The sequence below is a fragment of the Miniopterus schreibersii genome, assembly GCF_964146895.1.
Source record: "Miniopterus schreibersii genome assembly, chromosome: 8".
Classification (NCBI taxonomy): Eukaryota; Metazoa; Chordata; class Mammalia; order Chiroptera; family Miniopteridae; genus Miniopterus; species Miniopterus schreibersii.
Window position 1 is genome coordinate 942,296 of NC_138109.1, and position 67,487 is coordinate 1,009,782.

The 67,487-nt window shown below is 65.5% G+C and overlaps 3 protein-coding genes across 3 annotated transcripts; 1 reads left to right on the top strand and 2 right to left on the bottom strand.

Annotated features, from left to right (window-relative positions):
- Window positions 1-6,554: 6,554 nt before the first annotated feature.
- Window positions 6,555-36,588, top strand: PLCH2 (phospholipase C eta 2; the record flags this gene model as incomplete). Its single annotated transcript, XM_081143548.1, is given in 22 exon segments — window positions 6,555-6,676; window positions 14,780-14,926; window positions 15,396-15,738; window positions 15,741-15,944; window positions 19,530-19,700; window positions 20,259-20,352; window positions 20,560-20,763; window positions 20,986-21,106; window positions 22,905-23,076; window positions 23,392-23,499; window positions 24,874-25,032; window positions 27,837-27,920; window positions 28,311-28,393; window positions 28,846-28,943; window positions 29,035-29,217; window positions 29,543-29,650; window positions 30,222-30,346; window positions 30,426-30,510; window positions 30,792-30,938; window positions 31,406-31,485; window positions 33,530-33,827; window positions 35,309-36,588. Coding segments are annotated over 22 exon segments (4,416 nt in total).
- Window positions 36,589-39,596: 3,008 nt separating this feature from the next.
- On the bottom strand, window positions 39,597-54,011 carry PANK4 (pantothenate kinase 4 (inactive)). The gene is made up of 19 exons (XM_081143810.1): window positions 53,885-54,011; window positions 50,504-50,586; window positions 49,875-50,089; window positions 49,102-49,285; window positions 48,667-48,759; window positions 48,187-48,340; window positions 47,910-48,091; window positions 47,286-47,367; window positions 46,202-46,302; window positions 44,714-44,869; window positions 43,946-44,058; window positions 43,555-43,642; window positions 42,402-42,553; window positions 41,917-41,972; window positions 41,684-41,733; window positions 41,194-41,298; window positions 40,824-40,924; window positions 40,656-40,724; window positions 39,597-40,075 (listed from the first exon to the last, which is right to left on the bottom strand). The coding sequence occupies exons 1-19, from the start codon at window positions 54,006-54,008 to the stop codon at window positions 39,862-39,864; spliced, it is 2,322 nt and encodes a 773-aa protein (XP_080999936.1). The 5' UTR covers window positions 54,009-54,011; the 3' UTR covers window positions 39,597-39,861.
- Window positions 54,012-56,729: 2,718 nt separating this feature from the next.
- HES5 (hes family bHLH transcription factor 5) lies at window positions 56,730-57,452 on the bottom strand (the record flags this gene model as incomplete). Its single annotated transcript, XM_081143726.1, has 3 exons — window positions 56,730-56,986; window positions 57,159-57,324; window positions 57,399-57,452. 3 exons carry the CDS (start codon window positions 57,450-57,452, stop codon window positions 56,730-56,732), a joined length of 477 nt encoding a protein of 158 aa, XP_080999852.1.
- Window positions 57,453-67,487: the final 10,035 nt, after the last annotated feature.

Genomic DNA, 67,487 nt, shown 5'->3' on the forward strand with positions numbered 1-67,487 from the left:
GACCTAAATTGCTCCCTTGCACTGCTCTGTGCCTTAAAAAGCCCAAGGCGGTGACTCAGCCATCACCCCTGGGTGCTGCTCTGGGGACACATGAGGTTACGGGTGGCTTGGCCGGGTGTGGACCCCGGCAGCCCCCAGCGGGTAGCCTCCCTCTCGCTCGGAAGGCGGCTCACTCTGGCTTCTCTGGACCCACCAGCAGCCGAGTCTCAGGGAGAGGGCTTAGGTAGGGGTGCACCAGGGTCTGGATCTCGGGGGCCCCTCAGCAAGCGCTTGACAAGAGCAAGCTGTGTGCCAGGGGATGCTGGGCACAGGGTGGCAGTGGGTGTATAACCCTGCCCCCCGGCCCAGACCCATCCCCACAGACCCGTCTCTGCGTGATGGTCTCGAGGCCAAGTTTAATTTCCCTCTTCGGCCCCTTGTGTTCTGAGTCTTGCTGGCTTTTAATATCTGCGCTTACACAACCGCCGTTCCTCGGGCGCGAAAGTGATTAAGCCCGGGACGCAGAGGCACTGGGGGGTGCTGGCCTCTCCTGCACTGGGCTCCTCTCCCGGGCCAGCTGCCCTTGGGGTGTTCGGTGGGACCACAGGACACCCGGGGGCCTAGGCTGCTTGGTGCCCCACTGCCCCAGTGGCTGGCCCCTCTTTGTAGAGTCAGCCTGAAGCCCCCTCCTGGGCGGCTGGTCCCTCCTGGGCACCTGGTCCCACCTGGGCACCTGGTCCCTCATGGGCACCTGGTCCCACCTGGGCTCCTGGTCCCCCCTGGGCTCCTGGTCCCCCCTGGGCTCCTGGTCCCACCTGGGTGCACAGTTCCAGAACCTCACAAGGGCCAGCCGCTTAGAGCAGCTCCCTTCCTGCCCCAGATGCCCCACTGGGGTTAAACCGTGGGCCGGACCCTCCGTGGCCCCTCCTGGGCAGCCTCACCTTCCCCGTGACCATCCTGGTGGCAGATTCTGCATGAGCCGCGAGCCCTGTCTGACCGTCGATTCCGTTCTGTTGTTGGAGGCGCATGTGCCACCACCAGGATTTAAAAATGGTTCCGTTCTGCCAGTGAGCACCCAGTGTGTGGTATCCAAGTGTAGTAAATTTAGGAATAATTTTTACACAAATTGCATCGTTGTGAGAGAGTGAGGAGGCAGCGTTCGGAGGGTGGTGTCGGGCGAGCATCGTGGGACAGGGCCGTCTGTCATGGGCACAGTGAGAGGCGGCAGGTGCTGGTACTCTCCGTGGGCTCCTTCCTGAGCCGGCGGACGGGCCCCAGCTGGCACCCCCACCCTGCCCAGGCCCCTTGGTGCCCTCGGCCCTCACCTTCTGCTCCGGGCCCAGCCAGAGGAAGGGCTCTGTACCCTGGTCTGAGGCGCCCCATTCCCTAGAACCCTGCTCTCCTGTAAAGTGGTCTGGACTTTCCTGTGCTTTGCAAATGCTTTGACCCCCGGGGACCCCTCCTCTGCCCGCCCCACCTGGGGCTCCCCAGAGCCCGAGGCAGGGGCTGGTTTATGTACATCTGCAGGCACAGGCTTCTAATTTCAAGAATTTATATATTTTTAACCAGTGCAAGTGTCCCAGTGCCTTCCTACCCTGTGCCCAGGTGGCATAGCACACAGGTCAGCTAGGCTGCAGGGGATACCCCGGTCCTGGGGGGCTGGCCTGGCCTGCTGTGGGCCCAGGCTGTGGGAAGGGGTGGGGCCAGGTCATGGCCGACTCAGGACCAACCTTGCAGGGGGGCGTTGGGGGGAAGTGTCCCTGGGTGGGCCTGGCCGGTAGCTCCGGGGCTGTTTGCCCCAGAATCTGCCTGCCTGTCTCGGTGCCAGGCTGACTCTGCCTGGCTGCCGCCCATGGGCACGGAATCTAGGTCAGGCTGGTGCAGGGCGGCAGGGCCAGGCGGCGAGGGCAGGGCCAGCTCCCGAGGGCTCCCAGCAATGGGGTCACAGTGGCCCAGGGCAGGGCCCTGATCTCATGACCCGGCCAGGCCCCTTTCGGCCTGAGCAGGGGCTTCAGGGGGGGCTGTGGGGAGGGAGGAGGGAGGTGAGTGGACGAGTGTTGTGGCTTCAGGCGTCACTGGCAAGGGCAAGTGTGGCCTGTCCCCGTGGGTACCTGGCCATGTGGGTGTGGCTGTGACCATTCGGGCAGCACCTTCCTGAAGCCCCATCCCTCTGGCTGGCTGTGGCCTCCACTCCCTGCCAGCCCACCCATCACCCCGAACCGTCCTGTTCTCCCAGCCCCCTCCTGGCCGTGGCCCCAGGTCTCTGGGACTCAAGTCCGTCACCACCAGTGGGGCCTCAGGTCCCCTCCGGCCCTGGGCAACCCTCAAGGATGCTGTGGTGATGAGGACCACCCTGGCCAGTGGGACTCCATCTCCCCTGCTGCACCCCCCCGAACTCCACGGACCCCAAATCCAACCATTCCTCCTGTTGTGTCTTTATTTATTACATTCTGCCAGGGAACTTAGCCATTTCTTAAAAGCTGCCTGCTGGCTCCACAGGAGGCAGGTTCATGCCCCTTTGAGGCTGATACCTGTGGCGGGGTGGGGGGGCAGGAGGATCTGGGAACAGCACCCCTCCCACCCAGGGCCTCTGCTTGTGGGTTCCCTCGGCCGTTTGCCCAGCGCCCTGTGTCTGTCCAGTCTCTGGGATTTGCTTAGGCCCCACTTTCTCGGGGACCTTCCCTGAAGCCCCCTCTCTGCAGCTTGGCCTACGCTGGCCACTCTGTGGTGGGACCTCACTGCCACCCTACGGTCTTCCTGGCCTCACCCATCTCACCTTCCCAGCTGTGGCCCCCCGGGGCCGCTGTAACCCAGGCTGACTCCCCCAGTCCCTCCTACTCCCCAGCCAGGCCATGTGCTCCTCTGGGACCTCCACCCCAGGACCGAGCCCGGGCTCAGCTCATCACTGGGGGTGACTCCACGTGGGGATCTGGGCCAGGGGCCATGTCCCCTACCTTCCGTGTGCCACTTGGCCTTTCCCTTCTCAGCTGCTTCCTGAGGCAGGAGGTTGCTCAGGCCGTACTGGCATGTTGGGTGAATGTGGCAGGTGTGGGGGTGAGGACCTCCAGAGTGGCCTAATTTCTTATCAGGAGCCATGCATCACAGAGCTCTTACCTTGGGCAAGAAAGCAGCAATGAATTGGCTCTGATGTTGAATAATTAATAAAACTCCCAGGCACGCCTTCGGGGCTGTGTCTCTCCCAGTGGTAGGGGTGGAGGGGGGGAATGGAGGGGCGGAGGGGCCGGTGTGACCACTGGGTGACCTGCCTGACCTGGAGGGCAAGCTGAGGTGTTTGTGGCCTTGCATCAGGATCTGCGTCCTAGGTTCTACTTCGGCCTGGCTATGAACCCTGGGCAAGACCTCCCTGCCTCAGTTTCCCTACCTGAAAAGCAAGGAGGTTGGACCTGGTGGCCTCTGGGGCAACCTCAGAGGAGCAGGATTAGGGTCTGGCCAGGGACGCCTCCACTGTGTTCCCAGGTCCCCCGGTGCTGGAGGCTCTGTTTCTGGGTCTCCATCGGGGCCTCTGTCCCTGGCTCTCTTTGGGGCTGTTTTTCTTTTTCAAACAGTGTGTTGTCTGCCTGATGCAGGCTGTGAGGATAGCCCCTGGGCACGTGTACACACAAACATGCACATGCACATGCACACACGCAGGCCCTCGGGGTTCCCCACGTGACCTGGCCTGGTCACGACCCAGGTTTCCAGCCCCACCCTGTCTCCAGCACCCTGCCCCAGCTGGGGCTGCCTGGGCAGTTTGGGGAGATCAGCGCTTTTCCTGCAGGGCTACCAGGGAGGCGCTGTGTCCTAGCCTCTCAAGGAAACCGTGGAACTACACGCGGAAAGCGGACTTCAGGGAGGGTGCTGGCGGCTGTGGAGGTCAGGGGCCCGCAGACTGCCCACTGAGAACCCAGGCAGCCCCTGCCTTCTGGGGACCTCTGTCCAGGCTGTGGAGCAGGGAAGCCCCCTCCAGCTGAGACAACACTAGATGGAGATGCTGTGGGGACCAGGGTGTTAGCACACTGCCAGCATGAAACTGTGAAACCAGGGAGGTTCCGGGAGCCGGGCCCTCAGGCTCAGCTCTGGGTGAGGAGGGAGGGGCTTCCAGGCCCCATGTGGTCTGGTTGTTGGGACCAGTGTTCCCACTGCACAGGCGAGCAAACTGAGGCTTGGATGGGGAAAAGCTTTGCACACTTGCAGACCTGGCCAGGAACCCCGGGCTGTGGGCCTCAGACCTAGGCTGGTCCCGGGTCTCAGGACGAAGTCTCCTCCGGCTGCCTCCGGGTAATGCTTGGGAACCGAGGGACAGTCGCAGATGGAGCTCAGAGCTGGGCTCGGCCTCAGGCTGGCCCCTGCCCAGACAGTTTTAGACTTGCAAGGTGGGGACTCAGTTCCAGGAGCGGGGGTAGCAGGGATGACAGCTCTGGGTGCCCTCCTCCTTGGCCACACCCACCCCTGCCCTGGGTGTCCAGGACTGGGCTCTGTCCCCAGGGGTGGGAAGCCCCTGCCTTGTAACCCCGAGCCTCTGCCCTGTCATCCCCGGGGCAGGAAACAGTCAGGTCTGCCCAGCCAGTGCAGGGACAAGGGCACCTGGGAGGAAGCAGGGGAGAGAGGTGGCCACTGCAGAGGGGCAGTGCGCCCAGCAGACAGAGCAAGGCCTGGGAGGGCAGAATTGGGGCTCCAGGGCACGAGGCCCCCCAGAGAGGGGCTCAGGCAGGGGTCCCAGGCTCTCTCCCTGCCACCTGGCAGGATCTGTTTGTTCCAGGCCCCTCTTCAGGCAGGAAGAGAATTGAACTGCGGGGGCCCAGGTGGGACGCACAGCCCACCCACCGCCTGTCTGGCCAAACGCTCTCAGAGACAGGATTTTGCTTAAATGCCCAGAAAGGAGATTTGGGAGATGAGACCCTTAAGCAAGTTAACATGTGCGGCAGGCAGCTTTTAATCATGGCCTTTAATCGCGGCTGTGGTAACGGGAATCATCTCGCAGGGCCCGGGTGGCGGGCGGGGCCGGCGACACCATGGATTATTCATCAGAACCTGAACTTGAGTCTTGGCTTCACCGTGGAGGAGGGTCTGGGGCCTCTGTCCACTCTGAGGACACCAGGCAGGGCCATGCACCCCACCCCCGGGGCCCTGCACCCCGCTCCATCACCCTCGCTCTCCCGGGTCTGTCTGTTTCTCGTCTCAGCTCCTCTCCCTCCTTGCTCCCTGCCTCAGTTTCTCCTCTCCGGGCACTTTCCCAGAGGGGACTGTCTGAGGGGACTTGCAGAAGCTCCTCCCACCGTTGCTCCCTGGCCTCTGGCCCCTCCTGCACACTTGCACTTGGTGTCATTGCTTGGCCTGGCCCCCTCTTGGCCTGGCAGACCCCACCCCGATGGCCAGCAGGGAAGCCAGTCACACTAGGTGCCCCGCCCCCTGAGATCTCTGCCAGCCCAGTGGACATAGGCCCAGGGGCTGAGCCAACAAGTGACCAGTGTGGACACGAGAGTCTCAGGGTTGGCTCCCGAAGGCATGTCCCCAGAGCCCAGGCAGTGGATGCTCCGACCCAGGGGCCAGGGCCCCAGGAGCGGCAGAGAATGGAAGACAGCTGCCCCTTTAAGGGAGCTGGGCAGTGAGCCCTGGGGCACTCCCCGGGCAGGACTTGGGTGGTGGTGGCTCCCCTCCCCCTCCACACCTGGGGGCCTTGCCTGGCAGGAGGCGGTCACACCTCGGGGGTGGCACCATCTGCCCGCCCGTCTCAAGCTCCAACCCCCATGTCCCCAGAGACCCCCCCAGGCCACCGTCCATGCTGCAGGTCAGTCTCAGCAGCGGCCGCAGACAGAAGCCAGCAGCTTTCCCAATGGCCCCCTGGGGTGCAGATCTCTGCGCTGATCTGGGAAACGTTTCCCTGAGATGCCAGAGCAGCAGGTCAAACTGGAACACACCTCCCCGCAGGAGGCAGGCGTGGGGATTGGGGGGCTGCTCAGCACACGCGTGTCCATCCCCCCGCCGGCCAGGCAGGGAGCTGAGGCGAGGGCTCTTCTCCTGCACCCTCAACAACCCTCACCGTCCCCCAGACCCCGGGAGCTCCTACAGGACCCTCACGGAGGGACTCGTGGGGGAGACACGGAGGGGGCACAGGAGGGATGTGGACCTCAAGGAGCTGGGGCTCCTGCACCCCGTTTTCACGCCCTGTGCACACACCCCTGACCAGGCAGCTGGTGGCTGTCACCCTAACCACCCAGAAGTGCTGGGCCTGGGGGGAGGTGTAGCTTGTCCTGGATCCAGCCTCTGGGGTGATTCTGGGAAGAGACTGTGTAAGGATAGAGGGACCCTGTGGCTGAATGGGGGCTGCCAGCTGGGGGACATTCAGCTCCTGGGGGGCAAATAGCAGGTAGGGAGACCTGGAGGTCAGGAGGTGGGGGGCGGAGTCGTCCCAGGAGCCCCGGCAGGGACCGAGAGTGTGGCACAGACCCCCCCAGCCTGGCCTCTGAGTGCCCCCCCTCGGCCCCAGCTGCCCGACAGGCGGGGAAGGGTTAAGGAGGGCGGGGCTCCCGAGGGAGGGGCGGTCCCCGGGCTCCCGGCGGTGGATGTTGACTGGCATGGGCACAGGCAGGGCCAGCCTGCCGCCTGGGCCCCCTCGGGCAGCGCCAGTAGCGGCGGGGGTGGTACCCACAGGCCATGGAAGAGCCGGGGGACCCTGGCGGGTTCAGCCAGGACCAAGGTAAGGGGGGCATGAGAGAGTTGCAGGGTTGGCTCCCGAGGGCAGGTCCCCAGAGCCCAGGCAGTGGACGCTCAGACCCAGGGGCCGGGGCTCCAGAAGGCTCGAGGAAGGGGGCTCTGGCCGCCCCTGCAGGGAGCCTAGGGCAGCCGCTGAGTTGTGCACTGGGGACCGGCTGACCCCACACAGGCAGTGCCTGACCCCGTCCCCCAGGAGTCTCTGGGAGGACCCAGTCCCCCCTGTGCTGGCATCTCCCTGTGAGGGGTAGAGACAATCCTGATGGGCAGCAGGAGGAGGCACCCCTTGGCTCAGCCAACGGGGTCCCCTGACCTCCAGCCTGCACCCCAGTGGACACCAGCCTCAGTTGGGGGGACAGACATGGGGCGTCCTGGCCTATGGACCCTGGGGGCTCACCTGGTCCAATCTCCCCCCCCCCATGCAGGGCCGGTGTCGGGGTGGCGGCCCAGCTCCCGTCAGCACCACGGACAGGGCAGCGGCCGCCTTGCCCGCAGGGGACAGACATTAGGTGTTCCCGGGGCTCCTAGGGCTCCAGGCGCCTGGGAGGGAGGTTTATTTCCCAGACCTGTCACGCTGTCCGACTTGGGGGCCGGAGCACTGCGCTGGGCAGACAGCACAGACCAGCAGCGGGGGCAGGACCCTCTGAGGCTGCCCAGCGTTGCCAGGCCCCGAGGAGCCTGGGCACAGGGAGCGGCCGGTGCGTGGGGTCGGGGCTGGTCCGGGGTAGGGAGAGGCGGCGAGGGCAGGGCGCCGGCGGCACAGCTGCAGCGGGAGAGACTTGGGTCAGACAGCAGCAGAACTTCCTGATTAAGGGCTGGGGTCCAAGGCGGGTGCGAGCTCGCCTTCCGGCGACTTTGTGGGTCCTGGTTGTCCTGGACCTGATTTCAGCTGCCCTCTGATTGGCGTGGCACAGGGGAGGGGCTGGGGAGGCCTGGAAAGCGTGTGTAGGGCGCAGGGACGTCATTGCCGGGCACACTGAGGATGCGTCCCTGGCGGTGCCTCTGATGAGCTGCGTGGCCTCCAGCAAGGCGCCGACCCTCTCTGAGCCTGTCGTGGAAGAGAGGGCAGCATGGGGCTGGGTGACCGTGAGCCTTCCAAGCAAGTGCGCCCGGCCCTGTGCGGCTGCCCTGCCCTGGCTGAGCTGCCCTCTGCGAGTGGGGCCGGCGTGGCCTCTGCGAGTGGGGACAGCGTGGCCTCTGCGAGTGGGGCCGGCGTGGCCTCTGCGAGTGGGGCCGGCGTGGCCTCTGCGAGTGGGGACAGCGTGGCCTCTGCGAGTGGGGCCGGCGTGGCCTCTGCGAGTGGGGACAGCGTGGCGCCTCTGCGAGTGGGGCCGGCGTGGCCTCTGCAAGTGGGGACAGCGTGGCCTCTGCGAGTGGGGCCGGCGTGGCCTCTGCAAGTGGGGACAGCGTGGCCTCTGCGAGTGGGGACAGCGTGGCCTCTGCGAGTGGGGACAGCGTGGCCTCTGCGAGTGGGGCCGGCGTGGCCTCTGCGAGTGGGGCCGGCGTGGCCTCTGCGAGTGGGGACAGTGTGGCCAGTGTGGACGGGCCAGTGCTGCAGACACTCGGCTCGGCTGTGTGCTGGGAAGGGGGTGCGGGCGCCCCGCTCCCGCTCCGGGGAGGGGACGGTCTTACATGTGCTGCTGAGGACGGAGCAGATGGCTGGAGTCCTGTCCAGCCTCCATCTGCACAGCTAATGAGCGGATGACGGTGGTCTCGCTGCTCCTGGCACAGTTCTCCCTCGAAGCCTGCAGATGGAAGCTCTCCCGGGGCAGGGTGTGTGTCCGGGGGACGTGGGGCCCCCTCCGTGCTGTGGTGCCGGTGGCTCCAGCTCACGTGGCTGCCGGGGAGGGGCTCGAGGAGGGGCTGAGTAATCGGAAGTGTTTGTTTCTTCCTGGGACCACGTTTCCAGCCTGGTGAACATGGGCATCCGCTGGCTGGACCGGCTTCTGGCGTGGGCTTCCGTGGGCGTGGGCTTCCGTGGGCGTGTGGGCTTCCGTGGGCGTGGGCTTCCGTGGCCATGGGCTTCTGTGGGCATGGGCCTTCTCTGAGGCAACGGACACCCCTCCCCCAGAACCGGGACAGGGACAGGGACCGGAGGGAGGTTTTCTCTGGCCCTGGGAAGCTGGGGGAGAGGAAGTCGCTGACCTGGGCAACCCCCCCACAGGGCCTCCACCAGCCAGGGCAGTGTGTCCGCCATGGAGACCCCAAGACATGGCTGCATGTTGTGCTGGGTGGTCAGATGGTCCGCAGAAGGTGAAGGAAGCTGCTTGGACAGTCTACCTGCTCGAGCAGCCCCAGGGGCCTGAGGACCCTCGAGCTATATGTCCCTAGTGTGGGGGACCCAGGAGGGGTGCCCAAGGAAGGCTCTGTCCATAGGCATGTCCCCCGACTCAGGGACAGTGAGCCATCTATACTGCAGGTCTCCAGGCTGCTCAGATCAGGGACCTGCAGACACCACATTGAACAGGGGCTGGCCTCGCCCACTTGCCCAGCCCGTCAGCTGCCCTGCTGTTCGCTTAGGAAACTCTCCCTGGTGTTCAGGCCCCAAGGTGGGGAGGTGGGACAGGTGGCTCCTCCTGAGGTCCCTTCTGGTCAGTGGTGGGCGTGTGGGGAGATGGCCCAGAGAAGCAGGTGAGACCCGTGGAGGGCCCACCTTGGGGCAGGAGGTAGGATCTGGCAGCTGGCCCAGCCCCGGGCAGGGGAGCAGAATGGGGTCCTGCCCGAGGAACAGGAACTCGGAGGCCTGGCACTGTCCTCTCCATGCCGAGGCCCAGGGCTCTCGAGGAAGCTGCCTCCAGCTGCCCCCTGCCCTGGGGGAGGAGCTGAGGCCGGGACAGCCTGGGTCCAGCCTTCTTCTGTTTCCCGTCTCCTCCGAGGCTCTGCCCGCTCTGCCCTCTAGCCTGGCCAGCTACTGCCCGGTGTGAGTGTGGTGGGGGCAGGGCTGGCTCCACCAGAGCCTTGAGGACCCTCCCTGGGAGCTGTGGCCCCTTCCCTCACCCTGCAGGAGTTTCCTCTCCTCCCAGCAGGCAGGCCGGGCTCCATCTGGTGACTTTTCAGGAAAGCGCCCCCGCCCCGGGGCTGCTGGGAGCTTCTCTTCCTTTCCAGCTGCTCCCTGGGGGCTCCCTGGGGCCCGTTCCCTCAGAGGCCGGCACCTCCCTCCAGGGAGCTCTGGCTGAGGTGGGTGCGTTGGGCCCTCCCACATGCCCTCCTAACTGCAGCCCCCGGAACACACAAATCAGGGCACCTGCGAGGGCAGGAGGCTGTGGACGGCTATTAATAGAGTCCTCTCCGCAGGACTGTCGCATGTGATTAATGCCACCGAGGTAGCTGAGGTGGGACTGCCTCGGTGGCAAAGGGGCAGGGGGACCTTCGCTGAGGCCGGGCCGGCCCCGGCTGGGTGCAAGGTGGCCCCGGGCTCTGCTAGATAGGCGGAGGGAGGCTGGGTGCTGGACACCTCGGGTCCCCCATGGCATCCGGCAGGCTTGGTGACAAATGAGGGCCTGCTGCATTGGAAGGGGATTCTCCAGGGGTGGGCCCCCAGCCCTGAAGGCTTCAGCCTCAGAGAACACCCCTTCCACATGTGCCCACGGCCACAGGAGCCTGGGACTGCTGTGGATGCTGCGCCCACAATGAATACTCCCCTCCTGGCTGGGTGACAGGACCGGAGGGTCCCTCTGGCCCTCCCTGTGGTAGATTATGGCACTAGGAACCCCGCCCAGACCACAGGTGCCCAGGGGCCTCTGTGGGGAGGTGCACAGCACAGGCCCAGCCCTGGGGCTGGTCGTTTGGCACGGCGGACAGAGCGTGGCTGGGTGTTCGAGCCTGTCCCTACCCTCGGGCACACACGGCAACCCTGGCTCCCTGGGTCTGGTGCTCAGGACGGGAAAGGGCAGGTGTCCAGGGGGCAGCCCAGGGGCCAGAGCAAGGTAGGGCTGTCTCCTCTGGCCTCCTGATGCTGAGGTCGGCGAGGTGGGGCCTGGCTCCTGCCCACGAAACTCTCATCTCTCCTGCTAGGAGCCGCCTGCCCCTCGGAGAGGGCTCTGCAGGAGGGAAGGGGCACGTCCCGGCCTGCTCGCAGAGTGGCCAGCGTGGCCCTCCCTCCCCAGCCCCACCTCCATATCCGGGGCCAGCCGAGGCTTTGCTGACCCTGCCAAGTGGCCCCAGGCTCCACTGCCCTGGAGTGAACCTCTCAGGCCAGCTTGGCTCCTGTGTCCCTGGGCGCCGGGTCCTGAGGGTGGGGGGCTCAGGGAACCGACTCACACTTTCTGATAAAATAAAAATAGTTGGGGAGGAGGCTCCCAGATACTGGTGGGGGCGGGGGCAGCTGTTTCTCAGACGTTTAAATAATCTCGGGCCTCTGTGTGTGGGCCCGTCCCTCCCTCCCGTGAGGTGCTGGCCGGGGGCCACTGATCCCTGCGCGGCGTCCCCTCACTGCCTCTTCTCCAGCCAAGCGCAGCCTGAGTGCCTACTGTGTGCTGAGCTGGGCCCACAGCAGAGTGAGAGGAGGGCCTCAGGGCTGCCAGGGAGGCACAGGGCGCTGAGGGCCCTGGGGGGGGGGGGGGCAAAGAGACCGGCCACACGTGTCCCGCTGCTGCTGACCATTCCAGGTGAAGTGGACACGGGAAGGGCCCGCTTAAAGGTCCTTCAAAAGAAAGAAGCTTGGAGGAGGGAGGCGCTGGAGATGGATGGGCGGCTGCTGGAGGGGCGGCGGGAGTCAGGGAGGTGGGGTGTGCGCCCCCAGGCCACGCGGAGCGCCCTTGCTCGGGGGAGGCACCAGTGACCGGGGCTTGCACTTGCCTGCACCCCGCGGAGGGAGCGTCTGTCTGTCTGCGTGAGGAGCCCCTGCTCCCCGGAGCCTGGGGTGTGGTTGTGGGTTTTGCTGGAGGATGAAACTGATTCTCCAGCTTCCCCGGGGCAGAGGCAGGCGAGAGGCTGGTGCCGCTGGCCTCTTGTCCACTGTGTTTGGACAAGGCCAGCTCCACCATGGCAACAAAGCTAAACCCACGCTCCGGCTTCCGACCTCAAGGGCTCTTCCTCCCTGGGCAGCTGCCGCCCTGTCCCGAGCCGCGGCGTCCTCTGCAGGGCGCGGGGAAGGATCGAGGGGCTGGGGTGCCTTCTGACAGGTTGGGGAACTGAGGCCAGGCCGCCGGGGTCAGCCACGGGGCAGGGGCCGAGCTGAGGAGGGTGTCGGAGTGGGGTCCAGGGCCCTCCCTGTGCCCTCTTTCCACCTCCCTCGGTGGGTGGCCCTGCCCGACCATCCGTCAGTGCTGGGCACACCTGTGAGCCAGGCTGCTCCAGGACAGAGGCGGTGGCCGAGCCCTGAGAGCTGGACAGCCCTGACAGTTCCCATCATGGCCCTGCCAGGTGCTGGCTCCCTGTCACCTCCCAGAGCTGGCTGGGTGGCCTGTGGCCCTGGACACCCGGCTCTGCACCTGCCGGGCACCCAGCGGCTGTAGTGCTGGGTCTGCCTGTCTTAGGGACTGTCAGGGCTGGGTGGGGTTGCCTGGGTCCTCCGCGCTGGCAGAGCCCGGCCTCGGGCCGGATTAGCTGGACCTTTGTCTGCCTGGTCAGTGGAGGATTAGGGTCTGGGGCGGCCGAGGAGACCTCAGGGAGTGTGGGGCGCAGGGGCCTGCTTGCCTGCCGCTCTCCACATGCCCCAGAGCTGCCCAGCATGCGGGTGGCTCCTTCTAGGCTTGGCTGCCCCAGGACTGCCCTTGTCTGGGTCTTAGCTGGTGTGGCCTTGGCTGGGCCTTGTGTGAGGTTAGCGGGCAGATGGGCAGGTCTTCCCTGGGCCAGCCCTTCTCTCCAGGCCAGGCCAGGCATGAGGAGGGCAGCGGGCTCAGGTCAGCCCAGCCTCCAGGGGCAGAATGCAGGGATGGAGGTGCCCTGGGCAATGGGCGCCCCCCACTGGGAAAGGGGAAATGGGGGCCTGGTCCTTGGGGATGGCAGGCGCACAGCCAGGGGCCCGGAGCTGGGCCAGGGAGTGCCAGACCCAGGGACCCGCATGATCCAGCCGGTGCTGGGAGTCTCAGCCGAAAGGGGCCCTGTGTGCCCCAGGTCATCCCTGGGCCCCCACTTGGCCCCAACCTTCAGCCCACAGGGGGCTGGGCACTGGGGGGCAAGGTGCTCCCACCCAACCTCCAGGTCCCCCAGAGCTCCCCGTGGGCAGCACAGTGGGGGTGACAGTGGGAAGCTCAGGCTGGGATGGAGAGTGGACAACAGCCTTGGGCGTCCAGCGTGGAGGAGACTGTGGGGAGACTGCCCTGAGCAGGGCCTGGGGGTGCGCCCCAGAGGGTGGTGCCGTGAGGACCCCCACCTCAGGCCCTATGGCTGTGTTCTTTGGGTTTCCGGGGGGCCCCTGCGTGTCCTGCTTGTCACGGTCTGGGGCCTCGAATGGCACTGCTTCCTGTTCAGTCCCCTCCTGGTTCCCAGCTAGGCGTCCCCTTGGCCTAAATCCTCTGGCCAGCTGGGCTGGAGCCCGGCTTGGATTAGTGCAGGGGATCGGCAGAGGGCGGGCGGGGCGGGCCGGGCGGGCGGCTCCCCAACCCACAGACCCTGTTTCTCAGCTCCTTTGGGGACCTGTCTGTAGCCCTGCCGGGTGGGCTGGCCTGGGGGCCACCCGGGAGAGCAGGGGACAGGCCAATGTCAGGGGGGCCTGGAAGCAGCCCTGCGGGGGCCTCGGGGGGCTCTGAGGGGGGGAGGAAGACACAGGGCAGAGAAGGGGCCTTGTGCAGCCCCTGTGCCGCCCACACCGCCTGACCTGCTGCTGAGGGCGCTGGGTGTTGGTCCTCTCTGCCTCCGAGAGCCCACCCTCGGCCATCACCTGGGGATGTCCATCCCCTGGCCATCTCCCTCCAGCAGGGCCAAGGGAACGGTGGCCTGCCTGGCAGAGGCCCTCCTCTGGCTCGGAGGGAGTGTGGCTGTGTCCCCGTGGTGGCAGCTTGGCCCAGTAGGTAAGGGGGCATGGACTGCCGGCTCCTTCCTGGCCAGAGCCTCGCCCAAACCAGGGCCAGTGGGGCCAGGAGGGGGTGACAGGCTTGGGCTTGCCCACCCCAACCCCCCAAACCTTAACCTCTTGCCCCCTAGGGTCTCCCTCTGGGGGGGTGGCTCCTGCAGTGTCCCCTTCTGCTGACCCTGCTTGGGGCTGGAGGCTGAGCCACAGGTGGACAGCGGGAAGGTGGAGCTGAGGGCAGGGCCCTGGTGGGCATACTGGCTGGGCACGAGGGGAAGCTCCGACACTTTGACTAAGGGGGTTCTCTGGCACTGTGGGGGCAGCAACGCCTTCAGCCCAGCGTGCGGGTGCCGAACACAGTGGCCCTTAGAGAGCCCCTCACCGCCAACCCTGGGGAGCCCGCGTCCTGGCGCAGCCATCCTTTGGGACCCAGGAGGTGCAAGCTGTAGACAGCAGGCTGGGCGCACAGAGGAGAGGGTGTGGGGAAGAGGCAGGTGGGCCCCGTGCGCGAAGGGGTTTGATTTGGGCTCCGATCTGCATGGGGCAGTGCCACCCGGCGACGCGCAGGATGTGGCTTTCTGAACATGCCAGGCAGGGTGCAGGCAGCTAGGAGCCAGGCTGGGCATCATGGAGGGGGCACCGCCCTATGCCTGGCACTGAGGCTCCTGAGAGGGGCTCAGCCGCCCTGTCCCTGCCCGTGTGTCTCCTCCTGTGTAGTAGCCTTTGGGGCAAGTCATGGTGGTTGCTGGGGCTGGTCCAGGTGGTGGACGGTGGGATGGGCAGGTGGCCAGTCCTGCCTGAGGCCTCAGCTGGCCCTCAGGCCCTGGGACCATCGGGGAGGGCAGCAGGGCGGCTGGGAGAATCGCTGTTTCTCCTCGAGGGCTCTGGCCCTTGAACAAGGTCCCAGATGGGATGCTTGACCCGGGCCAGCACCTGGGGCCCCAGGTGCCCTGGGGGTCTGAGCTCAGCCCCCAGTGGGCAGGGGGTAGGCGATGGGTGGTCTCTGCATCCACCTTGGCACATGGGGGATGGGGACGAGTTGAGGGGGTGTTGGGGATGCTGCGGTGCTCACGGTGCCCCGTCTGTCTGTCTGTCCCCTCCCGTCGTCTCCCTGTTCATGTCGGCCGGCGTGTCCAGTGGAGCGGTGCATGAGCGCCATGCAGGCAGGGACGCAGATGGTGAAGCTTCGAGGCGGCTCCAAGGGCCTGGTGCGCTTCTACTTCCTGGACGAGCACCGCTCCTGCATCCGCTGGCGGCCCTCGCGCAAGAACGAGAAAGCCAAGAGTGAGTGGGGCGCCCGGGGTGGGCCCCCTCCCAGAGCAGCCTGGGGAGGGGGCAGCAAGACCTTGGGCCCCGGATGTCTCAGGCGGCTCCCGGCCCCGCCTGCGGGCTCAGTCGGCCTTGGCCATCCGAGGCTTTGCCAGCGGGAGCATCAGGTGTGCCAGGGCCGGCCTCCACCTTGGGGCCCTGCCTCCGCTGTGGCGCCCCAGGGAGGGCGTCCTGGAGGAGGGGCCGGGACTGCTCTGTGGACCCAGGGAGGTGGGTCACAGGCCGCCCAGGCGGCAGGAGCTCCTGCACCCAGGCCGGAGTGCTGGCTGCTCCGGGCACTGGGCCTCCTGGGCGCCCTGCGGACAGGAAGCTGGCCCTCAAGTGTGGGGTGGCCTCTGAGTGCGGGACAGCCTCCGGGAGCACCCGGGCTGGAGTGGGGGACCCCGCCCTGGGGAGGGCCGTGACGGGCGCCCCCGCCCCGCAGTCTCCATCGACTCCATCCAGGAGGTGAGCGAGGGCCGGCAGTCAGAGATCTTCCAGCGCTACCCGGACAGCAGCTTCGATCCCAACTGCTGCTTCAGCATCTACCACGGCAGCCACCGCCAGTCGCTGGACCTGGTCTCGCCCAGCGGCGAGGAGGCGCGGACCTGGGTCACGGGCCTGCGCTACCTCCTGGCCGGCATCAGCGACGAAGACAGCTTGGCCCGGCGCCAGCGCACCCGGGACCAATATCCTTGGGCACAAGGGCGGGGCCCCGGGACCTGCCGTCCACCCCGAGTGGGGGCCTCCTCCCGCCCGGGCCGCGCCCTGGGGAACGGCACGGGGAAGGGGCGCGGGGACCCGGGCTGGAGGCGGGAGCGCTGGCCCCGCGAGACCCGTGTTGGCCCCTAACTCGGCCCCAAAGTGGCTGAAGCAGACGTTCGACGAGGCCGACAAGAACGGGGATGGCAGCCTGAGCATCGGCGAGGTCCTGCAGCTGCTGCACAAGCTGAACGTGAACCTGCCCCGGCAGCGGGTGAAGCAGATGTTTAAGGTGAGGCAGGGGGTCCCCCGGGGCTCGAGGCCGGCAGAGCTCGCGGCCTGATCGAGGGCTCCACCAGGGCTGTGGGGGGTGTCTGGGAGCAGGACAGCCCTGCCCGAGCTGCGGGGGGACCTGGGTGTCGCCATCTGGGCTGCAGCGAATGGCAGGGGGCCGCAGCTCGGCCAGCCGCAGAGCTGGGCTCTCCCCAGGCTGGTGGACTGGGCACTTGGGCCAGGTATTGGTGAGTGAGGAAAAGGAGGCTGAACCCCCTTTCTAGCCCCTCCCTATAACTCAGGTGCCCTAATAGGGCGCACTCTTCCTGGTGGGGCCCCAGGTGCCCACATGCCCCTTACGGGTAGCAGGCCTGGTCACCTACTCGGCGCAGCCTCCCGGTCCCCAGCCGCCCTGCTGTTAGAAGTTATGAAACTCCATCGGCTGAGCAGAGCCTTTGTTGTCTGTAATTAAGGCCTCGCTGCTTTGCTGCAGCCAGGAAAGAGGCTTTTGAGGGCTTGAACCAGGCCCCACATCCACACACATGCACACGCAGGCACATGCACACACATAAGCTCACACACATACCGGCACATGCATGCGCACACACAGGAGCACACACATAGAGGCACAGCCGCCTGCGTGTACACGCGCGTGTGCGCACACACAGGCACACGCAGACACACGTGCACACAATAGGCGGCACACACCGGCACACACACTTGCGCAGCCTGGCAGCTCTGCCGGGTGTAGCCCCTGGCACTCCTGCTGGGGCTCATGATAGGCGGGTGGTCGCGCTTGGCTGGGGCCAGGGGAGCTGGCGGCTCAGGGTCTGTGTGTGAATGGGGGGCCGTGAGCAGGACGCTCTCAGGCTGCTGGCTGAGGACTGGGGGGGCTTGTAGGGCCCCTCTGAAGGCCCCCGAGGGGCAGACCCTGCCTGGGCGGTGGGAGCTGGTGGATGGCTCAGGCCTGCAGATCAGCCCCAGCCTGTGCCCTGCCTCCAGGGGCAGCTCTGCGGGCCACAGGCCCTTCCAGATGGTGAGGCTGTGTCAGGAGCAGCAGCAGGCTGGCTTAGGACATGGAGACCAGGAGATGGGAGGAAAGGAAGCCCCCTTAGGGGATGGGGTGTGAGTGAGCACAGGCTCTGGGGCCTGGAGGCCTCGCACAAAGTCCTGGCTTGGAAATGCCCCTTGTCAGGGGCTCTCGGGAGCTCATCCCTGCCTTCCCCTCCTGGAAGGACGCTGGGCCTCTCACGCAGCCTCTGGCACATGAGGGGCTCCCCTTGGCTCACCCTAGGCCTGGCTGTATCCAGGCTTCAACCTGACCACCCCCAGGAAGGCCTGGAGAGTGGGGAGACCCTGCAGCTGGGTCCAGCAGGCAGGTGGACTCCAGGCTGACTGGAGAGAAGTGAGTCGGGGGCTGTTGGCCCGGAGCCCCAGACCCAGACCCTGGGCAGCTCAGACCAAGCGGCCATTGTCCACGGTGGCCGGGCTGCAGTGGAGACAGCCCTGGCTCCTGAGCGGCCGGCCCTCCCTGCCTGTGGCCTGGCTGGCCTCTGCCGGCCCTCGGAGCCCAGGGAGGGAGGCTGAGCTCCGGCTGGCGGAGCTGCCCTGACCCGCAGCATCGACTTGGCTGTGGAGAAACCTGTGTCGTGTCCGCCCCTGAAATCGCCTGATCAGAGGGGAGATCCCTGCACTGGGCAGAGAGTGGGTGAGCGTAATGTCACTAAGTCGGAGATGACAGCGGGACGTAGGCGAGGTCCGGCATGGCCCTGGGGCCTACTGGCCTAACGGGCACCCTGGCCTGGCTCCCCGGCGGCTCCCAGCACGGCTCTGCCGCTGGTCCGTTTCTGGGAAGCAAAGCAGCAGCCCAACCATGCGGGGAGGTGTTTCTGGGGCTGGGGGGTCAGCTCTGTCCTTTCAGGTCTCATAGAGCATTTTTTTTAACTCTCACCTGAGGATATTTTTTTCATTGATTTTTAGAGAGAGTGGGAGGGGGGAGGAGAGAGAGAGAAGCATCCATGTGAGAGACACATCGATTGGTTGCCTCCCCCATGTGCCCCAACCGGGGCCCGGGATCAAACCTGCAACCCAGGTACATGCCCTTGACCGGAAATGGAACCCGAGCCCCCTTGGGGCGCAGGCCGACGCTCTCACCACTGAGCCACACCAGACAGGGCACCGTGGGACATTTTTATTCACTGCTGGGGACAGCGGCTGGGGGCGAGCAGGCAGCTGGCCTGTCATGGACTCCCGGCCATGCTGCCCAGGCAGAGCCCGGGGGAGGCACGGCCACCCTGTGGGCCGAGCAGAATGGGCACCTGTGCCCAGCTCCAGCCACACCCCCGGGAAGGTTGCCTGACCAGCTTTGTCCCAAAGAGGCCCTTTGACTTGCACCCTGCGCCCTGGACTGGTCTGTCCTGCCAGCTCTTGGATGCAGGGCTGCCCTCAAACCCGGCACTGGACACACCAGGGCCTTTGGCATCTGCAGGACCCCGGCACGCGTGGCTCTGGGCGGGTCCTCACACCAAGCTGGCCCCGTCCCAGCCTTGGCCTGAGCACCTGGCATGGGCACTCGGGTCCTGGAGCGAGATGCTGGGGCCCCGCCAGGTGCCTGCCTCAGTGCCAGGCCACAGTGCCGGGGAGGGGGCCAGCCGCCGGGAGCCGAGGTCAGGACCTGGCCTTCCCAGGAGCCCTGCTCCTGTCGGGGATGGGATGTGGGGTGGCTATGGCCACCTGGCTCATTGGGGATGCTCCTGATTCAGAGGGGACCTTGAGGACCTGGCACCCACCCCAGGCCACCCCAGACTGTGTGGCCACATGTTAAATAGACACCAGCCAGACGGCCTGCAGGGCTGGGTTGTGCCGCTGTCCATGGTGCTGACCCAGTGTCTTCCCTGCCTGGGGTCACCTCCAAGGCAGGTATGTTCCCACCCGGTCCCCCGTGTACCCTTGTCCTCTGGTCTGTCCCTGGGCTTGAGCCCTGTGGGACAGGGTAGCACCTTGTCCTCGGTGTCCCCAGGGCCTGACACCCACCTCAGAGATGCTCCCTGGGCCAGTGGTTTCGTGAAGGGCCCACGGTCTCCTTGGGGTCCTGGTGGCTTTGCCCTGGGGGTTCCTGTGGGTGCTGCGTGAGCCACTCTGTCTGCACAAGGATGACAGTGGCCGAGACCAGGGTCCTCTCATCTCTGCTGTGGAGACTGGAGCCAGGCCCCCCATGCACATCACAGGCCCTGGGGCTCTGCTGCTTGAGGGGCAGCTATTGTCACAACAGGCGCACGGCCCAGGGTGGGCATTGGCTCCGGGAGGCTGCTGGCTCCTGGTGCAGGGGCCTGGCTCTCAGGGTGGGTCACGGTGCTGGGTTCAGCTGCAGGTTCACCTCCAAAGGCTTGGGCTAGGGGAGGTGGGGTCGGGTCTGTGTTAGAGGCTCACCCAGTGGTCTCGGTGGGAGTCCGAAGGGGAGTCTGCTGAGGGTCCCACACATGCACAGCGACATGCAAGGAGGAGGGTGTGTGTGGGGGTGACTGAGAAGTGGGGGTGGGCCAGGAGGACCCCTGTGAATGCGGCTTAGGCTGGGCCGCAGGGACCCACGGGCCCGGTGTTGCAGGAGGCGGACACAGATGCCCAGCAGGGCACCCTGGGCTTTGAGGAGTTCTGTGCCTTCTACAAGATGATGTCGACCCGCCGGGACCTCTACCTGCTCATGCTGACCTACAGTGACCACAAGGACCACCTGGCCGCCGCCGACCTCCAGCGCTTCCTGGAGGTGGAGCAGAAGGTGGGGCGCCCGGCAGGGGTGGGGCTCCTGGCCACAGGCACTGAGCTTCAAGGGGGAGCCCACACGTGACCACGGCACCATCCTCAGTGGGGAGCACTTCCAGGGGCCAGGGTTCCCGGCCTAGCCTTCCCCCCTGTTCCCGCCACATGGGTCTGGCTGGCTCATGCCCCCTGTGTGGGCAGCAGGAGGGGCCAGGTGCAGGGGAGGCTCCCTGTGCCCCCAGGGTCCCCCCAGTGGGCCCCACTCCCTGCCAAGCCCACTCTGGTCCACAGCTCTCAGGGCCCCTAATGCAGCAATAGGGGGTGGCCGGCCGGTGAGGCCAAAGACCCCTCCCCTGCTTGGAGGATACTTAGTTATGTGACCCACCTGTAGTCTGCTGACCACAGTCCCAAGTCACGTGACACTGGAGGTGGCCGGTGAGCCCCCAGGCGGGGGTGGGGGTGGGGGGGGACACTGCAGGGGCCAGAGCCACGCCCTGCTGCGGGAGGCAGTGGCCATGGAGGCGGATGCTGGGCTAGTGACAGGCTGGCCTGGGCTCTTGTCCCCTCTCTGGCCTAGATGTTGGGTGTGACACTAGAAAGCTGCCAGGACATCATCGAGCAGTTTGAGCCCTGCCCAGAAAACAGGAGTAAGGGGGTGCTGGGCATTGATGGTGAGTGAGCAGCACCCAGTCCCGCTGTCCTGGGTGGCTGCAGGGGGGGTGGGGGGCACTGGGGGGCAGCTTGTGGCTGGGCTGGGCGGCGTGAGCAAGTCACTCACTCTGTGTCCTGCATGGCACCGGTGGGTGGTCCTGAGAGGGGCCCGACAAGCAGGGCTGAGCCCTCCCCACACCCCGTCCCCTGCCCCCTGCCCCCCTTAGGCTTCACTAACTACACGCGGAGCCCCGCGGGAGACATCTTCAACCCCGAGCACCACAGTGTGCACCAGGACATGACCCGGCCGCTGAGCCACTACTTCATTACCTCGTCCCACAACACCTACCTCGTGGGCGACCAGCTCATGTCCCAGTCGCGGGTGGACATGTACGCCTGGGTGCTGCAGGCCGGCTGCCGCTGTGTGGAGGGTGAGCGCCGGGGCCACAGGTGGGGTGGCCTATGTGGGGTGGCCCCCCGTCACCTTCCAGGGTCTCGGGGCTGAGCACCTGCCCTCTGCCCGGGCAGGGGCTAGGGAAGGCCTCTCTTGGGTGGGGGTCCGCCGAGCAAGAGGACCCCCTTCTGTTGGAGTTCACGGGCTGTGGGCCTCTGCACTGTGGCCCCCGGAGCTGACCCAGGTCTGCCCGCCGCAGTGGACTGCTGGGACGGGCCCGACGGGGAGCCCATTGTGCACCACGGCTACACTCTGACCTCCAAGATCCTCTTCAAGGACGTCATTGAAACTATCAACAAGTATGCCTTCATCAAAAACGAGTGAGTGGCCCTGGCCAGCGTCGCTCAGTGGTTAGAGCGTCGGCCTGCAGACCGAAGGGTCGCGGGTTCGATTCCCAGTCAAGGGCACGTAACTCAGTTGCAGGTTTGATCCCTGGCCCGGTTGGGGCTCGTGCGGGAGGCAACCAACGGATGTGTGTGTCTCCCAACCTCCCTCCCTCCCTCCCTCCCTCCCTCCCTCCCTCCCTCCCTCCCTCCCTCCCTCCCTCCCTTCCTCCCCTCTCTCTAAAAATCAATGGAAAGAATGTCCTCAGGTGGGGGTAACAACAACAAAAAGAAATGAGTGAATGGCCGAGACTGGGGGCTGGCCCTGGAGTGGGCCCGGAGAGGCTCCTCCTGCCCTGCCCTGCCCTGCCCCTGCCCTGCCCCTGCCCCTGCCCTGCCCCTGCCCCTGCCCACGCCCTGGCTGAGGGGTCGACTAAGGGTCTCTGGCTGAGGATGGGGCCCGGGAGGGGCGGGGTGGGCGCAGGAGCCGGTGGCGTGCCAGCTGGGGCGGTGCAGGTGCCAGTGTCCACACCCGCTGGGTGGCAGCCCCGGTGCCGCCCACAGCAGCAGTGGCTTCCGTGCTAATTAACCTCAAGAAGCTACTTTGTGTCCAGACTCAATCTGCTGTCAGTCAGCTGTGGCTACAGACACTGTTGACAAAATCCAATTTAGTTTCTGGAAATAGAAGACGCCTCCCTGCACCGTTACGGTTACCTCGAGTCGGCGGCAGGAGGCTGGCCGGCCGGGAGGGAGCGGACTGATGCGGGAGGGAAGGAAAACAACCAAGATTCAGGGGACAGGAGTGGGGCGGCCCCTCGGGAGGAGCCTGCCCTGTCCGAGGCTGCAGGGAGCGGGTGGGAGCAAGTGATCTCCGCAGGGTGGCCTGGCCCCTGGGATGGCAGGCGGGGGCGCGTCTCGGGGGCGAATGCGGGGACACACAGGTGTCCTGTAGCTGCCCAGGAGCAGGTGCCTGCCGGGGTCTCAGGACAGAGCTGACACCTCACGGGCCGGCGCAGTGTTTGCAGACACATCCGCCCCGCAATCCCCCCGGGGGGCTCCGGGCTTCAGGCCTCACTCCTTGCCTGAGAAATGGGGCGATGAGCACCTTCACCCCAAGACCCTCTTGACGTATCAGCATCACAGGACTTGCCCATCTCCTGCCCTGGCTCTGTTCCAGGTCTGAGTGACCTACATCTTCTGAAAGGATCATGTTGCTTTTTGGTAAAAGTCCAAGTAGAATCTACACAGGGTTTAAAAAAAAAAAAAATCAAGCAACTGAAGAGCCCATAATGAACAGCCGGTGCTGCACCCCCCGGGGGCAGTGTTCTCCCAGGCGGTGCTTCCTGATGGGGCCAACGCTGGGTCCCCAGGGCCTTCCACAGGACAGCGTCTCCAGCATCTGGGTCCATGGGGTTACCTTTCTCACAGTCTGTCCATCGCTGCGCGTTGCACCCCCGTTTTGTCCGCATCGTTTATAAGCCGTGATGTGACGTGTGACTCCCTTGAACATTTCCCTTTGTTTTCCAGGAGTTCTCAGTCGCCTTTGTTTTTCTCATGGGGTGGGGGTGGGGGAGTGAACACCTTCTCTACCCTGAGGTCTTCCAGGTTCGCTCACACCTGCTCAGGTGCTTTTCCAAGCTGTTGATAGTCCCCTCCTGGGGTGGCCGGCAGCCCCATGTATCCTGGGCTCCTGGTGGAGCCCTTTTTATTCAGTGGTACAGGTCACCTGGGTCCCACGCAGGTGGGGCCCAGCCCTCCCCTGGCCTCACCTGCTCCTCCCACGGTGGGGCCACAGGTACCCAGTGATCCTGTCCATCGAGAACCACTGCAGTGTGGTCCAGCAGAAGAAGATGGCCCAGTATCTGACGGACATCCTCGGGGACAAGCTGGACCTGTCGTCTGTGAGCAGCGAAGACGCCACCATGCTGCCCTCTCCGCAGATGCTCAGGGGCAAGATCCTGGTGAAGGTGAGCCCTTGCCTGCCCGCCTGGGGCCGGCATCCTGCTGGGGCTCTAACTGGGGGCAGGGCTGGGGCAGGGCGAGGGCAGGGCAGGGGCTCTGTCCCATCTGAGGCAGATCTGAGGAGTCAGGGCCGCTCGGCCCCTAACCTGGCCTCAGTCACTCGGTGGTGGCCACGCCATCTGGGGACCTCGGGTGCACACCCAGGAGTCTCCCTCCCACGCTGAGACCCAGGAGCAAGCCTGAGAAGGCCCTCCCTCTGCGTTGAACTGGCCCCCCAGCACTTCCTGCAGGACCCCTCTCATGGTCCCCTCCTCCCCCAGGGCAAGAAGCTCCCCGCCAGCATCAGCGAGGAGGCCGAGGAGGGCGAGGTGTCCGACGAGGACAGTGCAGACGAGATGGACGATGACTGCAAGCTCCTCAACGGGGATGTGAGTGGGGCCAGGGGGTCGGAAGGGAGGGAGGCGGCCAGAAAAGACGGACTCGGGCAGATGCCCGGGGTAGAGTGCTGGGCACCAGGCTGCTGGGCACATACTCAGCCTGAAGCCATTGGAGGCCCCTCCACAGAGGACCCAAACCTTGGGCTCCTAGATAGTGTGCTAACCCTCTGGCTGCACACGTGCTGGGGGCCTGATTCTGTTCCCATTTCTGAGCCAACTCTCAGGGCACTGTTTGCTCAATTTGCCCGGTCCTCTGGCTGTCCTCCCTGGGTCCCACACCACTGCCACCCACACCTGAGTTTGCCTGGGCTCTGACCCTGACACCTCCTTCCTAGCCTCTCTCCAGCCAACCCCAGCTCCCCTCTGGGTACCCAGTGGTCCTGCCCGGCCATCCCCAAGCCCAGCCCCAGCCCCAACTCCAAGCCCGGCACCAACCCCAATGCTGAGAACTCGAGCAGGAAGAGCGGGCCTGGCCCTGCTGGGCGTCCAGGCGGTCACCTCCACAGGGTGCTGTCCCCTCTTCATGGCAGCACTGGGGCTGGGGCCGCACCGAGGGGGGAGCTGAGGAGTCGGGAAGCTTGTGCGGTGAGGCTCGGAGCCGCTGTAATTAGCAGCTTCCCTCCTCTGGGCCTTGCTCTAGGCAGGGCAGGCAGGGAAAGGCATTATCTCTCCCCGAGGGGCCATCAGGTGGGAAGTAACTGTGCAGGAGCTTCCCGGCCTCGCAGGGTAATCGTTTTAGAAACACCGCAGGCAGTGGAATTCTTCCTGCTTCCGGCGTGACTCAGTTCTGTGAGGTCCACCTGGCACCCACTCCACCCGGGGCCCAGAGCACCCAGATGCCCAGGGCCAGGCCCTGCCCTGGAGGGGTCCAGGTCCATCAAGGCCACCCTGGGGGCTGCCTTGGACAAGGTGGGCATCTGGGGGCTACACTGACCAGCCCCCTGTCAAGGGCCAGCCAGGCAGCCAGTCCCATGTCTTGGGACTGCTGGTGGGACCGCCGATCCAGAGCTGCTGATCGAGCGGGTGCTGTGCTCCCTGACCTCCTCTCCCGAGGCCCAGGGAGCCGGGCGTCCTGGGAGCTGTGGCGGGGTCCCGTGGGCAACATTGTGCAGCTGAAGGTGGCGGTGTTAGAATCAGGTGGACCCGGGCTCAAGCTGCAGCCCTGGAGCAGGTCCCACGCCCACTGTTCACCTGGAGCAGGCAGGGTGGGTGTGAGGACCCGCCCGTGAGGCAGGGGTGCGTGTGTGGCTGGCACCCGTGGGAGAGGCAGAGATGGGGCCCTGGCTCCATCTGGGGAGGGGCTTCATCATCGCTGCTGCCCGTGGGGCTGGGCACTGATGCCAGGCTGGCCGCCCGCTGTTCCAGGCCTCCGTGAATCGGAAGAGGGTGGAAAACATCGCCAAGAAGAAACTGGATTCCCTGATCAAAGAGTCCAAGATTCGGGACCGTGAGGACCTGAACGACTTCACTGTGTCCACGCTGCCCCCGTCAGGGAGACCTGGGCACAAGGCTGAGGGGAAAAAGGTGAGAGCCTGCGGGTGAGGTCAGCCTGTGGCCGGGCAAAGGGCCTGGAGCATGCGGTCTGTGTACACCCACATGTGCAGACATCCACATGTGTCCGCGCACACCTGCACACCTGCACACACACTGTGCACATAAACCCATGCACACGTGCACACCTGCACGCACACACCTGGGTAGACATGCGCACCTGCATGTATACCTGCATACACACCTGTGTACACACCCACACACTTGCACACCACCTGCACTTATACCTGCACACACAGCTGCACCGGACCCACAGCCTTCACTGTGTCACAGGTTTGCCCCACTTGTGTGGCTGCTCTGGTGGCTGCTCTGGTGTGGCTGGCAGGCATGGTCTGTCCCCTTGAGGCCTGGGCCTGCCTCTGCCCACTGAAGGTCCTGCGGATGGCAGTTTGTGCATTGGCTGGGACTGGAGGCAACCCTCCCGCTGAAGGGTCTCCTGAGTGACAGGGAGGGGCAGGCAGGACTCAGGGCCAAGCCAATCCTGGGGAGCTGCCCAGAGCCCCCCAGCCTCGTGAGAAAGTGCAGCTGAGCTCTGGGAAGTGTCCTGGTGGATGAAACAGCTGCTGTCTCGGCAGGCGTGAGGGGGGGTGGGCAGCAAGGCTGAGCAGTCGGGGTCCCTCTGGGAGGGGCCTGCGAACCCCGAAGGACAGGCCTGTCATCCAAGTGGCCCCTAACCATCGAGTTCCTCAGGGGCTGTGGTGGGCAGGTCAGTGGCCTCGGGGCAGGGGCGTTTGGTTGGCTCTATAGACCCTTTTCCCCAGATGAGCAGATGGAAGTGGGGTGGAAAACAGTCTCCTCGTTTCTGGAGAGTCCTGCCCACCGTCACAGACCCCACCGCTGTACAAGCCCAGGGGGTGGGGGTGGAAGGTAGCTCCTCCCTGGCAGAGGTGAGGAGGGCTGGGCGCCCTACAGAGTATTCAGATGGGGATGTGTGTCCTGCCCACGGGGTGCGGGGTACAGCTGGCGCCACCACAGACTCGAGGATCGCTCCGTGCAGGTGGCTCCCACAGGTCCCTTGCTGACAGGTGGCTCTTTATTTCAGGCTCAAGATGTCTAGGTGGAGAAAACAGTGCCTGAGGCTCCAGTGGGCCGGTGGGCGGGCAGGCGGGCGGGCGGGCAATGTGCCCAGCCAAGCAAAGCCATGTGAAGTCCCTGCTTTCCCTCAGCCAGGCAGCCCCTGAGGGCACACCTGGGGATGCACCTGGGGGCATCTGGAGGTTCACGTGTGGGCAGCCTCACCCTGGGGCCTTGCGTCTGAGCAGCTTCCCCGAGGGGGTTAGGCACTCAGAGAAGGCTCGGAGGAGGAGAGGGGAAGCTCAGGCTGAGCTGCAGGGTGCGAGGACTTGGGGGGCAGTGGGAAATTCCAGCCCTGCCAGCAGCGCCTGCTCCCTCCTGCTGGGATGACCCAGTAGAGCCACAGAGCAATGTGAGGTGGGGTGGCATCTAGGCCAGTGGGTTCATGGACATGCCTCGAGGTGCCTGTCTGTCCTGTCTGCTGGAGGGCCTGAGGCCGTGGACCCCATTTCATGGGTCCCAGCGGGGGCCCCTGTGGGAAAGGGCAGGTGTGTGGGGTGCAACAGGCATATCTATCTGGAGAGGAAGCAGCAGAAGGGCAAGGAAGGGGACCGCCCCACCCTGTGTGCTGGCACAGCTCCTGCGGGTACTGGTGCCCCCAAGGCCAGGCCTGGACCTCTGCAGGATACCCAGCCCCCAGCTCCCAGAAGGTCCAGGGCTGGGCCTTCTTGGCCAGGAGGGGTCTGGCCCGAGGTTGTGCTCCATCCTAGGTGCAGACTCTCCTCCGCCTGCCGTCTAAACCGCCTCCCTCCCACCCCGAGTTCTCTGTGAGCACCGGCTGTGTCCAAGGCAGGAGGGACCCATGTGGGTCCTCTACTGCCCACAGCCCCCCTGAGGGGGTTGGGGCTTGGGGCTTGGGTCGGTGCTGTCTCCTTTGCCAGGTTTGGGGTGCATGGGGATTTCGGGGTGACAGCAGATTCTGGCTGCAGCCACTTCTCCAGGACGCTGGGCCAGCTGAGCCTCTCCTTGGCTGGTCCCAGACTCCTGTGCACTTGTGTGCGGGTTTCGAGCAATGAGTTTTGGCAGCATCTGGAGGAGCCTGGGGGGCTGGTGGTGGTGCAACAGGCTCGGGGACCCTGGCACAGGCTCCCAGCAGCTCCAGGCCCGTGAAGGAGCTTTGGGGTGGATGGTGGGGTTGTGCCTTGGGCAGGGGGCGTGGAGGGAAGGGACCCTGGACAGGCATGTTCCGTCAACAGTGAGGCTCAGTCCTGTGCAGCCAGGGTTCACCTGGGCCCCGAGGGCGAACAGGGAGCAGCCTGGGGAGGGAGGCAGGCCTGTTATCTGTCTAATTAGGGAACACCTTGGCCGCTGAGGGGAGCACGCAGCAGGGGAGAGCTGTGGGGCTCCCCTAAAGGGTTGCATAAGCAGGCCGGGCGCAGGATTGTCCCGGACACACACATGGGGTTGATGACATTGTCACCGTCTGTGGAAAAAACTCAGGACTGGGAATGTAACGAGTTTGAAACAGCCCCTCAGGAGCGGCCATTGCGGGTGTTTTTGGAGGGCCCCCTGCCCTTCTCTGCGACGGTGCCTCCTGTGGGGCCTGGGGCAGCAGCCAGCCCACCGGGCTACCCCTCCCTCCAGCCCCTCCCAGTTTCCCCTCCTCCAGAAAGGCCTCCTGGGCTACCTGGAGCACCTGCCCGCCCCCACCCTGCCTGGTCTGACGCTGGGCTCACCCTGTCCCTGTCTGTCCCTCCCCCCAGGTCGAGGGGGACATGGAGTCTGGGGAGGACCCTGGAGCCAGCAGACGGAACAGCCGGCTCCTTGTGAGCAGCTTCTCCAAGCGCAAGGTCCGGGGACTCCCGGGCTGGGGTCCTCCCTACACCCATGGGCCCCAGCTGTCTCTGTGCCAGCTGGGGGGGCATCTCCTCCAGCCCCCAGGGCCCCAGGCCCACCTCCCCCTTTGAGTTCCTGGCAGCATCGCCCGGCTGCAGGTGCTGGGGTCCGGAGTCCTGGTCGGGGCTGGACAGAGCAGGGGCCTTGATGGCCATCCCTTGATCCGCACTGGTCAATGCCCTAAGCTCAGGTCACCCGGGTGCCCGGCTGAGGAGGGCACTGCAGAGGATAGAGCTGGCTCAGCCGGGCACTGTGGGTGCTGGGACCCCAGGACTGCCTCTTGCACCCTCCCGGCTGGGCTTCAGGCTCTGAGGTCCTGACTCTGCCCTCCTTCCACACAGAAAAAGAGCAGCAAGCTAAGGAAGGTGGCCAGCGTGGAGGAGGCGGAAGAGGACCTGGACTCCCAGGGCGGCCAGAGTCGAGGGTCAGGGCCGGTCCCACCCTAGACCCTGGAAAAGACAGCGGCCATTGTCCTGGCCACAGCCAAAGTCAGATGCCCAAGCCATGGAGGGCTCGGGCAGGGCAGTGGGACAGAAAGTGGGGACCCAGGGTGTGTCCCCTGGGGAGGCGGGGCCGGGTGGCCAAGGCAGGCTCCTGGGCTTGTCCCTGGAGCGCCATCCCAGTCTGAGAGGTGTTCTCCGGGAGGCTTAGTGCCTGCCCCTCCCTCTGTGTCGCCTCTCGGGGCATCCCCTACGTGTCCACTGCGCATCCTGGCACCTGGAACACAGGGCCGAATGGACACTTGATGGATAGTCTCCGGAAACCAATGAATTTGGCCGAACTTGGAGCCTGCCTCTTGGACCAGGGTGCGCAGGCTGGCCTAAGTCGGGAGGGGCATTGGCCTCAGGGCCCTGACCCCGCCCCGCCTCCCCGCAGGGCTACCCGGCAGAAGAAGACCATGCAGCTGTCCCGGGCCCTGTCCGACCTGGTGAAGTACACGAAGTCCGTGGGCACCCATGACGTGGACACGGAGGGTGAGGGGTGCCCCGGGCTCCCAGGGCAGAGGGCAGGGCCGGGCCGGGCCAGGACCCCGAGCGCCCCTGACGGCCACGCCCGCGCCCGCAGTGGCATCCAGCTGGCAGGTGTCGTCCTTCAGCGAGACCAAGGCCCAGCAGATCCTGCAGCAGAAGCCGGCCCAGTACCTGCGCTTCAACCAGCACCAGCTGTCCCGCATCTATCCGTCCTCCTACCGCGTGGACTCCAGCAACTACAACCCGCAGCCCTTCTGGAACGCAGGCTGCCAGATGGGTGGGTGCGAGGGCCGGGGACCGGGGGCCAGGGGGTTGTGGCCAGGGCTCTGCCTGCGTTTCCCTCTCTCTTCGGCTTTTGACCTGCGCGGTGTCCCGCCAATGTCGCCAGCCTGGCACAGAGGTGGGGTCCTTGGTCCTCGGGGTGCCTGGGGGCTAGGGGAGCGGGCCTTCTGCCGGGACGTGTGGCCCGGGTTGTGCACAATCCTCCTCAACCTCCGGGCCCCCGCTTGTGTCCGCGATCGCCAGCCTCACAGGCCGCGGTGCCGGGCTGGCGGGAGGTCATGGCCAGGAGCTGACTGGCCGCCTTGCGTCCCCGCCTGCAGTTGCCCTGAACTACCAGTCGGAGGGGCGGATGCTGCAGCTGAACCGGGCCAAGTTCAGCGCCAACGGCAACTGTGGCTACGTGCTCAAGCCCCAGAGCATGTGCCAGGGTGAGGCCCTGGGGACCCCCGGACACAGGGACAGGGCTGACCAGGGTGGCAGGGGGTCACGCTGGCACTGACACCCTGGCCGGGCCTGGGAGGGGCCTCCGTAGGAGCCACCCTCCTCCTCCTCCCCCGGACACTTCCATTTGCTCCCTGCGCTGAAAAGACCTGGGTTTCCTCCTGTGGGATCCTACCCTCCTCCCACGCCCTCCTGGCTTCTCCGGTGCTCATTGTCTCGCAGTGTCAGCTGACACAGGCTCCAGCTGCCCAGTCACCAGGACCCCTCACCCTCCACCTGGCCCTGGTCCCCTACCCGCCATGCTCCCAGGCTCCAAGCCTCCCACCCAGAGGTGGGGTGGCCCTGCACGCACGCTCAGCCCCCCTTGTTCACTGACACAAGGGGACGAGCCCATGTCACAGGATGGCACCAAGGCGACCAGCGTACAGGTCCCAGGGCCTCCCCTTCCTCCCGGGCTGGGGTCCCGCCCAGGAAGTGGGGGAGGGAGCAGGTGTGCCATGCAGCTCCTGCGGGTGGGGGTCTTGCCTGGCCGGTCAGCCTTGTGCCCCACCCCCTCAGGCATCTTCAACCCCAACTCCGAAGACCCCCTGCCCGGGCAGCTCAAGAAGCAGCTGGTGCTTCGGATCATCAGTGGGCAGCAGCTCCCCAAGCCGCGGGACTCGATGCTGGGGGACCGAGGGGAGGTAGGAGGGCTGCCTGGACGGGGGCCGGGAGGGGGCCGAGCAGCGGCCTGGCCCTGGTGCCACCCTGTCCTCTGCACAGATCATCGACCCCTTCGTGGAGGTGGAGGTCATCGGGCTCCCTGTGGACTGCAGCAAGGAGCAGACCCGCGTGGTGGATGACAATGGTGAGGGCCCGCGTGCAGGCACCCACGAGCCAGCCTGTGCCCGGAGCTGCTTCACAGCTGCCATGCTGGCAGTGCCAGTCTGCCTGGGGACAGAAGGGGGCCAGGGCCACTTCCTGTGACCTGAATAACCATCCAGGCTGTGCCCTTGGCTGGAGACCTGGTGACTGCCCCTTGGGCCCCAGGGGTTGCTCCCCTCAGCCAAGTGGAGGAGGGTGTGGGCCCAGGTAGCCTCCAGGCTACAGCTGGGGTGGGAGGTGACACCTCCTCCTGGTGGCCTCCAGGATTCAACCCCATGTGGGAGGAGACCCTGGTGTTCATGGTGCACATGCCCGAAATTGCCCTGGTGCGCTTCCTTGTCTGGGACCATGATCCCATCGGGCGAGACTTCATCGGCCAGAGGACACTGGCCTTCAGCAGCATGATGCCAGGTGGGCAGGGGGCCAGCGGGGTGGGGGAGGGTGGAGCCCCAGGCCCATGTCCCACAGAGACCAGCTTCTCCTGCAAAAGCCAGCATCCTTCACCCAGTGTCCCCCAAAGAGACCAGTGTCTCCCATAGAAACCAGTGTCCCTGCAGGCCAGCTGAGGGACCCGGGGCAGGGTGGGGATCAGCCTCCTGTGAGTTGGCTTCTGCCATAGGTGGGCCTGAGGACACAGAGGGAGCTGAGGAGGGGGGAGAAAGGCTACGGACACTTAGTGGACAGGGGAGGGGAGGGGAGCTCAGGCTGGGAAACCCCACCCCCAGGAAGAGGGAGAGGGCTCTGTAGGCCAGACCATCACCGGCAGGCTTCCTGGAGGAGGCAGCGTCCCCAGGACTGGGCTCATGGGTTGTATGCAGAACCTTGGGCCTTGGAGTGGAGTGTGGGGGTGGAGTGAGCTGTGACCCGGGCCGTTTCAGGCTATCGGCACGTGTATCTGGAGGGGATGGAAGAAGCCTCCATCTTTGTCCACGTGGCCATCAGTGACATCAGCGGTAAGGTGAGTGCCACCTGCAGGGCCACCTGCACCACCCCAGCCGTGACCCCAGGGCCAGGAGTTCTAGTGGTTTCCTCGCTGGGCCTGTTCTCCACCTGTGGAATGGGTGATGGGGGCACCTGAGCTTTGTGTCCTGGGCGGCTCTGGGCACCAGGAGATGGATGTCCTGGCCCTTCCTGAGGCCCCTGGCTACCCTCCCATCTGTCTCCTGAGCCTCCCTTCTACTCCTCAGGGCCCCCGGCTCTCCTTCCCTCTTCGGGAGGCATCTGCCTGGCTTTGCCCCACTGTCTCCCACCCTACTCTCCTGCACATGTGCCTCTGCCCCTGGCCGGGTCTCCTTTCTTTTTCCCGGTCTGCAGAGCCCAGGGGTCCCAGGTCCCATGTTGGAGCCCAGGCAGGTGCACAGGGGGTCCCCCCAGGCCCCAGCACTAACCGTCTCTCTCCCGCCACGCTCCACGGGCCGAGCTGCCGGCCGGCCGGACGCGGGCTCCGCAGGCCTCCCAGCTCTCCGTCGTCTGTCGTCCGTCCGTCCGTCCGTCCGTCTGTCTGTCCTGTGTCTGCGGTCTCCACGAGCTCCGTGCCCCGCTGTCCGGCCTCACAGCCTTCACTCTGTCTCTTTGGTCTTGCAGTGGGCTCTCTATGTCCCAAGTCTGCCTTTAGAAGCTCAGCCCTGTTAGGAGCTCGCAGGTATCCCCAGCGCAGGGCACGTAGCCTGCCACCCACCCGCATGCTCAGGCCGGCCCATTAGCATCCGTGACTCCCAGTACCACTGCGGAGACTGTCCGCTCATGTGACATGGATCGTGATGTTGTTCTGGGGCCCTGGGTCCCTCGGGCCATCCTCAGCCACAGAGCAGCATTTAGGAAGCAGGTCCAGGACTTTGGCCAGGCCTCCCGTGCACCCTCCCCACCTCCTGTGTCCTGTCTCCAGCTGCAAGCTCTCCCAGGGCCCCTCACCCTTCCCCCTGCCTCCCTCTCTGCACTCCTCATGTGCCCCTGACTCCGTCCATCCGTGCCCCTGATGCCCAGTACCGGGTGGGGGGGTCCCAGGGACCAGGAGCTCGGAGCCTGTGTCCTGGACCTTCTTCTAAATGACTCCAGCCAACCTCGGCCAAATGGCTCTGCATTTGGGACCTTGAATCTGGAAGCCAATTCAAGTGCTGGCCACTCTCCCGCCTCTGTCCAAAGTGCCCCTGTGTCACTGGGGGGCAGTGGCTGCTGTTGGGGTGTCTGCATGTGAGGACCCTTCTGAGCTGTAGCTGCTGGCCTCTAGTACTTGCCAGCTGGTCCCGGGGACCCGCAGGGAGGCTTCCGGGAGAGGCCTTGCAGGGACCTTCTGGGCCTGGCTGTCCAGGAAGGCCCTAGGCCAGTAGCAGTTCAGGGGGCATGGAACTGGCGTGAACCCTGCCCTCGGGCCATATGCACAGAAAGGAGGGTGAGGCTGGGAAAGACTGCCTGGCAGGAGTCAGGGAAGACTTTCTGGAAGAAGAAGCACCTCCAGGGCAGTGGGCAGGGCGGGGGCATGGAGGGCAGACCGTTGGCCTGCACCTGGCTGCGCTTGCTTCCCGGGCCTGCAGTGCTGGGGGCGGGGCCACATGCCCTGGCGGTGGTGCCCGCTTCCATCTGGGTCTCAGTCTGTCTTCTCTCCACGCCAGCACCACCCTGCGGGCACCACCTGCCAGAGTCGGGCCCATGGGGCCTGTGACAGGTGCACAGTGTGGTGGCACAGGGTCCAGGTTCCGAGGTCTCTGCTTGGGAGAACCCTGGGGGGTCCTGTCTGCCCTAAGACCTACAGACCCTGCAGAGCACCTGCTGGCTCCACCCTGCGCAGACAGGGCCCAACCCTGGCCGGTGGTGAGACCACAGCAGCCTCTGTTTCTGGTAGAGGTGTCCTGGAGACCGTCTCGGTGCACACAGCCCTGAGAGGCCCAACCCCGGCATGCCTATGGGGCCCTCAGCTAGCCCACCCAGGTCACGGCCTGCCAGAGTCAGCTGGGCTGGGCAGGGCAGTCCCTGGCCCCCAGTGATGTGGGCTGCTTCTCTTGCAGGTCAAGCAGGCTCTAGGCCTAAAAGGCCTGTTCCTCCGAGGCCCAAAGCCCGGCTCCCTGGACAGTCATGCTGCTGGGCGGCCCCCTCCCCGGCCCTCTGTTAGCCAACGGCTCCTGAGGCGCACGGCCAGTGCCCCGGCCAAGAGCCAGAAGCCAGGCCACAAGGCCTTCCCGGAGCTGGTCCTGGGCACACAGGATGCGGGCTCCGAGGGGGAGGCCCTTGACGTGGCACCCCCCAGCCCTCGGCCAGCTCCGGAGGCCCCAGCCCGGGAGGAGCCCGGAGGCCGCAGCCCCCGAGGTAAGGTGTTGGTGGAGAGGAGCCCTGGGCAGGGGCGGCCCCTGCGTGCCCCCGAGGGCCCTGGGCCTGCCGGGATGGCTGCCGCCTGCATGAAGTGCGTGGTGGGCACCTGCTCCGGTGAGGATGCCGAGGGCCTGCGGAAGGGGCGGCCACCCAGCCCGGGGCCCTCCGGCGGGCACGTGACCATCAGCCAGCAGCCCCGTGCCCGGGCAGAATTGCTGGGGGCCCCCCACGAGGCCCCAGGCAGAAGCAGCAGAGGGGCCCCTGAGGGTCCAGGTGGCGGCTGCTCCGTGTCCTCCTACGCCGGCAGCCCGGGCAGCCCCGAGGTGGCCCTGCACTGGCCTGAGGGTGCCCGCAGGCAGGCGGGGCCCCTGCAGAGGGAGATGAATGCCTTGTTCGTTCAAAAGCTGGAGGAGATTAGGAGTAAATCCCCCATGCTGTTCACCGGTAAGACCAGGAGCTCCTCCAGCGTCCCCGTGGCATCCCAGCCCCTCCGCATGGCCTGCCCGGTGTCCCCGCTGTGCTTCCATGTCCAGAACCAGCGTCTCGTGTGCTCGGCACCTGCATTTCCCTTTGCTCCGTCGGCTTGTCCTGCGGGCCCCCAGCCTCCAGCTCCTGCCTGACCGAGACTGACCCCCGGGCCTCCTGCTCTTGGAGGCCCCTCCCTCCCCGAGGGCCTGGGGAAGGGAGAGCAGGTCCTGCCGCAGCTGCCCTCACCCCGGAGTATCCCACCCTGGGTGGGGACTGAAGCCAGGCTGTGCTCCCTGAGGCCTGCAGTCCGGAGTGAGGCTGTCGGAAACCAGCCGACCCCTTCTAGCCCTCCCTGGCCTGGCTGCTCCTGCCGGTCTTCCTAGGATCTGGGGGCACTGTCCAGCTCCCCCTGGCCTCCCTCCATGGCCAGGCTGCAGGTGTCCAGGCCCCTGGCCCTGCACCACAGTCCTCCTGGAAGGTGGCCCGATGCCCCCAGACTCCTGGCTGGTGCCCAGAGCCCTGACGTTGGGGCTCGGAGTCTGCAGATTACATGCGCACCTCGGCCCTGGGGATTCATGTATGGCCTGAATTTGCGCTGAGCGGCCCTGCTCCGGAGCCCCGTCCGGGGCTGGTGACAGAGCACTTTGTCATGGGGGGGAGGACCCCAGCCAGGGGGAGGGGTGGAAGGTGAGGTCCTGCTCCCCTCCCCGCACCTGCCCTTGCTGTCCGTCTGTCCACCGGCCAGCCTCCCCCCTTGCTGACCATTCTGTTCTTCTTTCTGTCCCCATGCTGCCTCCGTAGTTAGGGACTGAGAGCAGCCACGTGCCAGGTAACGCGCCTGGCCCCCCGTGGTCCCTGTGCTGCCCCGGCCCCGAGAACCTGGCGGCAGCAGAGCGGAGCTCAGGATGCAGGGCCACTGTGCCCTGGGCAGGGGCCTGGTCGCCGGGGGGTCCTGCGGGCACGGGGCCCTGGGCCCCACCCCGACGCACGCCTCTCCCTCTCCCCCACAGACACCCGCTCCCCCATGCAGAGGTCCGTCTCCTCCCTGTGCAGCCTGGAAACCATCGCGGAGGAGCCAGCCCTGGGCCCCGGCCCCCCACCTCCGCTGGCCACCCCGCCCAGCCCCTCCCAGGGAGGGCCCTGGTGCTCCACAAGCCCAGGAGCCAAAGCAGAGCGCCCCCCAGGGGCGGCTCTGGGAGCCTCCGTGCCCCTCCGGCTCAGGACTGGGAGCCAGGGCAACACAGAACTGGCCCCCAACAGCAGGCAGCAGGCGTGCAAGGGTGGGGGCCCCAGTGGGGCCAGTGAGGGGGTTCCCAGCAGCCAGATGGACAGCAGGGGCCACCCCCAGGCCCTGGGCCATCTGCCCTTGGTCAGAAGGGCCAAGAGTGAGGGGCAGGTGCCCTCGGAGCCCCTGGGTGGAGGACGGCCCCTGGCCGGGCCCTCCCCTGCGCTGTACTCGGACGCCACGGGCGGAGACCGGCTATGGCAGCGGCTGGAGCCAGGCAGCCACCCGGACAGCATGTCCTCATTCTCCAGCCTGTCGTCCAGTGACACGGTCATCGACCTCTCGCTGCCAGGTCTGGGCCTGGGCCTGGGCCTGGGCCTGGGCCGGGAGAGCCCCTCGGGGGTCCCGGCTGGACGCCCGCCCCTGCGGCCCTGCTCGGCCTCAGCTGGCCACCTGGATTTCCTCTCTGTGACCAAGAGCAAATCCAACCCCAACCTGCGGGCCGCAGGCCAGTTCCCTGCAGCCCCGGATGAGCTTCGGCCGCGGCCCCTGGCCCCTCAGCCACCCTGGGGCTGCCTCCCCCTGGCCGGCCTCAGGGACTGCCCCGGGTCAGCCAAGTCCAAGAGCCTAGGGGACCTGACCGCTGACGACTTTGCCCCCCGCGTCGAGGGCCTGGGTAGAAGCCTGGGCTGCTGCCTGGGCCCGGCTGGGGAGGGGCCGGCGGGGCGGGTGGCACGGCGGGACCCCCTGACGGAGCAGCTGCGCTGGCTCACAGGGTTCCAGCAGGCGGGAGACATCACATCACCCACCAGCCTGGGCCCAGCCGGGGAGGTGGCAGCGGGGGGCTCTGGCTTCCTGCGCCGCTCCTCCCGCAGCCAGAGCCGGGTGCGCGCCATCGCCAGCCGGGCCCGCCAGGCCCAAGAGCGGCAGCAGCGGCGGCAGGGCCCTCGGGGACTCCCGGAGGGGGAGCGGGGCACCCCTGAGGGCGCCTGCTCTGTGGGCCAGGAGGGCTTCGGGGATGCGCCAGCCCCTAAGAGCGCCACCGGCCTCCTGCTCAGACTCTGACCCAGCGCCAACGCGGCTTCAGCCGTCCTCCCCGCGCCCAGCGGCCGGGGGTCCCGTGTTTGCTCAGGACATGGAGTGCGCTGGTCCCTGAAGCTGTGTGCCCCTTGGTGCCCCTTTTCTCTGCCCCCGGCCTCTTCTGGGAGGAAGGAAGTCCCCCCCTCCCCCCCCGCCGCCGGCAAAGTTTTCACAGCGTTTTAAGATGTATACATAGAGAGATATTTAAATTTTTAGAGACAAAGCTTCTACTACATTAAAATGGTGCCGAGTCCTCGCATTTCCCTGGTCTTTAGCCATGTGGGTGCGTGTGGGTGCATGTGGGTGGGTCGGCCCTGTCCCGCCGTGGGTGCCCTGAGCTGCCCAGCTGTGCTTGGCTTGTTCTGCACGAACCTGCTTTATACGGACATTCTAGACTGTAAATCCCAAGCATGACTCCAATAAACAGCTTCAAGCTGGCTCTGTGTGGGACCAACCGACCGCCTGCCTGCAGCCCCCTCCGTGGCCTTGAACTCAATGTTCCTGGGTCTGCAAGGCCCAGAGGGAGCCCCTGACCTCTGCCCACAGAGGACTTAGCTGGACTGGCCCCCGGGACAGGGTCACAGACCCCCGCATACACCCCTGCTCTTTCCCACCCCCACCCTTGGGGCAGACCCTGGCCTGGCAGGGACACAGCCCCCACCCCCGACCCTGCTGCCTCATCTGTCTCAACACCGGGGTCAAGGACTGGACCTCCCTGGAAAGGGAAGGACCTTCCCTGGGGTGCTGGCCAGGCCACAGGGTGTCTGTGCCAGAGCCGGTCCCTCTGCCCCTTCCCCCACCTCTGCTCTGGGCAATTCTCTCTGTGCCACAGGCAGTGGGCTCGGGCAGCCCCCCAGCTCAGCTCCAGGCAGCCCTGGCCCCACCACAGGGAGAAGCCCTCCGGGCAGGGGCCCTCTGGAAGTGGGTGCACAGGCACCTCGGCTGGAAGCCCCCAGGAAGGCTGGAGGTGCTCTCCCTCGCTGTGGCCCTCTGTAGGCCCCAGGGACCTGCGCTGTCCACTTGCCCCAACTCAGCAAAGGCCTGGGTGAGGGGTGTCTGCTGGTCCCACCAACCCCTCCACCTCGGGTCTGGGAGCATCTGCGTGGGGGGAGCCATGGCCCAAACCCAGAAATGATAGCAGCCGGCCTTTAGGGGCTGCGAGACTCAGGTGAAGGGGTGAGGGTGCTGACTGCCAGGAAGGGGGCCGGAAGGGGCCTTGGCCTGGGAATCTGAGCACTGAGTCAGGGGGTTGACTGCAGGGTTCCTGGGGTAGTGCCCCACCTTCTCATGGGAAATGGGGGTCAGCCCTGGCCCAGCCCTTGGGGGGCCTTGCCTCCTGTCACTCGGTTACATTCTAGGGGCTGGTCTCAGCAGCCAGGGGACCAGAGCCTTCCTGCTCCAGTGGGAAAGGGACAAGGGTGTCATGGGAGGGGTCCCTGGGGACCCATGCTTAGCACCCTGGTGCCCCCCTCACGGCGTAGCCCCTGCAGGCTCCCCTGGCCTCTGTCCGGCACTCAGGGAAGTGGTGTGGTCACCTCTCAAGCACCAGACCCGGGCAGCTGGGGGCTCTGGAGATCTCCTGGATATCTGGGCCTGGCCCTCTCTGCACCAGGGGACCCCAGACCAGCCAAGCCAGTGCCCTTTCACCACCAGGGAGCAGACAACAGAGGGCAGCTGGGCAAGGAAGAGCCTTGGAGGGCTACACAGGGAGTCACAGGTTGCTGAGCCCTGCAGTGGTGCAGAGTCGAAGGGGGGGTGGCAGGGCAGGGTCAAGGGGAGGGGACTTTCAAGGTCACCTACTGGACAGGCCAGCCTGGGCTCTCCAGCTGGCTGGGGCCCCTGGTGGCTGCCTGAGGGAGGGCCAGGCCTGGCTCTGTGACCAGAGCAGCTGCTTTGGAGTCCTGGGGTGGTGTGGGAGCCACTGGCAGGCAGGGCTGGGGGTGCGATGCAGTAGGGGCACAACACGCTGGGTAAGCGGGAGGGGCTGGTATGCTGCAGGAGGGGTGGGAGGTGGGGGGCAGCAATGGGGGCGACTCCAGGCCCTGTTCCGTTGCCCTGGGGGCACTGCAGGTGCAACTGCCCAGCAAAGCCACCTGGAAGGGGGTCCAGGGTACCCAGATTCCGTGGCCCAGCAGGACACTGACCATGTAGTGGTCTCAGTGAAAAGTAAAGGGTGAGCAGAAAGATGACCACGCTCAGGTGCCTACTGGTGAGGGCCAGGTGAGCTTGCCCTCACGCCCACCCCCGCCAAGTTTCTGGATCCTAGCTCATAGCTCAGCCTCCTCAGGGCCAGGGGCTGCTTGGCTGTGCCAAGTTTCAGCCCTGTTCACCATAGTGGCAGGGACCCAGGGAACCCACCTGGGCAGAGCTCCCTGCATCCTTAAGAAACACACATGTTCACTTAGCCCGTCCAGCTCACAAATGCAGGGCCTCGCAGGCCACTCCAGAACGAGTCCTGCAGGGACGTGGCATCTGTGGCTGTGGCCTGGGCCCTGAGGTCACCTGCACCGAGGATACGTCCAGCTGCGGGAGCAGCCAGGGAACAGTGGGCTCCTGCAACCTGTGGCACTCCCAGGGCTGGGCCCAGGGAGCCCCCCCACCTGCCACGGACAGGGCCATGTGCACAGGTTTAAAGCCACGGTGACAAAACCCACATGGTCTGATCAGTTCTGGGCAGAGTAGCTGCCGCCAACCCGAGAGCCCTCAAGGGTCCTTGACACCTGTGGCCTCCACTAGGCCTGCTCGGCACCCTTTCTGTCCCTCCGGTGTGCTGCAGCACCGGGGACACGGAAGCCACGTGGCGGCTGGCCTAGGAGTCCCAGCAGTTCTAGCAATAACCGCAGGGAAGGAGCCCGTCAGCCTCCCTGGGGAAGGGTGGGCAGGGCTTCCGGGCAATCCTAGCAAAGCACACGGCTCTGGTCTCGCTCTAGAAACTCTATTTGGTATTTGGTGCGCACCTCGAGCCCGTGTCCTGTCAGAGACACAGGTGTGTGTGTATATATATATATATATATTTAATATATATATAAAAGATTATTTAACAGTTAAATACATTCCAATACGAATGTCCCGCTGACAGGTTGTCTCCACCACGAACACGGCAGCATTGAAGAAACGAGCCCACGCAGGAGCGCCAGGCCGCTCGGGCGCACGGGCCCAGTCACAGCACAACATAAATATTCCGGTGTGAGCACGGCGTCCCTGTCGCGGTCGAGTCCATTCCTGACAAGCGGTGAGCAGAGGCCCATGGCGGGCGCGTCACTCAGCAGGGACCTCATACTTGAAGATGACGCTGAAAAGCCGGCCGCCCAGCCGCTCCGCCAGCCAGGAGTTCTTGATGACGGCCAGCTTCAGGCTCTCGCAGCGCAGGGCCGCGTAGTAGTTGGTATGGATGGCGCGGCCCATGCCCTCGATGACCACCAGGTCCGTGCCGCGCTCCCGCACCAGCATGGCCAGCCCCTTGTCCAGGCGGCTTCGGGGAGGAAGGAAGAGGGCAGTGAGGCCGGCTAGGGTGACACCGGGGCGGACGCTACACCCTGTCTGCCCCCAGGGGCCCGAAGACCCCCACCCTCCTACGTGGGCTCCACGGCCGGCCTGCCGAGCAGCAGGTGCGCCCCCGTCACCAACAGGCACCCATTCTGGAAACAGCCTCAGTGACGCCTCTCTATTCTGAACCTGGAAGAACCTAGTCCTTTCGTGGGATGTCATCCTGCCCCACTGGTCAGCAGGGGCCTGGAAAAGGGGTCAGACCGACTGGCTGGGACCACGACCAGGCAGATGGAGAGACCGACAGTCCCCTCCACACGCCGGCTCCAGAACCCCAGGCAGACACCACAAAAGCGACGGACTGTCTGGGAGGATCACAGCTATAGGTGGGGAGCCCCACTCTCGGCCTCTGAGCCTGGCACCACGGGTGTCGGCTCCTCTCGCCCCACATGAGCCAGACGCAGCTCGAGATGCTGTGACGGGGTCTCCGAAGAAAAAGGGCTGGCTACACAGGGGACAGGGGGACCGGGGGATCGGGGGACCAAGGGGTGGAGATGCGCAGGTACCTGAGGTCTAGGCACGGGGAGCTGGAGCCCGTCTGCATCAGCAGCAGTTTCTCTTCTCTGAGCGCCGAGCTGTGAGCACAAGGGGTTGATGCCCGTGAGGTGGCCCCTGGACACTCCCACTATGCCCCCTTCTCCGCCCAAGGCCCGCAGGCCTCCCGCCAAGCTTACTGGACAACAGGGTCCATGGCCGCGATGCGCTCGGCCACAATGAGGGACTCGCTGTAGGTCACGTCGTTCAGGGCGGGCCCCGAGTTGCACGCCAGGATGACCTGCAGCAGACACCCCGGCGTCTGAGGGACCCCGGCCGCCATCCCGGCAACGAGCCCAGCTGCTCCCGCCCACCCAGAGCTGCAGTGTGCGCGCAGCCCCCTGGCACCCGTCGCCGCCTCGCAGCCTGCGGGAGAGCTGGCCCTCAGGCTGGAGTAAGGCCGCCCCGAGCGCTGGGGCCACCTCCTTGCCCACACCTACCTGCCACGCTCCGAGGAGCAGTGCCACCCCACCGAGGGGAGCCGGGCAGGCCCCTGCAGCCCTCACTCACCTCCGTCCCTCTAGACAGAAGCTCCCTGACAAAGGGGAAGACTCCCAAAATGGCGTCTACTCCACTGTTATCTGCGAAAATTAAGGCACATTTGTGAGGGGGCCCCTGCAAGACAAAACCAGGACGTTCCGTTGGGAAGAGGCGCGTCCAAGCCTTTCAGACCCTCCGCATGCCACACTCCCCGCGGCGAGGCCAGGGCTGCTGGGTCCCGTGGGCGCTGGGGCAGGGTGGCCCGAGCTTCTTCCAGAGCTGCTGGCCAAACGACCTTTGAACTGAGGTCACTGACCTACTCAGTGGTCCCCGCAGGAGTCAGGCTTGGGACAAGACGTGGCCAGCTTAGACTTGTAGCTGGAACGGTGGTGAGATGCGGGGCCCCGGGCAGCCCTGGGCTCACCCTCTGCACCCCTCCCCTCCTGTGACCCCGGCTGGTCCCGCTGCCCAGCCACACGCACGCTGTGGCCCTGGGACAGAGGCGGGGCAGGGCATGTACCTTCATTCTCTGAAGCCACTTGCCGTAGGAGTCCACCAGCCAGGGCCGCTCTGGGGGACACAGGGCCAGGGTCAGCTGCGCCCTCTCGGGGGCAGTCACCCTCATCCACCGCGCACGTCTCCAGGAAGTCGGTCCCACCTACCCTCCCCCAGCACGGTGGGAACGAGCTGCCCCCTCGCCACCAGTCCCCTGCCCGACCGAGTCCCACTGGAGGCTGCCTCGGGAGTCCCTACCTTCCAGCTTCCTCTTCGCCTCCTCGAACCCAAACTGGGGGTCAGATTCAAGGACGCTGCACGGGGAGGAGAAAAGAAGTCACACAAACCCTGAACCTCAGCCAAACGGCTCGCTGTGGGCCCCAAACTGGGCCACCTTGCGTCCATCAGCAGTAGCTAGGCGTCTTCCCTAACTCCGGTGGGAGCCACCACCTTGGGCTTTTACCAAGGGAAACATCAGCCCCAAACCCACACCCCAGGGCTCAAGCACCGCTCTTGCGGACGGGCAGAGGCTCACTCCTAGGGCACTTGTGCCCCCAAAGCCCCAAGCAGCCCCAAGTCCACCAGGGCATGGTCCCCACTGCTGCCTCCCCACAGGCCGGGCCGGCGGGGGCCAGGCTGCTCCACACGACTGGCCCAGGCAGACACTGGGGCCTGGAGCCCAGAGTGGCTGTGGGGCAAGAGGGACCCAGAGGAAGGTGGGGCTGGAGGCAGCGAGCACCTACTCAGACACAGCCTTGGCTCCCCAGTCGAAGACGTTCCCGGCCAGCAGACCCTGCACCAGGGCCAGCTGCCGCTCCTCCCAGCCCAGCGCGTCCAGGGCGTGGATCACCCTCTGGAAGCACTTCAGGGCCACACCGTTCTCCTTCTGCTTCACCTGATGGAGGCGAGAGACCAGTGCTGAGTGACAAGGGGACCGTGCCTGCCCCAGGCTGCAGACGTCACCTACTGCGAACCGCTCTATGGGGACAGAGCTCAATGTGACGTCACAGCACGAGTCTAAACAACTCAAGGTCGGACCAGGTTAAAAATGGTGCCGCTGTTGGAACGCACCAATGTGAGTGGAGGCCGTGGGTGCTGACGCCCGGCCACATTTAAACTGTGCACAGGGGGCTCAGGAGGGCTTTGGCCTGACGGCAGGCAGAGAAAGGCTAGAACCCCAGGGGCACCCGCTGCCCTGACTGGGAGATCCTCACACACAGACCCCCCCCAAAACCCTCCTGAGGGAGAGGCAGGGCAGTAGGAAGAGCTGTGCCTTGGTGGCCTAGACCTTGCCCGCCACCCCCCTGCACTCAGCCTCCTGGTCAGAGTGGCCATCTGCCAGGTTCTGACCCACTGGTCACTCCTGAGAACAGGACTGACATCCACAAACACCAACAGTGAGGCTCCAGGTGCCCTCAGGCGGCCAGGGAGAGGGGTGGGGCTTCTATGAAGCAGCAGTGACCCAAAGCTGGGCACATGGAGAACCTGGAGAACCCACTCCCTTGGAGACCAGGTACCTCCTGGAAGCTCAGGTGGCTGGTCCCACACGTCCACAACCCAGTTCTGTTGCCCTACGAGATCCCATCTCTCACCACGGCCCCCCCTAACTGGCCACGGCTTAGAGCCCCCATGAGGCTTCTCTGCTCTGGGGAGGTTTCTCTGCTCTGGGGTCCCCATGGAGCCTCTGATCCCCAGCTCTTCAATGGGTGCTGCCAACTAAGGGGCTGCCCAGCACTCTCAGGAGAGGAACCCTCACCAGGGTGGCTCCAGGATGCAGCCTGCCACCAGCACTGGGGTTGGGGCTGCTACCAAACCCGCTCACAGGACAGGATGACCGCAACCCACCCAGTGTCCCCTTGCAAGCATGTCCCTGTCCCCAAAGAGGGCGGCACTCACTTTGGAGTAAGGATCTGGGAAGTTGAACTCATTCAAACAGTGCTCCCTCGTATCCAGAAGGCTGCGCACAGTCAGGGTCCCGTAAGCACTGGGAACAGAGCCAGGCAGAGGTGGCTGAGCAGGTAACACAGTGCCCGGTGGCTGATGGCTGCCACACCCTCTGCTCCCAGGGCAACCCTCACAGCACCCAGGAACCACCAGCAGCAGGTGGTGACAGCCAGTGAGCCCCGGCCTCGCCAAGCATCCCTGGGGTATGTGTGTGGGATGTGCGCCAGGGCTTCATGGGAACTCCAGGAGCGGCTCCCTGGCACCTGGCGCACACCCAAGGGTGCTGCTGGCACTTTTCCGGCTGGTCACATGCTGTCACCCTGGGGGAGGGCGGGACACTCACAAGGGCTGGTGTCGCAGCGTCTGCAGCTTGTCCCAGTACTTGTGGCGGAACTTCTCGGCTCTCTCAGCCGCGTCCACGGATCCCGGCTGGCTCGCCACAGCACGTTTCACTACCTGCCGAGGACGGGTGGTTAAAGCCTGGCAGTGCCCTTCACGCGAACGAGAGGCGTGGACAGAAGCAACTGGTGACAGCTTGTCTGCCTGGCACATCTACCTACTGGGGCCTTTCTCCTCAAGGTGGGAACAGGCCATGACTACCCTGACCCCAGGCTCTAACCCATGTCATCCGAGTCCCCACGTCCCACTGGCCACCAGCTCCTGTCCCAAGAGGCCAGGGGGCCCTGGACTGTCTTCAGAACACGTGTGGGGTCCAGGGCAGGATGGGACCCCTCACCTGAAAACAGGCCCTAGGGGGCTCTCGAGGGGCTTCATGGAGGGTCAGTTGTCCCCCTGGAGCTCTGACGGCCTGAGCCTTGACCCACCCAGGCCTGGAGCTGCCGCTGCGCTCGACCCTGTACTCTCTGAAGAAAGGCAGTAACCAGCACAGCAATTGGCTTATTTGTAAGAAATGTGCCCCGCTGACACCATGTCTCAACTCTCCATCCCACAAACTACCAGGAGCACACACCACTCAGAAACAAGAGTCAGCCCTCCCGACTCAGGTGACCGGCCTCTGGGAACACCTCACCCCTTCCCTTGGGTCACTGGCCCTCGGGGCCCCAGAAGGGCCTTCGAAGGCCACGCACAACCTCAAGACGTGTCCTCCTACCCCATCCAGGGCCTCCTCGAAGCAGGTGAGCCAGTACTTGCGGGCCAGGGCGTCGTCCGTGAGGTCCACCGTGTCTGGCACGTAGGAAGATGGGTCCAGAAGCAGCGGCAGGTTGACCAGCGGCCTCTCCAGCCGGTCCATCTCCAGCAAGTCGAACTGGGGGGAGGAGGGCATGTCAGAGACCGAAATGAGCTCCTGCAGGTTCCAGAACCAGCTTCTCTGAGATGGTGAGAGGTCGGCCGGAAGCCGCCCCTGCAGTGAACAGACACCCTGCCCTTCCTCGCCTCGGGTCCCATGTAGCCTGAGGTGCCCATCCATCTGCCTGGTGGCCGGAGACAAAGGCCCTGGGTCCCAGGTCTGCTCACATGGGAGGTCACGCCCCTGCCTGGTCACGGCTCTATCCCAGCTGCCCACCTTACACCGTCCACTGTTTTCCTGCCAGTGACATCTGTGGCCTGTGAGCTCTGGGCCGGCCTCTCCTGCATCAGCTGAGGGCCCTTTTCTCTGCATCCATGACCCCAAACACACCAGCACTTTTCTGGGCCTCATTTCTCCTGCTCAGGGATCCCCCCACCCCCAGCGCTGTCTGTAGTCAGCCCTTGTTCCCTGGCTCCTGCCCAGTGTCAGGCCCACGGCAAAGCCACAGTGACCCCTGGGGACAGGCAGCCTTTCTCTCCACAGCACGTCTGCTGACCACACACCAGCTACGCTCACTGAGGACTGGGCCAGGGTAAGCTTCACGCTGTAAGGAGAGAAGCCGACGCGTGTGCAGCCGGGTCCTTGGACGTGACTGTGTTAGGCAGCTGTGCTAGGGCTGGACAGCACGTGAATTCCGCTCACCTGCAGGAGGCCCCTCCTGGACCCTCAGGGGACAACCCGCACGGCACCGCACGCCCAGACCTCAGCCCTTCTCTGCCAGGAGTTCTGACTGGCAAACCAGCCTGGACGGAGTGACAGGCGAGCTAAGCTGGCAGGGTCTGGCCAGGACCGTCACAGAGGGAGACGCCAGCTGTCGGAGTGCACCCTGTGACAGGGAGTTCAGCTTGGGACCAGTGGGGAGCATGGCTGCAGCGGTCTGTTAACTGGCCCCCCAATGTCCTGCCTGCAGCCTTTGGGGCTCCTGCCCCGGACAGGCAGTTCACCCCTGAGCGCTACCGTTCTGGCTGCTGGTCCCCGCACTCCAGTCCAGTCTCCACACTGCGTGCAGGCCCCCGTGGGAACCAGCGCGGCGGGCCCAGTGGCTCCCACGACTGGGTTCCCACCCGACTCTGCTGTGGACGCCCCACCCCTGGGAAAGGCCCCTGCCTCCCCGCAGACCCAAGGGCTGGACTGCAGGTCACGGAGGCGACTCCCGAATGTTTGGAAACACGGGAATGCTAAACGTGAGGAGAAAAGCCAGCCCCGAAGTCTGGCCGGGAGATGCTGCCGCAGCAGCGAGGGGCTTTCCTAGGGAGGCAGGACCCAGGCAGGCCCAGACCCCACACTCACGGTGCCGCTCTTTGCCCGCTGCGTGGGGCAGAGCTCGGGGGATGAGCTCATCAGCCCGGAGCTGCCGGCGTAGTTCTCTCCCCAGCTGTACTGGTTCGGGTCTGGGGAACGAGAAACAGTGTTAGCCTGGGGGACGCTGGGCAGTGGCCGTGTTAGCCTGGGGGACGCTGTGCTCAGCGGGTGCCGGCAAATCTCAGGGCAGCCCACTGTGCCCAGGAAAGGACCAGCACTGAGGGTCTGAAAGATGCCAGGCGAGCGGGGGCTTGTTCTGTGTCATTTATCACTGGCTGTGAAACCTATGACGTGACCATTTAGACCTTTTAAAGCTCAAGAAATATTCCTCCAGTTTTCTCAAAAGAGAAGGTGGACTGAAGGACACAGCGAAGGACACGCCGTTCTGATGAGCCTGCCCTGTGCTTCCCACTCCCAGGGCAGAAGGGCACCCGCGACTCCTCCAGGTTCCTTTACTGTTGTTTACTTATTTATTTACTTAATCTTCACCCAAGGATATGTTTTTATTGATTTTTAGAGAGAGTGACGGGGAGAGAAAGAAACTTCAATGTGAGAAAAACATCAATCAGTTGCGTCCCGCATGCGCCCCTCCCAGGGATTGAACCTGCAACCTTTGGTAGGTGGGATGACACCCCAAACAACTGAGCCACCCAGCCAGGGCCTCCCAGTTCCTTTAAAAAGGGCAGACCAGGAGGACCGTGGCGAAGAGGTCGAGCTTGGCTGACCGACAAGGTGGGAGTGGGGGTGGGTCTGGAGTGAGGACAGGCCCGCGGCCCCCTCACAGACCTGTGTCATTCACAAAGACCCTGATTATGTCACATGCTAGCCCACGAGTCCATTTCTGCCGCCCCCTTGGGAGAGTCACGGTCAAGGGCTAGCCTGGCCCTGCCACCGCAGGGGATGGGACCCAGGAAAGGCCGCCACGTGAATAGGGGGAAGCTGAGGTGGGAACCCAGATGGCGAGTGTTAAGGACCCATTCTAGTTGCTCCCTTCGGTCTCCCATTGTAGCACCTGCCCCCACAGCCACCAAGACACAGGTATGGGCCACGCCCCCACAGCAGCACTACTCACTGTCTTGTTCAGCTCCTTTTAGAAACGCTCCGATGGCTCCCAGGTAGCCTTCATGTCTCAGGAACAGCGCCTGGACTTCCCCCTGCAACGGCAAAACCCGCCTGAAGAGGCCTTGCCAGGCACACAGCTAAGTCCGCCAGCTTTGGCGCCACCTAGCGGGCAGCCTCCCTCTGTGCTGGGGGTTTCCTGAGTTGTCCATGTGATGTTTCAACAGAACTATTCAAATGCAGGATGTAAAAGCTGGTCGTTGGGAAAACACTCAGAATAAACACTCGCCCACTTCTCCCCGTTTGCCAGGTGTGGGGCTCCATGTGCTGGCCCCTGGCCCAGGCCAGCCTGACAGGTGCCTCAGTGCTCGCCTGACGCTCTTACATGGGGAGACGGCCCCTGGAACGCTCACTATCAGTAACACAGCCAAACTCAGACTGCCACGGCGCCCCAAGTGCAGGACGCCTGGAACTCACGGGAGGGAAGAGGCAGGAGGCCGCCTGGCCAGGCAGCGGGTGCCCAGCTACTCAGCTGCCTGCTCTCAGGCTCCCTCGCCCCGTGGATGGGCTCATTTTAAAGACAATGAGGGTCACACTGGAGTGCCCAGGGGAGCAGGGCCAGGGCGGGGTCCATTACCTTGGAGAAGAAGCTAATGCTGAAGGTGATGGTGCGCATGGTGACTGGATGGCCCCGGATGAAGAAGCCGCCGAAGTACACCCGGTCCAGGCCATGGAGCTTCGCGTAGAGGCAGGCGAGCTGCCCGATGTCATTGCTGATCATGTGCAGCAGGCTCTTGGCCATGTCCTCCTGGGAGAACTCTGGGGCAGGAAACAGACACCGAGCTGAGCGCTACTGGGCGAGAAGCCACGCGAGCACCAGCGGGCGAGCCCAGAGAGAGCTGGAGAGACTGTACCTTGGTCAGTAGTAGCTGACTTCCCAAAGCTGCTGGCGATGAGGTTGCCGCTGAGCCCCAGGGTCTGGTGGGCCCCACCGTAGATGTCCTGCACCAGCATGTCCACGTTGGCGTGCTGCCCCCTGGAGGCCAGATGCAGTAGCTCATCAAACTTCTGCAGAAAAGAGCAGAGGGAACAGGTGAGGTGTTGGGAGCGGTGGGACCCTGGGGCCCTGAAACTAAGCCCATGGAGGAAAGCAAGCTGTGTGTGGGGTGGAGAGAAACAGGCAGGACGCCATGGACCCAGCTGAGCCATGCTCTGGTCGACTGGATATCCATCCTTCAGGGACCCAGGAAAGAGTCAGGCGAGGCCCAGGAAGGAGCCACTTTCATAACAATCCCAGCCAAGTGCAGCCTCACATCCCACAGGTGCCAGCCCTTTCCTGGAGGGGATGGGAGACTGGGCGGAGCCAGGGGCATCTTCCTGCACTGCCAGGATACCTTTGTTTTGGTGAGCAGGGCCCCAAGCCCCCAGAAGGTGCCACCTCCGATGGAGCTGCCACCGATCCATTCGAACCTGTCCTCGGTCTCCACCTGGGAGCAGAAGGAAGGCAGGTGAACTAGTGAGCGGGCCCCAGTCACCACCCAGCAGGTCCCAGGGACACGGTGGTCCAGGGGTGCCCCCAGCAATGGGTGACGATGCTCCTGAAGGCCGTGTCTAGGGAGCTTGGTAGGCACTGATGCTGGAAGCAAGGGGCCCTGCCTTCCCATAGACAGCATGCACCAGGCATTCTGCACACAGCTTCTGCCCACAACCGCAAGAGCCAGGCCCCCAGCCACTCGTCTGTTCGTGTCCTTGGCTCAGACACACAGACACACAGCAAGTGCTGGACCAACCACTGCTCAACCATCTCATCCCAGGAAGCCCGGCCTCACCTTCACAATAGAGACCCCAGAACCAATGTTGACCAAAAGATACGGGAAAATGTTGGGGTGATTTGTCTGGAATCGGAACTCGGGGTCAGAATCTTTCTGATACACAAAGGCCTCATGCGGGATGTTCTTCAGCACGAAGTTGCACCCCTTTATCAGGCAGGTCATCACATCCTCCTTGTCAACTCTGCAAGGGAGGAGCCCGGCCGCTGATACCGCAATGGGCCACAGGGAAGGACCCCCGCAGCCCAGCCCCTGTCTCCTGGACACACTGCTCCCGCTGGCCCAGCTCAGCTCCCAACCCACAGACACACGGGGTTTTGGACAGAGCAACTCGGGAGATCGGCATCCTCTCTGTGCTGAACGCACTTAGGCCAGCATCCTGGAGCTGCTGAGTGAACCTAATGCCGTAGCATTCCCTTCTCCCCCACCATGAACGGCCCCGCCTCACTCAGCTCCCCAGGAACCTTCTCCCAGCAGGACAGGGATCATCACCCCAGAGGCAGGCTCCTCCTCAGGGCCCACTTCCTTCCTCGCACCCCACGCCTCTTCCCATGTACACACCCACAGTCCTACTGGGGTTCGGCCACCTGAATCCTGCTGCAGCCTGGACCAGAGCCCAGCCCAGGGCCCCCCATGTGTCCCCCAAAGCCTCATCATGGTTGTAAGATGTCAGGAATCCCCAGGGTGGGTTGGGTGCAGGAGCCAGGTCTACAGCCCAACCCCAAAAACGGAGGCCGCCCCCCCATGTTCCAGGGCCTGTGGTCCCCACACACCTTAGTCCCAATTTCTGCTCAATGAGGTCCTTGAACTTGTAGGCCCCGCCCCCGGTCGCGTGGATGACCTTGGTCTCTGTGTTGACCAGGTGGTCTTTGATGAAGTCCAAGCAGGCCTCTATGTAGGTGTTTTCGAACTTGATGAAGTGTAGCCGAGCGGTCACCTCCTCCTGGACGGAGATCTCATAGGGCGACTCGTGGTCCTGCTCCGCATCCTGGGGGTACAGCGGGGGGGGGGGGGGGGGCGTGCGCTGCTGGAGGGGACCCGCCAAGACGAGGCTGCTGAGCACCCACCCAGCAGTGCCAACCATTTCCAATATCCTCGAAAAGGGCGGAACTCTGGCTGCAACTTCGGGCAGGAAGCAGACGGGGGGTGTGGTGGGGAGCAGGTTTCCAGGTGCGGGAGGTCCGCCTGCCATGTCTTTGAGGGCAGGGGGGCCTTGCTGGGAGGCGGGCAGGGGTATTGGCACTACACATCTCCGGGAGCTAAGATGACCCAGAAGGGCAGCATGTGGACAACAACTGGGAGAAGAGCTGGGGGCCGGGTCTGGGCCGCAGCCGGAGGCGCCTCTGGCCTGCCTGGGGCTGACCCCAGAGCCTGCCAACCTGGACGACACCCAGGAGCTCACCTGGCCTGAGAGGTCGAAGGACCTCACCCTGGCAACTTTGTGCTGGACCGTGGAGTAATAGGCCAGCTTGGTCAGCGACCCACCTGCGGGCAGGACACAAACGCACACATTTAGAAGCAGGATGGGAGGGACCGGAACGCAAGCCCTCCACACACTTTCTTCCCGAGACACGGGTTGTGGGCACTTGAACCTAAAGATCCGCAGGCACTAAGACACCGAGGATGGGCTCCGAGACCCACCCGCTCTGCTCCTTTGGGGGCTGACCGGGCTGGAGGCTGTCCAGTAGTCACCCTGCCGGCCAGGTCGGGGAGAGGAAGTGGTCCTATTTCTGGGCAACCTTGGTGCTCAGTAGCAGTTTGGGAAAATTCTGTTTTAAGCTCTGATTTTGAAAATGATCCAAAGAAAAAAGCTGACACATCCACTGTTTTCACTGAACAGCCCACGCGTGACTGCCCATGGTGACTAGTGGGGAAGGAGGTAAAGTTTTCCCAGTGTGCAAGGGCAGCAGGGGGCTGCTTTCCCCAGGATTGTCCAAGGCCCTGGGCCGGGGAGCAACACAGTACTGTCCCCCACAGGCTCGACTGGGGTGGTCAAGGCACAGGGTGACCACGGCAGGCCACCAAGGGCAGCAAGGGCTCTTCTCCACAGCCAGGTCCCTGGGACACTGCCACAGACCAAGTATCAGGAACCATGAGGGGCCTTAATTTGCCTGAAATACACTTTGGGGCAAGTGAGGACTCCCAGCCAGAGCACGGATTTCAAGGCTGAGCTCTGGTGAGCACTCCAGGGTCAGACAGGAGGCGCCTGCGGGGCTCCAGGTTCTGCTGCGGCTGTGACAACCCTCGGATGGCAGACAGAAGTGACGTGCTCAGAGCCACAAAGTGACTCTGAAACAGAGAATTTCTTAAGGCTGACAAAAGTAAGGCAGCGTTCTGGTGCAAGGAGAGGCGGCTGACATTACTTTCCAACAACTGTTCTGTGACTATCCGAGGAGCCCTCAGTCAGCAGACAGACAAGGGAACACTGAGGTCTGCGAGGGGCACAGCTCTTCCCGGTCATAAGATTCACACCGCCTGTCCTGGCCGAGCAGCCGTCCGCAGTGTGGAGGGGACCTCTGGCACTGCCAGGACTGCCTCCTGCTCCCCCAAGGAAAGAACAGGCGGGGCCTGTGCGAGTGGGGGCGTGCTCGAGGGCCAGTCAGTCTGGAGCAGAGCGAACGCTCAGAGCCCGTGGAGAGCAGAACCTCAGCTGTGGCCAGGACCCCCCCCCCCAATTAGTGTGAATGCCAACCCTGTCGGGGCCATCACACCTGGCCAGTGCAGGGACCAGCCCAGCCTCCACCTGGGCACACATGCAAAGGGAGAGGACCCACAAGCAGCTTCCCTTTACCACCAGAGCCAGGACCTTTCCGTTCACCCAGACCTGGGGGCCTGGCACCGCTGTCCTCCCTACCTCCTCTCTGACCTGTCCTTCCGTGCTTGGGACCCAGGGGGGCTGCACACCCCAGCATACGTCACCACCCTGCAGGCCCTGCCCCTTTCACCTGAGGGAACCTCCTTGCTGCCTGCCTGTCGAGTGTGTGTCGACAGGTGAACCGTCCCTGGTGCTTTCAAAGTTGGAATTGCCCCGCTGACCTGGGTGCCCCATCCAGAAGGAGGGGCCGGCTGAGAACACGGACCCGAGTTTTCCTGGTGGAGGCTCGGGCGAGGGCAAACAGGCAAGCCTGTGAGCCAAACCAGACAAACACACGGGCCGGGGAACTCCCAGGCTCCCGAGCTGCACTGACCAGCAGAAGGTCTGTCCTTACTGACAATGAACACATCCTCGAGGACCAGACATGGGACCCAGCCCCGGGGGACGCTTCCAAGAGAGGAAACAAACACCGACACTAAAAATATCCCTTTGAGTGCCCTCTGCCAAGGAGCCCCACCAGGGCTAGGCCCTGGAACACCAGGCGGCCTCAGGCCCCCCTGAAGCAATGCCTTCCTCCAGGGCCACCCGCTGGCCCCTGGGGGCCACGCCAAAGGTCCAAGGTAAGCCCCGTGGGAAGTGGATTTCAGCTGCATTTCAGAAACATGGAGGACTAGCTTGTTTCCTCAGAGCAGAACCCCCAGTGGAGGGAGGCAGAGCGAAGCCGGAACCTCGGAGCCCATGCCCAACTGGGCCACTCACACCCAGCCTGGGCAGCATTCTGAGCCCGTGGATTGGCCCTGAGGGCCTGGCCAAGCCCCTGGAGGAACTTGGCTGTGGACAACCCTCCAGGCTGGGCTCCCATGCCCACCGTCCCCATCCCGCCACCCAGGCGGGCACAGCGCTGCCAGGGCCCCTGGGGCTGACCCCCTGCCTCCACCTGTGCTGGCTGCCCCATCACCCACCTGCCCCATGCCAGTCCCCAGGCCCCTCGGAGGCCCAACGTGCTTTGCAAGGTGGGGAACTCTGGCCCCTGGCCATGTTCCCACTCACTGCTCCCCACTTCCCCGGAGGACATCCCCGCCCCCCCAGACCTGCGACTCGGCCGACCTCCCAGAACAGGACAGCGGCAAACGCATTAAAGGCAAAGGGCTCCAGGAGGACGGCCGGGTCCGCCCGATGGCTCCACTTCCCTGGGAGGAAGGTCCTGCCCAGCCTCTGCAGAGCGGCAGATGCGCGGGGGCCGCGGGCAGGCGCTGCCGCTGGAGGGGGACAGAGGCCGTCGCGGGCTCAGCCGCAGCCCGGCTCCCGAGGAGCGGGGAAGCCGCCGCCGCCGGGGAGCCCTCCGTCCTGACGCGCGGGCGGGGCCGGCCCACCCCGGGCGACCTCCCGGCTCCGAGCCGCCACTGCGGGGCGAGCGGGCCCGCGGGGGGCGGGGCAGGGCCCGGGGAGGCGCGAGGGGCGCGTGCGGGCCCCGAGCCCCCGGGGGCCGCGGGAGGCTCAAAGCCGCGACCAGAGGCCGTCGAAACTCCCGCCAAACGGCCACCCTCGGAGAGCAGGGCCTGCGGGGCTGGGCTCCCGCGGCCGGAGCTGGGGCTGCCGCGCGTCCACGCTCCGGCCCCGGGCGTCGCGCCCCCGGTCGGCCTCGGGCCGGGGCAGCCGCCCCCTCGGCTGCCCGAGAGGCCCCGCCACGCTGAGGACCCTCCCCGGGCCGGACTGCAAGGCCCGGCATGCCTCGCGCCGGCCGCGCGGCGCCTTCCGGGAGCTGTAGTCCAGCCTCCGCGACCAGAGCGCGCGCGCGGGCGGCCCGCGGACTACGAGGCCCGTCATGCCGTGCGCGCCGGCGGCCCGCGCCCCGCCCCGCCCTTCGTCCTTGCCACCGCCCCCGGCCCCGGCCCGCCGCCCGCGCCCACGCCCGCTGCGCGCCGCCCCGCCGCCCCGCCGCCCGCGCCCGCCCCCGCCCGCGGCTACCGATGTCTATGGCGAAGCGCTTGGCGTTCTCCAGGTTGCGGAAGATCTCGTCGGGGGGCAGCGTGATGCTCTTGTCCAGGCTGTCCCCGCTGCTCCCGCTGCCGCTCGCTCCGCTCTCCGCCATTTTGAATGTGCCTGGCCAGCCTCATCAGCCATGGAGATATATGCGCATATATTTGCCTGCTAAACGCCTCCTTGCATAAATTATGCTAATGAGTATCCCGAGCGCGGCCCGCCCTGCGGGCTTCCGAGGTCTGGGCCGTTGCAGGGCCGACTTGGCCCGGCCCGGTCGGGGGTCCCAGAGGCCCGGTTCGGAGGGGAGCCCAACCCAAAACCTCTGCACGGTCGTCTTTGTTCTTTGGCCGAGCTGGCCAGGTGCTGACCTCAGGTGCTTTGAGCCAGGGCGGGGGGGGGGGGGCACCTGGGGCCTGACCTGCCTCTTCCCCTGGCACCTGCGGGGGGAAAGCACGTGCGACCCATCACCTAGGCCCCCAGGGCTGCTGGGCTGCCGGTGGCAAAAGGCCCGTGCCACACGGGGAGTTGGGGCCCGTGCCCTCGAGGCGCCCCCGGTCCGCCGTGGGTGATGCGGCTGCAGCTGGGGAGGACGGGCGCTTTGGTGGCCGGGTCCGCGGAGAGTGCGCGGGAGCCTGCCTGGAGGAGGGCGCCTTTTGGCAAGAGGGGAATCTGCGGTCGTTTGCAAGGAACAAGCTGAGAAAAGCTCCCAGAGCTGGAGCAGGGGCACAGGTGGTGCAGTGGATGGGGTTCGGGGGGCCAGTCGCTGGGAAGCCCTCGCTAGCTTGGGGACCCTTAATGGATGTGTCCCCTTCAGAGACGCTGGGTGCTTTGGGAAGGAACTCAGTGTTGGAAGCAGACAGACGACCCCTCAGTGGCTTTGGCACCTGCCTCCCGGGGGACCCTAGGTTGGTAACTTCATTTCTCCGGACCTCAGCCACCACCTGAGCCTGCCAGGTGCCTGGCCCGGCTGCCGGGCGCCCGGCACAGGCCTGTGGAACAGCACAAAGAGCTCCGGGCCTGGTTTGCCCGAGGGGCCTGCGTCAGAGCCCCGGCCAGGGGGGAGGCAGCCTTGCAGGTGTCTCCCGAGGGGGTGGGGTGCGGCTCTGGGTGGGGAGGCCTGGGGTGGAAGAGTGCAGAGGGTCTGCTCCCAGGAGGTTCTCCTCAGGCCTCCAGGACCCTGGGCGGTGGGACGCCCGCGGGCTGCCCGGCGGGAGGCACACCCCACCCTGTTGGTTGATGTGCCCGCTGCACGCGCAGTAAATGTTTGAGTTGGAGGAGGCGCCCTGTCCCCTGCTCACCACTCCCAGGGACTCAGCCGGGACCCTAGAGGCCACTGGCCGGCACTGGAGGGGCGCCGCTGGACACTCCCTGCAGGGTGGCTGGAAAGGGATGGGCCGTGGCGGGGAGGGAAGTGCTGAGCAGGAAGGAGGGAGGGAGGCCGGGGCAGGGGCCGCATCTCTGCAAATAATGCCTCCTGGTCCCACGTCCAGCTCCTTCCGCTCCCCGCAGGGATTCCGACCCTTGGCAAGCCAGGGAGCCTCTAGATTCTTTCAGACTCGACCAACACGCTGCCTAAAAATAGGTGCCCTTTCCGAGGCGAGGGACTGCCCTTGGCAGGTTCGTCGCCAACGCCGCCTGATCCTGCCCTGGTGGTCGGTCAGCCAGCAGGGAGGGCAGGGGAGCCACCTGTGGGCTAGCCAGGCAGGTGCCCCGGGGCGGGTGCTGGGGCCGTGCAGGAAGGGTCAGGGTGGGACAAACATTTTTTCCTGTGTGTTTGGTCCGGCCTAAACCCCTTCTGTTGCAGCAAGAGCTCCAGTGCCGGCTGTGGCCTTCGGGCCCCTCTCAGTTGGACGGGACTGGAAGGTCCTGTGGCTGTCACTCTGCTCTTACGGCACCTTCAGGGAGCTCGCGAGAGGCCTGGGGCAGAAATCCAGGTCTCTGACGTGCCCCTTCCTCCTGCGCCCGGGTGATGTGTGCTGCAAGGCTCTCTCCTTCCCACCCCTCCTCCTCCCTCATTCCCTCCCAGGACCCAGCCCTGCTTCCAGCGTGCAGAGCATCCCACCCACGGTTGCACACATGGGGCGCCCTCCCCTCCACCCCGGAGCCCCCGGCACGAGGACACCGCGAGGCACAAGAGACAGACGGCGCAGGAGCGAATAGTCAGGTTTTATTGGAAGTCTGCAGAACAGTCCTGTGGCCCCCACTGACCGAGTTCAGATTCTGAGTACAAGCTCCAGCCCGCACGCGCCCACCCACCTAGGGATCCTTTAAGGATCACGGAGGAGACCCCCCACCCTCCCCACACAGCCCATTATGAGCCCTGACCCGACAGCCAAGCCCACGCAGCCGCCCAGAGCCCCGGCTCTGCGGGGTCACCCCGGCTGACGCTCCTTCCTATCAGGATGCACCTCGAGTTCCGCCTTCACAAAAGGCAAATGCGCCCAGGGCAGGCACGGCCCCCGCCCGGCCGCTGGCCAGGCCGCACGGGCCTGAAGAAAGTCCTCTACGCGCAGGGGCGCCGAGCCCCCAGCGCCTACAAATGTCGTAGAACCCCGGCAGCGGGGACTTCCCAGAAGTCACTTGCTGAAATGCACACACAGGACGACCCCATGGGGTCGGACACTTGGCAGAAGGCGGGCCCCGACTGTCCTAAAGGACGAGGGCTCTGCACGCACATTCTCCGAGAATGGCCCTACCGCTGGCCCGCCAGCCTGGAGAGAGCCTTCCGAGCAGGGGCCCCCCCGCGCCAGCCCCGGTGGCACAGGCGACGGGGAGGCTCTTTCCTACCCACCGGGGGGGACGCTGGCCCTCGCCCGCGCGTCCCGCCGGGTCACCAGGGCCGCCAGAGGCCGCAGGAGGGCTGGTGCGCAGCGGCGCTGGCCTTGGCCGGGGAGGGCGCCGCCGCCTTGGGCTCCTTGGTGGGGGCGCCGGGCGCGGCCGGGGGGCGCTGGAAGTGGTAGAGCAGCTTCATCTGCGCGTCGCCGGCCGCGTGCAGCGTCAGGAACTGCACGGCCTCCTGCAGGCACCACGAGTAGCCCTCGCTGTAGTCCTGGTGCAGGTTCTTGGGGCCCGCGGCGGCGGCGAAGGCTGCGGGCGGGGAGAGCGCGGGGTGAGCGCGGCGGAGCGGGGCGCGCGGGGCAGGGCGCGCGGGGCGGGACGCGGGGCAGGGCGCGCGGGGCAGGGCGCGCAGGGCGGGGAGACCGCGGGGTGAGCGGGGCGCGCAGGGCAGGGCGCGGGGCGGGGCGGGGCGCGGGCTCACCTTTGCTGTGCTTCAGGTAGCTGACGGCCATCTCCAGGATGTCGGCCTTCTCCAGCTTGGAGTTGGGCTGGTGCCGCGCGAACTCCTGCTCCAGCAGCAGCTTCAGCTGCTCGATGCTGCTGTTGATGCGGTCGCGGCGCATCTTCTCCACCACGGGCTTGCGCAGCTGCGGGAGGAGAGGCGTCAGGGGGGCGCGGGGCGGCGGGGGCGCGGGGGGCGCGCGGCGGGCTGCGCACTTACTCGGTTTTTCTCTTTGGGGCTGAGCAGCTCCACGGCCACGGGGCTGGGGGCCATGCTGCGCGGGCGGCGGCGGGCGGCGGGCGGCGCGGCGGGCGCGCGGCGCGGGCCCTATATAGGCGCGGGCGGCGGGCCGGCGCCTGGGGCCCGGGCGCCGCGGCCGTTCCCACACTCGGCGGCCAATGGCCGCGCGGGCCGCACAAAGGCGCCGGCCCATTAGCGCACGCTAAATTGCCTGTGAATTGGCGCGGGCACAATGGGCGCTCCCCGAGGAGCAGGTGGGCCGCGCGGCACAATGTCCGGGCTGTGGGAACGCGCCCGCCCTCATTAGCATCCCGGGGCTGAGGCCGGGAGCCCCGCGCCTCAATCTGCTGCCTTTTCCCAGGCCGCGGGGAGGAGGGGGGGGGCAGGAAGGAACGATCCCCTTCCCCCCTTCCCTCGCCCCTCCTCCCCTCCCCAGCGACTCCCCGCTGCCGGCTGGCGGAGGCCACAAGCGCAGATAAGGGAATAGTTTGGAGGAAGAAAAAAGTGCAGCGGCTTCCAGGGCGCTGGGCACCCTCCCTCCCCCGGACCTGCTGCCCCCCGGGGGGGCGGGCAGAGGGGCCCCGCTGCCCCCAGGCGCCGCCGTCTCCCTGCGCACAGGTGGAAGAGGGGCCCGCGCTCCTGGGACGGCACCTCCAGTGTCAGGCCCCCAGGGTGTCACCTGGGACGCGCGACTCCTCCAGAGCTAGAATAGGGCTGCGGAGCCTCCCTGGCTGGGCTGTGGGGAGCTTCAGGGACCCTGAGTACTGAAATGCCCAGCACGGAGACTGCCACCGAGGCGGTACCCCACCCCCGCCACTGCACCCCAGGGAGCAGCTTACAGCCGGTAGCCCCTCAGGTGCTCTGAACCAGCAGGCGCCCCTGGGCCCCACCCCACCCCGTGGAGAGAGTCTGACCCTGGTGGCCCGCAGAGCACAGGAGGGCACAGGCCGGTGTTCACTGCCCATGTACGTAGGACCTGGTGGGCGCTGGTAGGGTTGGCTTTTTGGGGACATTCTGAGGGTGGGGGTGCCAGGCGGCAGGCCTGAGTGAGGATCGGAGTGGGGCAGGCCTGGAGCCTATGCCAATGCTGTGCCAGCTCAGACGGGCCCCCTGGGGACCCACTGAAAAACGGATAATCCTGGTACCTGGCCCCCTGAGGGTCAGCGGCTGGTTTGGGGCCACCAGCCCCACCCTGGGCCCCTAGGAGAGGGGCTGCTGGGAGCTCCCTTCTGCCCAGAACGATCTCCCTCCTCTGACTCTCTGCAGCCAGGAGGCCAGCAGTCTCATAGGGACCAAGGGAGGGGCCTAGCTGGGCCCAGGGCTACCTCCACGGGGCAGGGCGGGATCCAGCCAGGGCCAGGGGAGAAGGCAGGGCCTGAGCTCCAGCAGCCACAGCTGGCATCAGGGCACACTGGCCAGATTTTAAATCCAGGAGCACAGTTCCCTGGACGGCAGCCCGCCCGTGTGGCTGGAACTTCAGAGCCTTAACAAGGGGCTGATCAGACCCTCCCCTTCCCGGGGTCTTGGCAGCGACCCGCAGCTATGAGCAGAAGTCCACCCCCACTGTACACAAGGAGCCTTTGGTTACCCAGCGAAGGACCCGTCGGGAAGCAGGAGGATGGTGTCAGGACAGCCAGGGCAGGCTTGGCTGGGAGCCAGCCCAGCATGGCCCCACAGGCCAGCTGGTCACCCACTGGCACGAGCTGGGCTGGGGGGCCCCAGCGTGGAACCTTCAGGTAGCCTTAGAGGAGGAGGGAAGGCAGCCCCTCCTCACCCTCTGGTACCTGGTCCTCCCACTCCTTCCTCCCACCTACACCTCTCCTTAGGGGGACGCAGTTCCGGCCCAGTCTGGCTGTGGGGAGGTGGGTGATGCTGAGGGCTCTTCCCTGAGCAGATGGGACCCTGCTGAAAATACCTGACCCTTGCTTGGTGCAAAGGGCAGAAGCCCCGGGGGCAAGCTGGTGATGGGCTGCTGAGGCCAAATGCTCACCCCCCTCCCCACAGCCCTGGGCACTGTCGACATGGGCTGGCAGGTCCTCAGGCTGCAGCGGGAACTCAGGGATGCCCAGTGGAGCCATTTTTTGCAGCCAGAGTAGGGCTCGTGCTGTGTGTGTCCCTGGGGGCAGGCTCAGGGCAGGGGTGGGGGGGTCACATCCACACTCTGCCAGCTGGGGGCCCGGCACCCAGGAGCTGCTTAGCCAAGGGCTGAAGGGATGCAGGAACACAGGGCAAGCCCCACACCCACCCTGGTGCAGGCCACGGCCTCCGCCACCTGGAAGCCGCCTGAGCCCAAGTGTTGCCTGGCTGCCGGCAGTGGGGGCCCAGGGCCCTGCCCAGAGGTGAAGGCAGCTGGCTGGGGCTTGTGTCCTGCCCTGGCTCCCTCTCCCAAGCCAGCTCTTGGCCCAAATGAGACACGTGCCGGGAGTCATGGTCCAGCCCCCACTCTACCCCAAGTGCTCGCCCACCCGCAGTGGCCAGGGTGGCTGGCCCAAGGCGAGGGTGGGCCACGGGGGCTGCCCCCCCCTTTCCTCCTCCCCTCTCCCCGGGATGGAGCAGCTTTGATCCAATTTTCAGTTGTGGGAAATATGAAATGAATGGTGCTAAATCCCTGCCCGGCGGATGAAAAGCTGGCTCCCTCCCCGAGTGCAGGCCAGATGGCAGCTCGGGCCTCTGAGGCACACGCCTGGCCTTTGTGGGCCGTTTAACACTGTGAATGGGGCCAAAGTGTGGGAAACTCGCTGGGCTCCCAGCTCACGCCATCCAAGGTGAGTGGCTGCGCTGCGGGGGGAGGGGCGGCGAGGGGCAGGGGAGGGGGCAGGGGGGCGAAGGCTGGGCCAGGCTGGAAGGCTCTGCACAGCAGCACCCCGGTTGGGGGGGTTGGGGAGTGGAGATCCTCTGCCTTGGCTGCCCCAGCAGCTGGAGAGGGGTCCTTCCTCCAGCTGAGGCTCTGAGGACGAGGGGGAGGTTTGTCCTGCCCCTGCCCCCAACTCAGCAGGCCAGAGAGGCAGGCCGGGTGGGGTGGGGTATCTAGAGTTAATGCTCCCCAAGAAACAGCCGGTTTCAGGCAGGCCCCCTGCTGTGGGCCCATGAGCGTCACTGTACCAGAGACCAGGAACCCAGGACCACGGCCTGTCTCTGAATAGCCGCCCCCCCCTCCTCCCAGGCTGACTGCAAAGTGAAGGGTGCCCCAGGGGAGGGCATTGGTTCCTGTGCCCGAGGGGGACTTGAGAACGCAGATGGTGCGGCCGCTGCCGACACAGTGCGGGGGCCCCTCAAAAATTACACACGGAGTGACCACAGGCTCCAGCAACCCCACTTTCGGGCATATCCCCGCAAGAGCTGAAAGCAGAGTCTCCGAGAGGCGTCTGCACACCCGCGTGCACAGCAGCACTTCTCACACCCGCCAAGAGGTGGCGGCAGCCGGGTGTCCACGGAGGGAGGGGTGGAGGGTGATGGACGAACGTGCCCGTCCACCAGCCTCAGGAAGGAAACGCCAGCACCTGCCCGACGTGGATGGACCTGGAGGGCGTCATGCTGAGCGAGAGGAGCCAGACTCAGAAGGACAGACGCCCCGTGTTCCACCCACGGGAGGTCCCTGGAGGAGTCGGTCGGTGGTAGAGACAGAGTAGATGGTGGTGCAGGGCCGGGGGAGGGGGTGAGTGTTCAATGGGGACAGCGTGTTAGTTGGGGACGATGGAAAGGGTGGTGGTGACACCTACACATCAATGTGGATGTGCTTCGTGTCCCCGAGCTGTGCCCTTAACTGTGGTTAACATGGTAGATTTTATGTCGTGTGTATCTCACCACAGTTAAAAAAACAAAAGGACAGCCCTGGCCGGTGTGGCTCAGTTGGTTGGAGCGTGGTCCTGGGCACCAGAAGGTCTCAGGTTTTTAAAAAAATATGTCTTTATTGATTTCAGACAGAGGAAAGGAGAGGGAGAGAGAGAGAAACCTCAATGATGAGAGTCATTGATCGGCTGCCTCCTGCACGTCCCCGACTGGGGATCGAGCCCGCAACCCGGACATGTGCCCTGACCGGGAATCGAACCCCGATCACCTGGATCCTAGGTCGACGCTCACCCGCTGAGCCACGGCTGGCCAGGCGGTCTCAGATTTGATTCCCGGTCAGGGCACAGACCTAGGTTTCCCGTTCCATCCCCGGTCGGGGTGTGTGCTGGAGGCAGCTGATCAATGTATCTCTCACACAGTGATGTTTCTCTCTCTCTCCCTTCCTTCCTCTCTAAAATCAATAAAAAATAATTGTGTGTGTGTGTGTGTAAGAGAAAAGGACTTCTTGGAGACTAGCCACACACTTGCTCCCCAGCCAGGCAACCCCAGCCTCCAGCTGCCATTGGCACTGGGACGTCCCGGCACCCTGCAGGCAGGCCTGTCGGAAGGGGACACTGCCATGCCCAGCCTGCCTCTGCCCAGGTCCACCCCAGACCTGGGATGGGATTCTCTGGAAAAAGTTGTGTCCTCAGCAGGATCCTCGGAAACCCGCTGCCCCCCATTTTCATGTTTCCGGTCCCAAGAGAGTTTCCAGCATGGGGTGTAGGGAGCAGGCAGGTTGGGGAGGGTCAGGAGCCAGGCTGGCCTTCTGGGGAACAGGGGACGGGGACAACCCATGGTGGCACACGGCCCTCAGTCCGGGGTCACCCTATGGACCCCAGGCTGTGACTGGCACAGGGATGGGCTCCCCCTGCAGCTGTTTGGTGCCCCAGGCCCATCCAAATGCAACAGTGCCCCCCCTCCTGGCCTCCAGTGACTCCCAGCAGGGCCCCAGGCCACCTGCTGTGGCCTCAGAGCCAGTACCCAGACCGCAGGGAGGCAAAGGGACAAGACCAGACAAGGTGCCCCTCAGTCTCCACCCAGTCAGCCAGGCCCCCCGGGGGCATCAGAGGGGTGGTCTGGATGCCTGCAGGGGGCGGCGCAGGAGGGGTGCTGGGTCTGCCTGGGGCTAGGAGGGGGTTGGGTCTCTCCCTGGGGATCCGGTGGGAGCTGGTTGGGGTAGGAGTTCCCAGTTTTCCCAGCACCAGGCAGGGACCAAGCAGTCTGACTTCTTAGAACAGCCCTGCAAGGGCAGCTTCGCCGTGCCCACTGACAGACAGGGAACCAGAGGGTCACAGCCATTGAGTGGCTGGCCAGGGCCGTGAGCACGTGGCCAGCTGGCACCATGATGGTGGTGGCCAGTCGACCTTTCTGAGCGTTTATTAGGCAGGAGGCGGGACTGTATCCCCACACCTGTGGGGACTTGAGGACGAAGCCATGGAGCGGCCGTGTCTATTGCCCCCTGTCCCCGGCAGCCCCGGGCATAGCGAGGCTGCTGAGGCCACAGGGAGGAGGGTGCGGACTTGAACCTGCGAAGGCTGCCTTTCTCCTTCCCGAGCAGCCAGCGGGAGGTGGGGTGATGGCAGAGGGAAGGGTGTGTTAGACCCAGGCTGGGCCCCTGGGGTCCTCATGTGAGTGGGGTGCATGGAGGGGTTGGGTCCCCAGGAGAGCCGGGGCACCTGAAGGGGTGACTGCCTCTCCCGGCAGGCACAAACCTGGGCAGAGCGCAGGGGGCAAGGCCCAGCCATGCGCAGGGCCCAGTTGCAGACGGCGGGTGGCCCAGCCAGGACAAAGGGCACGCAGCTCCAAGGCGGCCTGGGAAGCGAGAGGCACTCACTGTGAATGCCGAGCGCAGTGTGGGAACTGACGGCTGCTCAGCTCCACTCCGGTGAGGGGTGCTGGGGGCGCCCATGGAGAGGCCTGGAGGGAGCCCCGGCCTCCTCCCGCCAGCCCAGCTTCAGCCTTAGCTCCCTGCACCCCCACAACCAGACCTGGGGCTCTTCTACCTCCCTCTGCCCCACTGTGGGACCCTGTCCCTGGCAGCAGACGCCTGGGCCTGACGGGGTCTGGGGTTGAGCTGAAACAGGGACCCCGGGACTCCCAGTCCAGCTGGAAGAGGCTCCCTGGCCCGTGTGCCTGTGTGTGCCCGTGTGTGTGAGCTTGTGTGCCTGCGACGTTGCTCGCATCCTGGGCTCTGGAAGTAAAGGGCAGGCCCACGTGTGGGTGCACCTCAGGCGTCCTCAGTCAGTCGGTCCTGCCCGCTGCCCGGCTGTCGGAGGCCCGCCTGGGAGAATGCCCAGGGTGGGCCACGAGCTGCCCTGTGCACCCTTCCAGAGCGGGCGGGTCCTGGCCCCTGGTGGGTGTGGAGGAAAGATCCTAACAGCAGCCCCTCTCCAGTGGACAGGGGGGCTCGGCCAGGCCTCCAGTGACACTCAGAGGCAGGAGGGATTCTTCCCATTTCACAGGTGAGGAAACTGAGGTGCTGAGGGGTAAGCAACTTGCCCACAGGCCATGGCCCTGCCCTCCACCAGGGAGTGGGCCTTGGCCCAGGGTCACCCAGCTGCTCAGTCAGCAGCAGAGCCAAGAAGGGGACCGGGACTTTAGCGTGGGTGATGAGGGGCCCCTAGAGCTCGGACCAGCCCCTCCTCCCGGGGGTTAGGCTGGACTCAGGAGGGACTAGGCCAGGATGCCGACTCCCTCTGTTTCTGTGGCCCGGCTGGGGTCCGGTGGGGTGGGCCTCCGAAATGGAACACCTGGGGTCAGGTCACAAACCCGCTGACCCTACCAGACCCTGTGATTCAGGGGGACCTGGACCCTTCTCGGGAAGCCGCCCTGTGATGGTTGCCCAGCCTCGGCTCCCGGCCCACCTCTTACTCCAAGGGCCTGGGTGGGGCAGGCTCCCGGAGAGGGGGCCGCCGGGGGATCTTCGCCCATCTCACCTTGGCCAGGCTCCTCCCTGGCACCCGACTGTGGGGTACAGCAGGGTGTCCTACAGCTGGAGGGGCTCCTGCTCTCCAAAGCGGGGTGACCCCCGGAGTCCCCGGGGCCAGGCTTGGAAACCTCCGCTTTTGCGGATCAAACCAGGCCCCAGGGTCCCGAACCGGGCACCCCAGTCCCGGGAGCAGCGGGGCACAGCCCCTGGGCTGGAACAGCGGGAGCCTCCGGGCCTCAGTTTCCCTCGTGGCCAGGGGACCGCGCAGAGGGGGGCGGTGGGAAAGCGCGGGGTCCGCGGGTCTCAGGGCGCCGCCCCCCCATCGGGGGCCCCAGCGGCCCGCGTGGCCGCGCCCCCCCGCCCCCCGCACCCCCGGGGGGCCGGGGCAGGACCGGGTGGCCCCGAGCTGGTTAAACCCCGCGGAGCCAGAGCAGCGCTGAGAGCGCGCGGCCAGATGGTCTTTTGGGAGTGGCCCCCGCCCCCGCGGCCGCCCCGGCCATTCAGAGGCAGACCCGGCACTAATGCCGGGGCCCAGGCACGCTTCCCGGGCGCGGCGTGGGAACGGCCGGCCCGCAGGCCCGCGGGCCCGCGCCCCGCCCCGCGCCCCCTCCCCCGCCTGGGGCGGCCTGCGCCTGAGAGCCCTGGGGGGGGGGCCGGGGGCGCCCCCGGGGCGTCTCCCCGCTGGGTGACTAAGGCAGGGCGCTGAACCCTCTTCGTGCCTCAGTTTCCTTCCTTGTCACCCGCGCGCCGCGAGCGCGCACCTGCGAGGTTTGGGGATTTGGAGGCGTTAACGCGCCGCGCTTCCGACGGGGCGGGCATGGGCCGGGCTCTCCGCCTTCCCCACGCGGGTTGCACAGTTTCAAAGGGTTGAAACAAACGTGCAGAGGAGAAAAACCTTTGGTGGCCTGGAAGTGAGAGGAACATCCAGTTCCAGCATCCAGAAATACAAGGCGAGGGGACACAGCCAGGCGCGTTGCTTTACCACCCGACCGCCGCTTTCCTGAGAGAGGCAGAGCTGGGCCGGCGGCACTTCCCGCGTCTAAATCCTCAAATATTTACTGTAGGGATCTTTTCAGAAAACCTTTGCCCCACCTGCCGCGGGGCCGGGCGGACCAGCACACTGCCCGCTGTGTTCACTGCCGGGGGAGCTTGCCCCACCCACACTTCTCTTTCTGGGGGGCTGCTGAGGGAGCCCCGCTCAGGAGCGGCCACCTTGCCCAGGTTGAGCAGCCCCATGCCCATTATACAGGTGAGCAAACTGAGGCCCATTTATACTCAAGGCCACACTGCCAGCTGGGGGCTGCGCCCACACGGCACCCTCAGCTGCCCTCTCCCCCAGAAAGGTGGTCACTCAGCCCTCGCGTTGGCCACCTGGGTTTCTCCCAGGGTCTCAGGGGAACCTTCCTTTTTACACCCACTGGGCTCCGTGCCCCCAGAACAAGTTGCTATTCTGCACCTGGGAAAGACAGGTTTTGTCCTAAAAGCGTCCCGCTCCCCTCCCCTGCTAAGTTCACTCCGGTACCACCTGCCCCTCATTCTCGAGGGGGGCCTAGCCTGGCAGGTCCAGGCCCCCCACCTCTGGAACCGTGGCTGCTCCAGACCCACTGGCTTGCCCCGGGCCTCAGTTTCCCGTCACATTGTTGAGGGGTTGGCCTGACCGATCTTTAAGGAGTTCCCTCGCTGCCTGGCCAGGTCCCAAAATCAGCCTGGGGGTGAGGACACCCTGCTTTTTTGAGGGGTGGTAACTACGGGAGAGCAGCAGCCCACTGGCAGAGTGCTGGGGGGGGTGACTGATTTACACACGGATGTGGGAGCAGGAGAGGGCATAGCGCTCCAGGGGCGAGGGGGGAGCACCCACTGCTGGACGGATGATCTGGGACGCCTGGGTAGGGTGGAGGGGCCTGGGCAGCTCTGGGCGCTGGGTGTGGAAGTCCCTTCTCTGCCCCAGGGTACAGAGAGTGTCTGAGTCACCCCAGTGAGGCCCCACAATCCTGGCCTCATTGGGCCCCCCACCCTGCGATGGCTGAAAGGAGGGAAGAATCCAGCTCTGAAAGGACTGGCCCTGCAGGGACCGTGTCTGCCCGGGCGCTGTGGGGCCCCGCTGGTCACAGGTGTGGGGCTCAGGCTCCACATCCCCCATGGTCGTTCCTCGGGGATCCTGGGACCTCCAGTTCCTCTCACTAGGAACTTCGTCAACATTCTCTTTGGATACCCACTGGGGACCCCACCTCCTGTAGACAACTGTCCCCCCAGAGAGAACCAGCTTCAGGGGCAAGTGAGGACCCCTCAGTGAGGCTTGGCCCTGGCCAGCAGGGAGCACCCTGTTCACAGCCCGGGCACAGCTGGTGCTCTCCACAACCACCGAGACCCACCCTGAGGTGTAGGGACACAGCACCCCGATCACAGATGAAGGCAACGGGGGCCAAGCCAGTTCTAGGACCCCAGCTGGCCACAAGCTTGGGGAGCAGGCCAGATCAAGGCTGCCCATCGCCAGCCGGGCATTAACTAGCCAAGAACCAGGTGGAGTCCCCAGGGGCAGAGGAGGTGTAGGAGGGCAGAGGACTCTGGAATCTGGCCCCTCCTACCTGGTAGCCCCCCAAGTCTGACGGTGACCTCATCTTCAGTCTCTTGACTCCACCTCCCAGGACTGAGATGGTTCCTGGCCTCAGTCAAGGGGCTCTATCAGGTGACCACCTGCCCACTGGGCTCTGGGCCCTATGGGGCAGCCCCCACCCACCCTGGATCCCACCCTACGGGGGAGTGAGGACAGCCCCCGTCAGCACCCCCTCATGCCCTGTGGAATGGTGGGAGGAGGGAGCCTCCGTAGTCTCCCTGGACTCATGGGCCCTGTCGGTCTGTTGCCACACAGAGAGGCCCAGGGGTGCGGGGCCCAGGGGCTGTGGGGCTCTTCCCAGGCAGCAGCCCCGAGGCCCTCCCCCACCCCAGTCCAGGGGGAATTTGGGCCACTCCGGGTGGCTTCTCCCTCCCCACCCCAGGACATTCATCCTGCACAAAAGGCGCGTGCCCGGCGACAAACTCATTCGCACGGTCGCCTGTCTTTGTGTGGAGCTGGGGCCCAGAGGCCATCTGGGGAGCAGTCATCCCTGCGCATGGGGCTCCCCAGGCGGCCTTTGAAGGTTGGGGACGCCGCAGCAGCTCCCCAGCAACGCTGGAAGGCCTCACATCTGGCCCCACCAGCGCCTTCCCGTTCCCACAGCCCCCTGGTGTTCCCTGCGAGCCCTGCCCTGACAAGGGGACAAAGGGGATGCCTGCCTCCCGGCCCCTCCTCCCCTGATTGGATTGCAGTC

Coding starts and splice junctions, on each gene's coding strand:
- PANK4 (XM_081143810.1), bottom strand. CDS start 54,008: ATGGCGGAGAGCGGAGCGAGCGGCAGCGGGAGCAGCGGGGACAGCCTG. Junction 46,303..47,285: donor AAAAGGAGCTGAACAAGACA/GTGAGTAGTGCT, acceptor CTCGTTCCCCAG/ACCCGAACCAGTACAGCTGG. Junction 44,870..46,201: donor AGCGGGCAAAGAGCGGCACC/GTGAGTGTGGGG, acceptor TCCTCCCCCCAG/TTCGACTTGCTGGAGATGGA.